Raw genomic sequence first — 72,089 nt, 5'->3', positions numbered from 1 at the left:
AGAGCATGTTGAATGCTTTACCTATGTGAGGCACCGAGGAAGCTGTGGGTGATGTTATTTCCCCCTAACAGTATCGTCACATTGGAGACGTTTTGACTGACTGAAGCATAAAGGTTGGGAGGAAATGTGTTTGTGTGCAGCCACATCATCTCTTCCTCCGCTTCACGCTGAAGGAAGTCGGCTGTCTGAGTTGCTCTTGTTTGGCTCTGACACAAGAAAACACAGAGGATGAAAATGAGGTCTCCCGATCCTTAATTATTTAAATCAAACAATTATCCACGGCTGTCCTGGGAAAAAGGGAAAGCTCTTTAATCTGCTCTTCCAGAGCAACAGCAGCATCCAGGGTGGAGTCTGGAGGAGACGACGCATCACATGGAGAACAGCAGAAAACACAGAGTCATTTTTTTGTAAGGTTTTAATTATTAAAACAGCTATTTTAGACTGAACAGGTGCTCTGTAGCTCGCATGCTCAGACCAGGGCCCCCTTAAAAGGAGCAAATATGTCTACTAAATCAGAAAACTCCTGCTGCAAACAGAGGTTCACAGGTTTGTCTGGAGAAATAATATCAAAGAAAACATGCAAGCCTTCAGGATTTCAGAAAAAGGTTGACCTTAACACAAAAATTTCTTGAAAAAATTTAGAAGGCGGATTTTGATGTACAGCTGCGTCTCTGTTTTCGAAAACATTTAAAACAAACGAGTTAAAATTTCTACAATCCTTTCTGAGGATGCTATGGGAACAATCTGGTCATTTTCTTGCTCGTCTCTTATTGTTGCTCTGTGAATATTTGCATTCCACCAGTTTGTTTCAGGAAAATTTGATCCACTGCTCACATTGATTACACGGTCAATTATATATAATTTATAGGCCTCAACTGGAGAGCCGCTCCGCCATTAAACTTTGATGAAGCCTTGTACTACATTCTTTGTTATAGACCAACATGCCAGCCAGCCGCTGTCTGGTAGGCAAAGAAAAAAAAAAGAAAAAAAAAAGAAAGAAAACAAATCAATAAAATTTGTTTATAGATTTATTTGTTGCGAAAACTAACTAACTAACTGCAATAATAAAGATAATAACTCATATGGCTACCCATCAAGTCTAAGGAGTATACATAAACATCCTCGTGATTTTTAAATATTTAATACATTTTGTTAACTGTGTAAGAGTCCAAAAGACTGTGCATACCCCCATAAAAAACAAACACATTGTTCAGTTTTTTGTTTTTCTTTTTTTCATTAAAACTATACATATTATTGAGCAAGATGATTTTAAAAGAAAATGATTTTTGGACTATCTTTACTGCAGCTAAAATTGCAGAAATGTGTGCCGTTACCATTAAGACACTGTTTTTGTGTAAGAAGAATTGTTGACAAGAAAATCTTTTTTTGTGAGTGAGGTCTTTCTCTGTCCTTTTGCTGGCTGTCCAGTGGTCCCTAGGTCCTTATTTGGGGTCCCGCTGCTGTGAAGGCCTGTATTGTGTTGCTCCAAAGGGGATATTGGGCCCTGAGCTCCTGACACACAACTGCAGCTTCTTAACAAACACCCTCAGAAATCAATAGTATCATAACAGCTGATATTTATTATTCATTAATAATGTGTTTATGGACCCAAACCACCTGCTGAACCAAGCAGAGCAAAAATAAATGTGTTTATATGAAAAAACTGCCTTTTTGCTTTTGAAATGAAGGCTGACATTTTATTAATGTGACTAAAAATGCAAATCTATTTTTAGGACCTTTCCAAAGGTGAAGCTGTACAAAATTGTTTGCCAGAGTGTTTGTAATAGAGATACATTTAAGATTTAAGTTTAAACTCACGTTTTTAAATTTTAATTTTATTTTTTTTTGTCCTCAGTCAATTTGCTTTGTCAAGTAATAACACTATTACTCACGATATTGTTTTGAAAAAGCAATCCTTTTCTTAATAACGCTGAACCCTAAAGAAAGAAGGAAAAATAAATAATGCAGCATTTTTACATGGGTGAAAGTTTATTTAAATATGATTTTGAGTGCAACAATGAGAAGGAATCTTCTAGATGTTAAAATTATTTGTTTTTCTTTGAAAGTATTATTTGACCTTTAATAAATAAATCAATAAAGAAAGAAAGAAAGAAAGAAAGAAAGAAAGAAAGAAAGAAAGAAAGAAAGAAAGAAAGAAAGAAAGAAAGAAAGAAAGAAAGAAAGAAAGAAAGAAAGAAAGAAAGAAAGAAAGAAAGAAAGAAAGAAAAAGTCTTTCCTGGACTAAAAGTATGACAAACGTGGTGAACTTTGTATTTTACACAAAGGTAAAATATTTTGAAATAAAAAATAATTTTTTTGAAATTAAATAAAAATGTAGCTACAAGTACCATCTACCAGTACTTTGTATTTTAAACATATAAATGGTACTACTACTTAAAATAAATAAATAAATAATTTGTGCGAAATATTATTTTAGTCTATCGAATAATGTTATTTCTAATTGTACACATTTAAAATAGATTTTGTTTTACATTAAAAAGTTTAACCAAAATTGTTCCTTCACTTCTTTTTATAGCTAGCGAGATGAAAAAGTAAAAGGTTTAGTGGCTTTAGTGACTGAGGTTATTTATTTATTTATTTATTTATTTATTTATTTAATTATTTAATTATTTTAGTTTTTATGTAAAATATCGCCATAACTCCTCTTGGTGTAACATTGAAACATCCTCTGCTGATGTTAAATGATCCATATTTATAGATGCTGCTGTGGATTCATTTAATTCTATTTTCACAAAAATATACAAACTAAATAAATGTAGACGTTTGTTTCATTAGTAGGAAATTGAACTGAACAATCACTATGCGCTTTGGTTTCACACAAAAAATAAGTATTTTGTTTTATATCTGTGTCCCTATTTTGGAAATCAAGAAACTTTCATTAAGTTTTTTTGCATTTTAAACTTAAACCACCACCAGGGACCGATTCAAACCACATGGATCGCTTTTCCCGCGACGTTTTGTTTTGGCCTCATCATCATGATGCCAGTCGTTTTGCACTAAACTCTTTTTTTCTTCGTCTTCTTTTTTTTATATACTCAGCCCTCCAAGAAACTGCAAAGGGCACAAGGCACCATGGGATAGAGCCGTGCTGCCTTCGTAGCCTGCAAAGTTGATCAATATTAGAGTCACTCAAGTATCAGATCCTATTCATCACCGCTGGGAAGCAGCTTTCAGACGGAGCTCCTCCACCTCCGGGGCTTCTCCTGTTTCAGAGCGGCAGCTGCTCTGCTCCGTGCGTAAAACACGCAGGGTGTCTCCAAGAAGCGCAAACACATGAGAGCTGCACATCCAAGCTCAGGTTGCACGCACAGCCCCGTTAAATGCTTACTTTAAGAAAAAAAAAAAAAAAGGTAAAACGACGAAGAAAGGCTTTCAGAAGTAAAACGTGCACAGTTTATTTCAGCTTCTGCCGCTTTACAGAGACACATTTAAAGCACACTTTCACAAATGAAATGTTTTCATCTTTCAGAATAAATTAAGTTCAAATAAATAACAAATAAACATAAAAAAATAAAAGTAACAATAAAGTTTTCTCAGAAGTGTTGAAAAATATGTATAAATAAGGCCGACTATACCTCCCTTCATCGGAATATCTACAAAGTGCGCTACACAAACGGGTCGGTGATCAGAAGACAAAATCGTTCGTTTTTAATGAGGGGGGGGAACAACAACACTACTCATAATCTGATTGTCGAAGCATCATTGCGGTGAACAGGTTTTACAGGTCAGTGAGTCTTCTACAGGCCTAATTCCGCCAGTGGCAGAGGAAACAAACAGAAAACAGGTTCAAAAAACCAGCCAGAGAGTGTTTTAAATCACCAGAAATGTGCCATCACTTGCGTAATGAGGTAGACGCACAGCTACGCCGTGTGAATGTGTGTATCTGTGCGCGTTTATATACGTGGGTGAGTCTGTGTTTGCGTTTTATTGCAATGCATTCACTTAGGGGAAGAGGAAGGGAATTAGGGGGGGGGGGGTATAGGAGGAGTGTTAGTCATTTTGGAACAAACGCGCAGAAACATCACCCCTCTCTTCCTGATTGCACGTGCTGTGCCCCAGAATCGGACTTATTTTATCTTTTCCTACTCGTTTGGTCTGATTTGTCCCTCAGAATGATGTACCTAACAAAAAGATCTGGGAGGAAAATTCAATACATTTCAATGACAGTTTCCACACACGGAAGTGCATATATTCACAAATATGTACACTGATAAATATAAAAAGAACTATCCGGGCCAAAGAGGTGTAATATTAACTATTATTCCTCGATTGCCCTTGTTAGTATTTTCATTTTTTTTTTGTACAATAATCGCTTTTTCAGCCAGGACAGTCGCCTTTGCTCTTCAGTCAGAGAGCAGACGTTTATTCTGTGGAGATGCAAACAGCTCTTAGAGTCACTGAGTCTTTTCAGTCTCCGGCTCTGCTGTCAGAACCAAACAAGGTACGCGGTGTGAAGCAAAACGCAAGAGTCCCTGTTTACACATACTGAGCAGTGAAATGTCACCAGATGCCCCGGATCCACATCTGAGCTAAATGACGCACCAAAACGCATCGTTTCTGCTCCAAAAGGCGCAATTCTGCATTTAATACCAGGAAGGTTCTCAGGCCAAACCACTGCTGTCCCCTAAAATATATAAACGACTTTCGGAAAGTATTAAACTTAAGCACCCAGAATAATTTAAATATATCAGTTTGAATGCAAAAGGATCAATTAAATTCTAATTAGACAATTCCTTCAAAAAAACCTTTATGCTCTGTAAAATTATTTGAACTCCCCTTGAATACACATTTTCACCTGTTGAACTACAGATTGTTCTAGGTTTTCAATTTGGTTTTTTGTGTTGTTGAAAACTCTTTTTTATTTTTAATCAAGATAAAATGTACCCTTCCAAAACCAAGCATTAGCAGCATATCCCTATCCTGACATCATGAAAGGCACAAGCCAACTGACCAGGCTGTGTACCTCTATCGCAAATTTTGTATTTTTATTAAATCTTCAGCAGAGATCCAAAATTCATCACCCAGTTGTGTTTTTTATTGCTAGTGTTTATCGCTTGAGAAAAACACACACCACCGGCTAACATCGTTAGCTGATATAGGCGCTTAGTCGTTGACAGCAGTAAGCTAATATGTTTCCATAGTTGCTGCTATGAATGAATACTTCAACTCAGTAAAAGCTGAGAACTGTCATAAAACCTATGGTTGAAAAATATTTTGTGTTATAGCAAGGATTTGAATCTTTATTCGGCCTTATGTAGGTTAGCGACAGCGCTAATGCCAAAGCCAAACTTGCTAGCATGCTGAGCTTCCTGGCGTTGAGGCAGCCATTGCTAAGAAATGCAACAACTTGGGGTGTGGTGGGTAGGAAAGGTTTACACACCAACATTTTTATGGAATAGATTGATGCTGTTCATCAGCTATCATACCCCCAGGGTGAAGAAACTAAAAAAGTTAGTTAGTTTGACTTTAGCTTTAGCGCTGTCGCTAAACTTGCTAATGCAATGAAATGCAATAAAATTTATGCTCCAACCCAGAACCCTGTTCAACCCCAAATCTTATGACAGTTTTGAGCCGATGTATTAATCGATACTGAGACTCTAAACATATCAACATTACTGTTCTTGACAAATGAGAATAACGGCTAACGGAAATAACGTCTTTTAAATCCAAACCCAAAAAGGTTCGGTAAGAGTTGTCACCAGGTTAAAATTGCTAATGTGAGAATTTCACCATTATTAAAATATTAAATTTCCAAATTAGGCCTAATATTTTAATTAAAAAAAAACATTTAATGGTAATATTTAACTCCCTTAAGGGAGTTAAATTTAGAGTTTGTTTTTAAAGTGTAGACATAAGTTGTTTGTGATTATTTTAGTAGCTTTATGCTTTTCCTCCTTCTTCTTAGCATGGAATGAAAAAGCCAGGTGAGCTAAATGAGCTTAGCAATAAGCCAGAAATGAACTAATTTAGTTTTAATTTTAAAAATGGACTTAAATATAATATTCTGCTCAGAAATGTCTGGAAAATTAAATCAAACAAAATTTGAATCTCGCCAGTTATATTGGTTGAATTTATTAGTTTTGTCAGTGTAATCGATCATTAAATTCTGACTATTTTCCTTAAAAAAAGAAGCAATTTTTTTTCCTCTGGAGCTAAAATTAAAACCATATCAGATACCTTTTCACTTCAAAATCAAAACTAATGATTATATTTTAATTTTAGACAGAGATTATGACTTGTTTTCAATGCTCATCTTAGCTGCGCTGATAATGGATCATGAATGGAATTTAGTCCAAATGAGAATTTCACTTGAGAAAGAAGCAAATTTAGTTGCCCTGAAACTGCAATTAAAACAGAATTGGATGTGTATGTAGGGAGATAACAAAGTATTAATGGTAGCTTTATTTGACACCTAATAAGGGATTGTGGGACATTTTTTGGGGGCGAGCATTTTAGCGGCCCTGGCTGTGCGCTGCGCAGAGCCTCTCCCTGCGCGAAGAGGCGCAGGTACGCCGGTACCTTGTTGATTCTGACAGTGCGGGTCCAGCAGAGCAGCCTCAGCAAGTTTGTCTGGTTTGTCTTTGTGGAAAGCGGCTCAGAGACCCGCGGGTCTGCTGCAGTCTGCTAGTGCGTCGCAGAAAACTTCATCCGTTTCTGCTTTTGCCTCTGATTGCAAAACCAAACGCGGACCACGTTCTTTTTCAGGTCCAGTTTCTCGGCGATCGCCGCGATCTTCTCCGACGAGGGCCGCGGCTGCACGGCGAAATACGCCTCCAGGGAGCGCTTCTCCGGCGCGGCGATGGACGTGCGTTTCCTCTTCTTGTCGCCGCCGTTGAAGATCTCCGGCTTGGACATTTTCTCCCTTTGCGCCCTTTCCGCCTCCTCCAGCCAGGCCTCCAGGATGGGTTTAAGGGCCACCATGTTGTTGTGTGACAGGGTCAGGGACTCGAACCTGCAGATGGTGCTCTGGCTCAGGCAGCCGACCCCCGGGATCTTGAGGTTGGCCAGCGCCGCTCCCACGTCAGCCTGAGTGACTCCCAGTTTGATCCGCCTCTGTTTGAAGCGCTCAGCGAAGGACTCCAGCTCCCGGGGGTCAGGCTCCGCGTCCCCGCCGGCGCTCCCCAGGGAGCCGTGGGAGCCCAGCCCGTGGGGATGCATATTCATGGACTGAGTGTGGTGGTGGTGCTGCATGTGGTTGATGGCCGACATGTGGGCAGCGTGAGCCGTGTGCGAGGCCGTGGAGCAGACGTCCGAGCCGGGCATGCCTCCCAAAGAGATGCCGGGGGTGAGATGGTCGAGTAGGTCTCCTTCCAAGCCCTGCGCCGGCTGGTGATGCGCCGGGTGGTGGTGTGAAGTGAGCACCGACGGGTGGTGCAGGTGCGCGGAGGAGGAGGTCGGGGTGCAGGTCATGCTGGTCATGGTGGTCATGGTGTGGTAGGTGGCGTCTGGCTTGAAAGGGTGGCTCTTCTGGGCCACGATGTCCACGGCAGCGAGGGCCTCGGCTCTCTGCAGCAGCGTCTCATCGAAGCCGGCGAAGATGTTGCCCTGAAGCTGCGAGAGAAAGAGAGGCAGAGGCAGGCAGGGTTTAAAGCAAATCTCCCAGAAAATCAGCACTGCAGCTAATTAAACCGACAGTCAGCCTTTACGCATGAATCCAAACTCCTTCTGGACACTTGTTCCAAAAACAGTTTAACTCGTTATAGTGGATTTTTTTGTTTTGTTTGACGGGTTAAAATAAAACACGCGTAAAAGGCAGTTTTTTTCGGACTATGCAAAAACGTATGGTTTATTAATTTTAGAACAAAAATAACATATTTGTTTCACATTCTAATATTTTTTTCTGAGGGAGGGGGGTGATCAGTACAAAAAAGGAGAACAGGTTTAAATGTGAACATTTTATTAATCACTAAAGAAAACTTTAACGTGGCTTTTTGACCCCAGTTTTCCAAGCCAGCCTGTCGGGGGCTTCTTCCCACCGGCACGGCGGCGGGTCCGCGTGGAAGGATATTCATTTAAAATTTATATTTACGATCTCCTGAATAATTCCTGCGGACAATGAAACGAGACCAGTTTGAATATGGATGGGACAATGTGAGATAAGACGCGCTTGGAGAGTCCACTCCTCGCACCGTCCTCCATCTTTAACTTTTCTTTCGCTTTCACATGAGCCATGGAAGCGCAGCATCAGTTTTTCTTCCCCCCCCAAAAAAATAAAAAAATAAAAAGAATAAACATTTACACAATTTATGCCCCAAAGCTTAAATGCTTTCAAATTTTTTGCACTTTTTAAATAATTACAAAGGTTACAAGAAAACCTAAGTTATTGGATTTTACTTTTTATAGGATAAAGCAAAAAACGTACTTATTACTTTTGAAGATCGATAAAAGGCTGTTTTTATGATAGTTTCAGCATTTGGTTTGTTAATAAAAAGCTATGTTTTTATTAAAAAAATTATCTTTATAATTTTTTGAAGTTGTCAAACGGATTTGGACTGAATCTACACTTGTTGGTGCGTCTTTACGCATTTTAGACCAAGTAAATTCCAAACATCCCACCTCCTTCCACTTCTTCTATCCAAATTCCCAGAAATTCCCTTCGTTTTTGGGTCTATTTTCTTTTATTGGTGAAGTTTAGCTGACAGGAATGTGGGACTCACCGACGGCGTGGGCAGGCAGGCTCTGCGGATGGCCTCGGAGCTGGAGTGCAGGGGCGTGTATTTGGGCTCATGCAGGATTGGGTGCATACTGAAAGGCTGCTTGCTGTTCATCGACATCATGATTGCAGAGGTGAGTGAGGGTCGTTGTCCGTCTTCCTCGTTTGGCTCCGTTTTGGTTATGTTATCTTGAGAGAAACGCCTCGCAGAGGAATAAAACCTGCAGCTCGCAGAGGTGCTTTGGGTTAAAAAAAATGTCACCCGGATTGGACACAGGGAGGTTCGCCTTAAAGTCAAGAAAGAAAAAAAAGATAAGGAGAGTTAACTCCGGGACTCCTGTGGACCTTCTGTCTGCCTTTCGACTCTAAATGACTCCTATAATAAAGATGCTGTCTGCCTCCAGCGCCTATATTAGACCACTACCTCACAGGCTGCTCCTCATTGGAGGACCGGCCCTCCCTCCCGCTGCTTTCCTCGACCAATCACAGGGAGACCTGGTTATGGCCACACACACGGAGAAAGGATGCTTTGTGGCTGCGCTCTGCTGAAGAAATGTTTCTGGAATATATGCAAATCGGTACCTGGATAACAAAATCTAGAACAGGAATCCTGCACTTCCTTGTGATCTTGTTGTTGGCCATTCTAGATCCCATAACCAGTCAAAATCTTTTAAAATCTACATTATTTAACACGTAAGTTAAAAAAATTACTTGTGCATAGCCTACCAGTAGTTATTTACATACAGTGCTTTGCAAAAGTGTTCATATTCTTTCAACTTGTTCCCATTTTGTGATGTTTAAACCACAAAAACTGGCATTTTCCTATAGATCACAAAGTGGAGGAAAATGTCTGGATGGTGTTCAGATTTTTTTTTACGACAAAGAAAAACCTGAAAAGTGTGATGTGTGCGGTTGAGTCCCCAAAGAATCCATGGAGCTGCAGAGGGTACGTTTTTCCTTGTAGCATTTTGCATGAACCCTAAAAGTGTTCTCACATGATCCGGACACTCTCCTCCAATGCTTGGAGTGTTCCCTATGTGGCTTGTGGCAAACAGTAAACGGTGCTTCTTGCTTCTGGCCATTCTTCCATAAAGACCGGATTTGAAAAGCGCATACCTAATAGTTGTCTTGTGACCAGACTCTTTCCCCTAAACTTTGGATCTCTGCAGCTCCCCCAGAGTTACCTTGTGTCTCTTGGTTGCTTTAATGCTCTCTGTCAGTTTAGGAGGATGGCCATTCCTTGGTAGTTTTGCTGTACAGTTGTAATGTACTGTTTCCCTCTTCAGATGTGAGATGTCTTCATTGTCTTCATGATACTTTTTTGTCTTCTAAAGCTCTCCAACAAACCTCGGACGCCTTAATAGAACAGCTGGGTTATTACTGACCCTTACAAAATGCAAACAACTTCTTTCAGATTTGTTGTTCTAAAACAATCGTTTTACTGCCACTTTATAGCCATGGCTCTACTGTTTGTGTATGACAAAAGATCCCAATGAGCAACATCAAAGTTTGTGGTCGTAACAAGAGAAAATGTGAGAAATGTGAAAAAGTTTAAGTACGTTTGAGTACTTTCACAAAGAATTCAAATCTACCAATAAGCAACGAGTTATTGAGCCTAAATGTTAAATAAGAGGCCAAAGATGTTAACTACCCTGACGCAGACAGATTTTTATTGTCATACATAAATATGAAGATGTTTTTTTCTTCTAAACATCCAGAAAGAATGTCAGGCTTGTGGTTGTAACTCTGAGGCTTTAATCAAAATATTCATTCCATTGGCAGATCGTTTTATTTACCTGCTCAAATCAAGGACAGATACACTAACTTTAAGAACATTTTACTTATTTTTAGATCCGTTTTTGCAGTGAAATTTAAATTCCGGAAAAGAACAATAAAAGTTGCTCTGACAGAGAGAATCAACCAAGAAGAGAGAAGCTCCTCCAAACTAACCCTTGCCTTTTCTTAACAATTAATAAAACATAAATTAATCATCTTCACTTACTTTTCGGCTTTAAGAAGTGACGCCCTGCAGTCCACAAACACGCCCACCTCCTCCAATTAAAGAATAAACAGGCCTGAACGGGAACTAAAGAGCACAACCAGCAGACAATGAAATATTTACACATGAACCGTGAGGGGTCAGGGGGCCACAGCCCGTCGGTGAGGTGGGGGGCGGGTGGGTGTAGAGGGGTGCGGGGGGGCTTTGTGCAGACTGGGTAATTATTGCCTCCCTTTAGTGGGAAGGGTCTCATGGAGGCTGAAAGTTGGCCAGTGATCCCTTCTTATAGCCGGCATTTGTGAAAAATTAAAGCTAAAATGTACATAAAATAAATCTGAAAAAACTTTTTTTTTATTTCTTCTTTTAAAATGGTATTTTAAAATGTTTCAGGGTTTTATAAATGAAGGCCTTTTTTTGTGTGAAAGCTACAGAGTTTCCCATTTGATGGATATTTTAATCTACCTGATTTCTGCTCACTTGTAGCGTTTCCGTAAATAAAGGTATTCATCTATGTAATACCAACATATTAACTTACAAATGTGATTTTAAGTTAGATTTGAGATAGCGGTGTACCTTGGCAACAACCAGTACACGGTCCAATATGAGAGATTTGAGTTTCAGGAGCACGATACCTCAAAATAAACCTTTTTGGTCCCTCATGACAATCTGAGGAACTAAGGCAGGGGCCTCTAGGCAAGGGACCAGGGGGACAATCCTCCCACGTTTTAGCTGACTGCTTTCATGCATATAATTGGAAAGTTTAGTGGAAGGAAAAAGTGTGACAGAAAAAGGCGCATTAGTAACAGCGATAACTCCAGCCTTGAAGTCGATTGCAAAGCAAAGCCAATTCAAGAGATCCACAAGGTGTGGACAGCAACTGGGGTCAGTCCTTCTAGAGACACTTCATACAAACAGATCCAGGACATGAGCTACAGTTACATAGGCTAAACAGTTACATAGGCTGAAAAGAGAAAAAAAAGTCAAGGCTCCACAGTCTGGAAGAAAGGGGACGAGGCGTAGAATCTGAGTTGCTTACGGTGCAGTTTGAAGTTTTCACAATCCGTGCTGATTTGGGGACATCCTCTTCCAGAAGACTAATATCTCTGTAATAAATATAATTTTTCCACTGATCTTATTCAACAGTCTTGCTTTCTTAGAAACTGGATTTTGGGTTTGCCTTAGCAGTGAGCCATAACAATGTACAGAAACACTATATTACTCTGTGGTTAATGAATCTGTGACAAACACGTTTCCCTCAAAGATTTCTTGAAATTAATGTACAATTTCTGATACTTGATAATTTGTCATGAGGGACCTGTATTTATAAAGCTGTAGAGCCAAACCAAGGTATCTCAGGACACCTTAAATAATGGAGAATTGACCAGTTTTAAAAAAAAAAGTGAATAAAGTGTGTGGTCAAAAAAGAATCATGGACTTCAGACAACATCTATCGCTTTATTATCTATACTTCCTGGTAGGGATTAGGGTGAGCGTCTATTTCCAGCGGTCATTTGGCAAGAGCCAGGAAAACCCAGGACCGGTTACCGTTCCAAAACAGAAACATGCGGGGCCAACCACCAGGCACACACTCACTCCTAAAGGCAATTCAGAGAGACCAATTGACCTAAACAGGATGTTTTTGGTCCGTGGGAGGAAGCCGGAGTACGTAGAGACAACCTATGCAAGCACGGGGAGAACATGCAGATTTCAGGCAGAAAGAGCCCAAAGCAGAATTTGCACCGAGGACCTTCATTCTGCTATGGAATATTACCAAGAACTGCATCACTGTTAAGCCCTACAGATGTTCAATGACCACTAAACATCGCAAACAATATTCATCAGATCATAAGGAAAAGAGCCAGGTCAGACAAACATGAGAATAACGGATAAATGAGTTGTAGAAAATCCAAAATAAATGGCATTGGGTAAAACAAAACAAAAAAAATATTTGCGGAGGTTACAGAAAGACAATCATAATAAATGTATATATAATCAATTTAAATTTATTTATTTATTTATTTATAAACATTTATTAGAGTATCAGCCCCATGAGATGAAGCATCTCGTTTTCATGGGGGTCCTCAGTAACATATCCAAACAATGTAGAAAGTAGAAATGAACAGACTTGTCCCATAAATTCTTCTCAGGCCACATTTCCATATCTTCATGTTCAAACCCTTCATGCTTTGGATGAAAGATCTGGAGAAGAAAAAGTTTGCATGCAAATTCATGTTGAAATGATTTAACTAAAGTAACCATGTTCCTGTATAAATCCATACAGTCAGGTATTTGGATTCATGCATGTTAGTAAAGTTTATAATTATTAACAGATAAATGTGAAAAAATATGTTTAAATTAAACTGAGGCTCCACTCTGACACTGGCATAGTACTATTGTGGCATTACTGTAGTATTGTTGTAATATTCAATGTTATCATAATATTATACTATAGTAGTATTGTAGTATTATTGTAGTTGTATTGCAGCACAGTGGAGCAGGTACGGCTTCTAACTTCCTTCTAACAGACATTTAAAAGTCCTGCTAACTTGATCCAGCTTGTTGGATGAAGTTAGACGGACTTTTAAGTGTCTGTGTCCAGAGTTCAAAGCTGCAGAAGAGCAGCAGCATAAATTAACTTCCCGCTCATATTTTTGTCCTTCTCTGAAATCACGCACTGAGAAACAATCTCTCAACCTCCCCTGATCACTTTATTTGCTAGATGTATTTTTGTCTCTTGGGAATCAGCTCTGAATTTGTCAGAAACATAATTTCCTCATGTTTTCCAGCAAACATCCTCCGTCTGCACCATGTAACAAGATCCACGGTGCTCCTGCTGTAACTCTGCCTCTTGCTCTGCAGTCTGCGGCTGAACGGCCAGCCCCGACGCATCAGGCTTCTCTGACAAAAAGAGTCGCCCTGTTGGTCACAGAGTCAGGAAACCTGAGCAAGGCCCATTGTTTCGCACTGGCTGCCAAACTCCAGAGGGTCCCCGGCACCGGTTCATCAAATATACATCGCCGGGCGTGCGGTGGGACGCAGGGCACCCAGGACAATCCTGTGGGAACGCAACGCCGTGCAGACGCAGGGCAGGGAATACAGCTGGGATCAGAGAGGGATCTGTGGTTAAGACAAATGAAGGAGGAGACAGAAGGCTTCCAAAACTCACCACATTTAGCACGAAAAAGTGTTCAGATTAAACATTTACTCCCTTTGCTAGGAGCAATAACAAGTATTAAACTTTCTCTATAGGACACACAATGTATTTGAAGATGTCAGGTGGGTTCATTCTCAGCCAAACATTGTAAATGTGATGTTTCATTATGGGTAAAAACATTAAATAAAATATTCTTTTCAGATTATCATCCAGAGAAGACGGCTCACCCGCTACTACCATCTAATGTAGAACAGATTACTAGATCAATGTGAGCTTCTGTGCTTTTTTTTGTCTCTCTTGTTGTGTCTCTGTTCTGTCTTCTGTAACCCCAGTCGGTCGAGGCAGATGACCGTTCATACTGAGCCCGGTTCTGCCGGAGGTTTTCCTTCCCGTTAATGGGGAGTTTTTCTTTCCACTGTCGCTTCATGCTTGCTCAGTATAAGGGATTGCTGCGAAGCCATCAACAATGCAGACGACTCTCCCTGTGGCTCTACGGTTCCCCAGGAGTGAATGCTGCTTGTCGGGAATTTTTGACCAATCTGTATAATCTGACTGATTTTGACTTTGTAAAGTGCCTCGAGATGACATGTTTCATGAATTGGCGCTATATAAATAAAATTGAATTGAATTACAAATTGCCTCCTGCATGCATGTGGGCTCTCTTTGGAAGAAGAGCCCCTTTGGATATGCTGCTCAGTCTCACCAAGAGGCTGCGAAAAAAAAGATTTTCATAAGTATGTCCAGATGAAAGGGTGCCTTTTGAAAAAAAAAAGGAAAAGAAAGATTAATGTTGAATGTTTTTTACAATGTGCCTCTCCAAAAACAACCCATGTCATTTATTGCTAGAATTAGCTAAATTAGCTAGAGAGGGGCTGTTGATAAGCTATTATGTCAAAAAAAAAAACACCAAAACAAAACACTGTGGACATTAATAATTGCAACTTAAAACAGAAATTAATCATGAATCATTATCATAAAGAGTTCTCCAGCCAGAAGCAGAGCTAGCCGAGGCAAACTAAGCTGGGCCCTCAATGTTCCCCCAAACTGCTCCTCGGATACTCAGGTGAAGAGTGTTAGAGTCAACTAACTCCTGGTGGGGAGTTGGATCCAGCAGCGTTAGAGGCGGTCCGACGGTGCTGTTAAACCCAAACAAGCGGTGACAGCGCCGTGGGAATGGCTCATATGGGACTCCAGTCAACAGAGCTTCACCTTTTACCTTTGGGTGGACCTTTGCTCTTATTCTGGGGTAAATTAGGGGTAAAAAATCAGGCTTTGTTTTTAACTTGGAGGTCAGCAGGTAAGAAGAGAAGTTCAAGAATGAGGAAATCACATATAAATTAAAAAATAGCTGCGCTGCATTGAGTAAAATTCTTTGTAAATCCCTCAGCATTGCTCACTTTGTTCAACACAATGATCATTTCATACTTAGGTTTGAGGATCGACATGCAAAACCTATACAGAGTCTTTACTCATATTACAAAGATGGGCTCTGAACACTTTTAATATTATGCAACACAGAGGTCCTTCAAACCCACTTTTTCTTAAGTGTAAGTTATTAAAATCTCATCATTTAGTAGATTATAAAATTCTCTAAGCTTTGTATAAAGCCAATAAGAAAATGTTGCCAGTGAACAGGTTTAAAAAAAGATAAAGTCCTTATAATCTGAAAGGAACAGACGTTTTTTTTTTGTTTTTTTTTAAAAAGACCAAGGTTCAAAACCAAAATCATGGAATGGAGTAAAAGGAATTAATTTGCTTGATCTAAATCTGATGTGAGTTTGTTGGGATGCTTTCAGTTTTGGGCAGGTTTGCAGCCGTCTTACATTTTTCCTGTAGAAAAATGACTTTAAATAGTTTGCAAATGACCTTATGACCCTCCCCAGACTGACGGCCAGCGATATCAGTAATCTAAGAGCAATATCAAGATTCACTAAAAACAGTTTTGGATGGCCAAAATCTCAAAATGTCTCGCTTTAATGATCTTATGTCACCACTTACTAATGGAGTTCCCTAGCTTCAGTTCCAGCAGGGCCTTTTGTTTGATGAGGATAAAATAGCATAGAGATGCATATAAAAGCACACATTGGAGAAAAAGTAATTTAACTGTGTGTTTTACCAAAGTAAGAGAGTGTGTGTGGTATGTGCAGCTGAGCATGGGGCGCCTTCATATGTTCAGGGTTTAGCATGAGCTCTGAGGGATCCGAGCTCTCAGGGAGCAGAACATGGCTGCCACAACGTGTATTTCTGCCACATTTAGCAAATGGACACTGAAGTGCAGCCCTCCGCCGACATCCACCGCAACCTCCTCACCTCCTGCCTTTGCCTCCTTCTTTCTTTCTTTTTTTTTACTCCCATTCTTTTCTGTGCACTCTTGTCCTCCTTTTTCCTCCTCTCTCCACTTCCTCCAACTTTGAATTATTGATAGCGAGTAAAATCTGACGTTGTAAAGTTTGCGACCATTCACCAAAATCGCCCTCCGCTTCTCACCGAGGGGGCTCGCCGAAGGGTAGGCGGTGTCTAACCACACACTTTTAATGTAATTGCCTGTAGGGTTCCTGGTAAATATTTAATTGTCTGCCAGTACAAATTAAAGACACAAGGCTGGAAGAAAAGGTTAGTAGGTTCGCTTGGGGAGAGATTCTGTGCACTTTACCTGCGCCTGTTGGTTCTGAAAAGGGCTTTGTTGCTCAAATAGAGTGAGAGATGGAGGTAGACTGTTCTTCTGCTTCATTTAGCCTTCAGTGATGAGAACATAAGCGCAAACGTCCTCCATGCATCACCAGGAGATCCTGATACCAAGGCCTAAGCACAGACCAAAGGGGAAGTTGGGTTTTCAGAAAGGTGTCACAAAGCAAATGCAACATATGTGCTCTCCTGACCAAAGACATGTTGGTACCACAGCGTTGTCAAGAACACATATTTTAAACAAAAACATTTAAAAATCTCCCCTGCTTCTGCCCAATTTGTTGGGTTTTTGACAATCGCAGCCCAGAATTTCAAACAAGATCCTGACATTTTGCTTTACTCTTAGACTTAGACTTAGACAACTTTATTTGTCATTTTGTGTGCACAGAGTGCGTACAGAACAAAATTTCGTTGCATACAGCCTGTAAATTGCAATAAAATTAAATTACAGAATAGGGTGCAGCGGTGATTTACAAGTAAACAATTTAAATAAAGGAGAAGTCACAGTGTACAGGTGAGTATTTTTAAAACCATTTGTATGTGCAGAATTGATTAAGCAAAGGGCATTTGTGCAAGAATACAGCTTGTAAATTACAGTAGATTTAAAATACAGTATAACGTGCAGCAGTGATTCAAAAGTAAAACAGTTAAAATGTAAACACTTACTTCCTTGATAGAAAGAGCGTAAACCCTCATCCAGTTCTAATCTGGATCTGGACAAAATGAAATCGCTTTGTAAAAACCTAAGTTTGCCCATTTTGTTTTTGTAGAATTTAAAAGAGAAAGCAGGATCCAGGTGCGTTTGCTGACTGGTAATCAGCAAGTGTGACCATACTCAAAGCCCCTGCATGTAAGATCTACACACTGGCACGCCAAATAGTGGTGCGCTAAATTAATTATAAAGGACCTCGCCGCTAAGCGCATAATAACTACTGCAGAAGCCGCAGAGTGTCATAAATGTGACAATGTCAACATATCCTCCATGTATTTGGTACCAAGCTAATGCTAATAGCTAATATCTACAGTGATCGTGTGAAAGGTTTTTTGGCACTGTTTCCAAGTCCGCTTGTTTTTTTTTTTTCTAAAGTTGCTTGTAAATTCCGTGAGTCTCGGTTTTTTGGGCTCCTTTATAAATGTGCACCCACTTAGTTTTGCTTTAAAATAAGTGGCTATAAACACAAGTTACGAGAGGGAGAGAGACGAAATAAACGAGCCGTCTCTGCTGGGAGGACAGAGAAGCTGCTGGACCACACTGCCCTGTTTCTAACATAACGGCAAAATTAACTTCACTGTTATATTGAATTAACTCACCTGTCAAGGAGAAAGCTGCAATCTCTGCATCTCCACTCCCCCTGGTAATAATAGCCTCTTGTTTTCTCCAGGTTATTATGTCTTTTTCTTTTCTTGGTTACTTTCGCTTCCCTCTTGCTGGGCAATGACTATGGATGGTCCTCCATTTTAACAGAAAATGTCAAATAGAATGATCTACTATCATCTTTTCTTGTTTTCTACACCTCCTCCACTGACAGATAGTGACGCAGCATGGCGCTTCCCAGTGGTACACCGACACCTATGTATTTATAAACTACTAATTCTAAATTATGAGAACACTTTTATTTTTGATTTTCCAGAATACGTATTTATAAAAGCAATACTTGATTTTTGTTAATTAAAAGCCAAATTAGTTACACGGTGTCCCTTTAAGTTTGCAAAGCTACATCTGAATGGGCAAAAAGACTTCTGGAACAACAAACGTTGGACACATGTGACCAAAATAGAGGCATAAACTTGCACAAACGCCCCAAAAATTCAAGCACGGTGGTGGAGGAATGGTGATTTGGGCTTGTTTTACAACCGCAAAACCTTGCAGTCCAACCGCTCTGTATACTAAAGTATTCTAGAGTCAAATATGAGGACACCTGTCAGACTGATGACGCTTGATCCTAACTGGGTCATCAGAGAGGAGGATCTGAAACACAATGTGCTGAAGAGGAATTAAGGTGTTGCGATGGCCCGGTCAAGGTCCGGACCTTAGCCTCACTGAAATGATGTGGTGGGACTTTAAAGGTACACTTGGTAATTCAAAAAGTCCCTTTTTGAATAACTGCCCAAGACCTGTTCTTCCGCTCCTCAGGGGGGTTGTGTGAAAAAAACTTTCCCAAATCCACTCTGGTCTTATTTCTTTCTACTGAGGCCTTCATCTTCTTCTCATAAACATGAACGCGGTTCATTTCTTGCGACTCTCAGCCATGTTCAAAATATACGGTGAGAGCAGCAGAGCTACAATGAATGGCTAACACCGAAGCTAACCGCTAAGCTAACCGCTAAGCTAACTGGATACATAAACACTAGTGCGCATGCGTAGCCAGCAAGTGGACACTAACAAGGAAAGAGCACGCACAGTGTTGTTACGTGAGCGTGTCAGAATGATGGCACATAGAACAACCAATAGATAAGGTGATAAATCCAGAACTTGAGGAACAGACGAGGGTGAGAGCAGGACAATGCAGGGATTGGTCAGAGTTTTTACAGGTTCATAATTCATAATGTGTTAACTACTGTCAGGATGGACATACCATTTCACCAAGTATAACAGAACGTGTTTCTGAACAGAACGACCAACTATAGCTTTAACAAAAACTACCGGCTAGAGTGAAAGATCGATATGAAGATGAATTTTTTTGTTGCACACAACTTCTCTGCAATATGATTTTAAAATAACCGTATTGTCTGTGTAAGAGTCCGTGTAAGCGGCAGACTGATGTGTTCCCTGTTTGAAATCTGCCTGTTTGTCCTTGTTTGTGTCCTAAACAACGGATGAGTACAAACCCTGGAAAAAAAAACAGTAAGTTTGATTTAGTAACTTTTGCAGTTTCTCAGTCTGTTAACACCGGTTCGTCAAAGTCGGTCGCTTTGCAGCAATGTTAGATGAACGACACGTCACCACATTATACAATTTGGAAAGGTCATCTGTAATTTTGAAGTTTTGTGATGGCCAAACGCTCTGATTAAGGAATTCTTAAAGCCTCATCACAATCATCCGTGTATCCTTCAGCCTAAAAAGCATTTATTTAGGTATTGGGGTTAAAAGGCACAAGGATTGGGATCTATCTGCATTTTCTTCTAATTTTTTAATTCTCCCACCAAGCTATGTGCTCCAACTTGCACCTAAAATGGTTTATTTATTGAGTTTGTTGACTGTTTGCACCACATGCAGCACCAACCCATGGGTTTGGGAATTTTGTTTTCATCATCGCACTGATTTTTCTTTTCTGCTCTTTGTATTCCAAGCAGTGTTCTAGCACTGGGTTATTTCTTATTTACGGTTTCTGCATTTTTCATGCTTGCCGTTTTCATTATCTCCACCTCCTTAATGTCAGTCTTTCTCTCATCTCTTCGTCTAATCTCGCGTTGAGTCTCTCTACATGCTGTAATTAGGCTGCTGATGGAAAACGAGCAGATAAAGAAAAAGGAGTGAGAGCAAAAACAGAAGTAAAAAGCAAAGCGAGGGACTGACAAGTCCAGAAAAGACAGATAGTAAATGAGACAGAGAAAGAGAGAAGACATATTTTGGATCAATAGATTAACTGAGTGCTCATGTATTATGCATCGGAGCCCTGCAGCACTTTCACATAAAGAGAATGTTGGGCAGGATTGGCGTGTAAAAGCTTTATAACTGCAGGCCTGTTTACTCAGAGTATACGAGGGGACCGCTGTAGCAAGCCGCCCTGAACCCAGAACCACACACAGCAACACGACTAAACAGCAGCTTAGACAAGGCTTGTGTTGTAATCAACATTTAAACTGATGTTAAATATTACATATTCACCCTGGTTGTTGTTTCGCAGGACAGAAAACTGATATCTGTTCAATTCTGAGGTATAAAAGTTTATGTTATACTTTATTTTGCTTGCAGAGTAATTGAAAAAAAATAAAGAAACGCACCTCTGTCCATTCTAGGAATGCTTTATTTTTGCATGTAGAGTCCCAGTACACATGAAACTACGCTCTCTTTCCGTTCCATACTCATCAGGTGAAAAATAATCTAGTTTTTTCCAAGCTTCTAAAATTGTTTGCATGCAGCTTCAAGTGTACAAAACCCCAACAACAAATCCCACACTGTCATTTAAAAAAAGACGCTAAAACAGAGCAGCTGTATGCAAGAAGCAATAAGTTAAAGTAGTCACTTTCTGACTTGTTCAATCTCTCTCATCATCATGGAGGAATTTTTGTTTTCGTCTTTTTAAGGATTGCTTCATTTCTGCCATGATGCAATCTTGGCCAAACTTGGACAGGCGATCTCACATTTATTACAAAAGTTGTGTTTTTGAGCATTAATTGTATTATTGAACAGCTGCAGCGCTCTCAGTGAGTCCAACTTGTTAACAAACCGAAGAGGTGGTGGGGTTTCAGGCTTCCTGTTCTTGGCCTTGTCTCTGGGCTATCTGGGTAGGTTTCAGCTCTGGAACATGACAACGCTGCTAGATAACACGTTCCTGGTCGCTTCATATTGAGGTCTTTTCAAATCCTTGGAAGTAAAATTTTGCCATTTTCTTTCTCAACACTTTTCTTACAAGGCTGTTGGACATCTGCAACAATTTTTTTGTGACCAGGCTTCAATATATTGAACGTTTCAAGAATGCTGCAACACTCTGAAAGACTTCTTACAAATTTGACTTCCCGGAGTGCATTCATGATCTCTGATTTGGCACAAAATTTGCATAATGAACAGCAACTACAAAATAATTATGCACAGATTTATACAGGGTGTTGATCTCTATAGGGCCACAAAGGCGTCATTTCACAAATATACATCACTTGATATGTTTAAATCCTTTAAGCATTCAAGTTCACACAGCTTGGAGTTGGAAAATATGCCTAGAAATAATGATTTTGTGTTTTAATAACACAGTTTTTTAATATACCTAATGCATTATCATGTACTTTAAGGGAAAACAGGCTTTTTCTATGAACACTTCCAAATCAGTCATAATTGTTCAGTCTTTTTCTAATTGTCTTGACATGAACTTTAACATTTACTATGCAGACATAGACCTGTAGCCTTTTTAAGCATTTGGACATTCTTTGTAAATAGCTTTGTAATCCTTTGCAGATTTATAAGCATCAATGGTTGATTTAATTAAGATCATTGCTGTTGTCTTTTGTTGTTGGCATTGTGGTAACACACATCCGTATGCTTCCAAGCAACAAAAACAGCCAAATCTCCTGCTTTTATTGAGATGGTCATAATGATGGTGATCTAATAATAAAGTGTGTCTGATCTGCAGCCCTTGGACAATGTAAGGGTGTTATTCATTTTTCCAATGATTCTATTACAGTAGGCTACATTGTGGAATCAAGCATATTAGCCCCTCAACACATTAGTTTATATACATGTATTGAAAATAACTAGCCAAAATAACAAGGGTTTCCCTAAAGGTTATTCTATATAGCACAGTTTAAGACTTGGCATTAGCACAATGGCTGAATGTTGCAAATATGCAACAAACTGAAATGTTGGGATAACTTAAAAAAAACTTGTCACACAGAGTTCATCTCATAGTATAGGCTGTAGAAGCAGGCAATAAGCAAGTGATTATTTTTTTATCTTAGCCCAACTTACCTTATATACAAAAATACCTTCTTAATATTTCGAACCTGGTTTTGTCTTCTTTGCTACTGGGTTAGCCCTCTTGTGCTAGTTTGCGCTTCACGTGCTTATACTATATGGATTTAAAATCAGTTGTACATCTCATATTTTTGCAGCTGTCTTGGTTTTGTTCTAAAGAGCTAAACTGCTATGGAAGACGGTTTGGGTTAGCCAAACAAGTGTTTTGGCAAATAATGTGAAATGTACATGTAATTAAGAAATGTGAAAAAACGCAGGTGGAGTGGAAGCATTTGTGCATCAATTGTGATCCCCGCCCCCCAAATTTGTGATTTTTTTTTAGGATCTATTCAATATCCTGAGTTGTGCATTTTTGAAGGGTCAGTTATCGAGTTTGATATTGGCCAGGAATAAAGTCCAGGTTTTCCAACTCTGAAGGGGTACATCTGGATCACGTAGAGAAAAAAAAGAATCTGAAAATGTCTGAAATATAACTGGACTTTATTCACCTTTAAATCGACAAAATGAACTTCTGAGCGCAACATCTGAGGCTGCTCTTGACATCACCTGCTGGTTCCTCCCTTTGCTTCTCTTTCCTGAAAATCAGCATCCAGACAAACCACGGCAGGCCAGGCATCAAACAACGAAAGCCCCTGAGCCCTTCCCCAGATACAGCCACGCTTATTTCCATTCAAACAAACCCCCCCCCCCCCCCTCTCTCTCCTGTACTACAAGAATAGAGAGCAGTTGAACAAAGGGAAAACAAGTAAACAAACAAAATGGTGTGTGAACATGTCGCCGAAACAAGGGACGGGGAGGTGGGGGGCAGGGATTATATCAGAAGAGCGTATTCATGCAAATTGGAAATTGCCACTATTTCTCACTGATGTCTCTGGTGTTTGGAACTGGAGGGGTGAGTAAGAAGAAAAAGATGTTAATACTCAGAAGACACGTGTCACAGTTATTTGAAGATCCTGCTGTATGGAGCCTTTGTTCAAACTTTGTTAGCAAATATAGCTTTGATGTCAGGGAGTTTGTACTCACACGAAAAAAGGAAGAGACTAGCGTCAAGACTGTCCGCAGGAAGCCATTACTGCTTCGCTTGCAAATAACAACAAATATGTCCAATAAAAAATAAATAACTTTTTTTCTAGAAGAGAAAATGTAATGCATTTTAATTAGCTGCTGCATACAAACTAAAATGTCTCATTCACATGTATCCATGATGTTTATTTCTTTATTTTAATTGTACCTTTCATCAGGAATTCCCTTGAGATAAAATCTCTTTTTTCGAGGGAGACCTGGCCAAGAGGCACCAGAAACATTTCATATAAAAGCATCTAGACAAAGATAAAACAATTTGCAGTCCAACTCAAGAATGACACACTCTTAACTCAGCGACCGATTTAGAATAGTTTTAAAGGCACTCAGAGGAATGTGATCCTGGCGCTTCAGAGAATATTATTCCATCTCTGTGGGGCAGCCATGGAAAAATAAGTTTTGCCCAGATCTGTGACGAACCTCGGGACGGTGAGGAGAAGTCGATGAGAAGAGCGTGAGTTTTAACCACTGTTGACAAAAATGGCGTTAGAAATGAATCTTAGCCTGTGCTTCTGTCTCCTCAGGTGTATTAAAGGTCTGGTTTAGAACTGGACTAAGAAGTGAAATTGTAATTGGCTCATTTATGCCTGCAAAGATCTGGGAAGTGTTGGGAATTATCAATCTTAATTTACCTACCTGCAATAAGGCCCCGAGCAAACTATACCATATCTATTCAATCTTTAACTGAACTTGGCCTTTTTAATACAAAGTTCAAGACATTTTTATTAAGACAGACGTTCAATACTTAAAGCTGTTGCGGCACTTCTGGTTTTAGCTACCTTGTTTTACCTCCTTTGTTTCATCTTTGTTGTTTTTTTTCTCTCCTCTGTGTTGTTAATATATTGATTTTGTTGAGCACTTTGGTCACCATTATTGTGAATGTAGAAAGAGCAATACAAGTAAACGACAGAATTTTTTGATCTGATATTTTTCTCTGTTAACAATTAAAAGTAATATCCTGTGTCCTAAAACTCCCATGGAAGCAATCACATGTCCTGGTTGCGTGAACACATGATAAAAAGGTCAACAATAAAATGTCCATAATTCAAAAACACACACCTCCAAATTGTGCCCAGGCTTGGCTGTGTTGGTTGCTGGGATACCAAGGGATGTTGTGAGTATTTCAGGCAGTGGTTTGAACATAGAGCGTACCTCTCAGTCTTAAAAAGCCCTGGTGTTGTGTTTACTGATAGGAAGGGAGGATGAGCAAGTGGTTGCATCAGCTCACAGGGATTAATGATGTAAATTTTCTGTCAGCTGACGTGCCTGAAAAACAACCACTTCCAGGTTTGCATTAGGATTTATAAACAATGTCACACCCTGAGATGACAGCACATTTTGCACAACCTTGCAGTAATAGACTCACTGTGATATGTGTTTAAAATAATCAGACATTTTGGAACTTGTGTACATTATTTTATTCTGATTAGACCAGCCAAAGGGTCCTCAAATGAGAAATCCTGCACCTTTTGCTGAAAAGCTGATAGAAAATGCTGATGGTGTCATTTCTCCACAGGAAGAATAAAGTTTAAAATGAAGGCCCAGAAACATCCCGCTTCATATAAGCGTCTCTGGTGCATTTTTGGTAAAACAAAGTTTATTTATTCATGAAATTACTCTCAGCTGGTAGAGTAGTCACAAATTTTACTCACATAAGAGTAGCAATACTTGAGTAGTAATGTGACTAAAGTAAAAGTAAAAATTACAGTGCAGTAAAACTACTTTTGTTAAAAAAGCTACAAAATGTAGCTGAGTAAATGCAACTAGTTACTACCCACCTCTGTTATTTGGGTAATCCAATACTGTCTCACAGATGATCCTGTATGGAAGACCTTCAACTCTTTCCTTCAGGAGATCTTCTTCTTCCTGATAAACGACACCCAACAAGCTCAAGGAGGAAGCTAGGGATCAAAACCTGTGGAGTGGTCCTAACCGCTATTAAAGTGGATCAGAGACTGCACACAACTGGAAAAGGTGGATTGCTTCCTGTGAATCTAGGGTTACTCAGATACCAGTCAAACACGGCTTTGAACAGACAACTCTTTTGTATTGTAGCGACTTCTCAGGCTTTGCTAAGAATGACGTCATGTTACAACAAATGTGAACCAGAGGATTAGAGCTGTGTACCAAACCGGCGCATTTTTCTCAACACTTATCTGAGTAGTACTGATGACAGGAGCTATAAGGAACAATTAAAAAAAGGAGAGTACATTTCAACGAAAGAGATAGGAAAGATGAAAAACCGCCGAGATTAACTCCATGACTCCCAATTTCTCCCATGTCTTCATTTGGATAAAATATTTATTGCTAGAGCCAGGGGCCATTTTGGTTTACTCCTGCTGATTTAGATCAATTTGCTGATCAAGCAGGTGGAATTCAGCAAAGAGGCCGGTTCTGGCACGGCTCTTCTACTGGGCTGCACGACTAAGATTTTGGGCAGAGCGGAGCAGCATAGCCCTGCAAATCTAATTATCCGAGCAAACGTAAAATACAGTATGTTTTCTGTCAAACGTCAGCATGTTTTCCTCCTAATAACATAGAGTGCCGCATTTTATGACCGAAGAGTTGTTGTTATTGTCTTAGTGTTTTAAACCGAAGCATATTATTCAACTCTTACACCAACTTTAGTTAATATCTGCTGTTAAAGAATGTCACGAAGCATCTTTGATAGACAGACGTGCAAAAAGAAGAATGGAATGGGGTAAAAAGTAAGAAGGATTAAAGCCCAATAGGAACTTAATGCCACCAGAGTCCCAGAAGGCCTGTGAAGACTTCTTTAGCCTGTAAGGTAAACTTCAGTTCAAGAGCAGGGCTGCACATCTATCCTAGCCAGATGAACCTTAGGCTTCTTATTGTTGGGGAGATAATTAAGTGGTTATCACATTGATCACCTGCAAAGTAGTCTTTGCTTTTTATGGCTGTTTCATTTGAATGTGGAGAGAAGGAATATTGTACACAAAAATCCTGAAAAAGCACATTGAATAACTGTGAAAAACCTGTTTGTGTGTCAATGTGTGGACTAATAATTTGAGATTGAAAGAAAAAAAGCATTTTTTTTAGTATATAGTTAAGCTGCAAGTCTCTTCCCTCTGTCTTCTCAAGTATGGTGAAGTCGTTTTGTAGCATTGACAGTAAAAAAAAAAAGCCCATATAGTGTAACACTTCCACTTAAGTGCTTCACATATGTTGGTCAATTATGGTCTCATCTGAAAACAGCATCTATTATAAATAGTTGAGCAGAGCAGTTATTAAGAGGTTTTTATGTTATGTGAAGTACTGACTGTCTTTAAGGTTTCTGTGGATTGCGTCTTTTTTTCCTCAAAATTGTCCTTTGTCAAGGTTTTCCAACTCTCTGGAGCTCTAACTTTAATCAGTGCAGTTGTTGGGTTTGGGGTTGGGACCCAATGAAACAAGAGTAGGGTTCATATGATTCTTGATATTTATCAAACCAATTCCTAAATATAAAAATGGCTGGGGCGCATTTCTGCTGTAAATGTTACAACAGACAGAAAACTGAAGTTACATGTAGATAAGAACAGCCCTGTAAACTTGTTGGTGTTGTTCTTGTTGTTATCATGGCCCGGTTTAATTGAATAACTCGTTAAGCGTGAATCGAATTGGAAAAACCCAGGTATACACTGAAAGGGTGGGACACAACGCTCGTACGGTGTTATTTTATTTAAGCTGCGAAGAATAGGACCCTTATATGTAGTTTATGTATGTTATTTTCTTTGTGTGTCACGAAAGGTTGCCCGATGAATGAACGGATGGATGAATGAATTAAAAGCAAAGTACATTTGGGTTGTAAAAGAGGGCATTCAGGTCTCACGTGCACCTCGGAGCTCCAGCTGCTCCAGGCCGGTGGGTGTCTTTGTGTCCCAACCATCCTCGCTTCCACCGCTCGTCCTCACCGTCACTCCCCCAACCCCCCCACCCCAATTCCTCCGTCTCACTCTAACAGGATTAGAAACTGGAAGCTGCTCGCTCGGCAGACCTCTGAGCGTATGTCTGAGCGAAAGACTGACAGCAATAGAGTTGGTCGGGTGTGTGTGTGTGTGTGTGTGTGTGTGAGAGTGGGGCTTTAGGGGGAAATGCCCACCCTCATGTGTTTAGCTGTGATGGACCCCGCAACAGCTTTGAGGCGGTGGTCCCAGGGGAGACCAAACACCAGGGGGAGTTTGTATGGTTTTTTTGTGTGTGTGTTTCACCATGTGTTGAGTTACTCTGTGTGTTTTTGATATAAAAAAAATAAAATGCAGCTTCTCTTACTGTATACCGCATCCTCCAAACTCACCGGCACCTTAGGTTGTGTCACAAGCTTTAAAACGAAGGTAATGTTTTAGTGCAGAAACATGCATTGAAAGATTGAGATGCAATTAAACCCAATGATTTCAGAACATTTACTGGGTATTTGCTGGTGTTTCGTAAAGTTTATGACGCCATGCACGCTGGACAATGTCCTCAGGGCCTCTGGAAGGGGAATGGACCCACAGCACTGCAGATTCCCCACCGTACCCACTACTGTGCAGTGTACAGACGGTGCTTTGTCCACAGATTCCTGCTTTGTTTCACACCAGGACCCACCTGGAGGGTTTGTTGCCACAAGAGCTTCAGACTAAAGTACCGAAATCAAGTTAAAGTCCCAGTTTAGAAAACACTGTTTATGTTTGTGATTGCAGAATGAAAAAGTTTTTTTTTTTCTGGGATAGCCTCAAAACAGAGCAGCGTAGATGGCATTTAACATTTGTTATGGAGGATCCATGACCCCAAGATGCCTCTTTTTGCTGCAGTTCTCTAAAGGTTTTTTACTGTGCAAGATAAATGCATTGATCATTCTAGTTTCTCGTTGTTACAGTTGTTTTAAACTTTTTAATTATTGCTTTAACTCTATTTATTGGTAGATTTAGTTTGGGCAATCTATTTATTTTATAACTGCACATGCCACAAATGCCATGTCCCCTTCTATATATATATATATATACACAATTTTATAATAATTTGAATTAATATATGAATAAAAGCTCTGATAAATTGTGGAGACCACAACAGCAGCTATACGAGACATGAAACGTGGCCCAATGTTTTTATTTTCTTCTTAAAATCTCTTAACCGTCCTCAGCCCACCGCTCCCCTCACTGGATGTGGACACTGTGCAGTGATTGAACTGATGATGAATTCCTCTTAGTACCAAAGTATTCTGGAGTCAAAAGGTGAGGCCATCTATAGACAGCTGAAAATTGTCCCAAACTGGATTATCAACAGGAAAATTAATCCAGACTCAGCAGCAAATGGGCAACAGATGAGCTGGAGAACAAAATAATCAAGATGTTCCAAAGGAACAGTTAAAATCCAGACCTCGAACCTGGCTGAAATCCTGCGCTGGGACCCTGGGGGAGCATTCCAGAAATGTATGTTTGCAAACCTGAGCTGAATCAAAGCTGTAAAGAAGTTTGAGCCAAAATACCTCCCAGATAATGTGAGAAAAGGACCAAGTCAGTTTATTAGATAATGATGTGGAACCTGTTGTGTGTACTTTTATAACTGAGGTAATCTGTTGCATTTTCAGCAAAGCTCTGAAGGCGAACCTTCTTTTTATCCATTATTTGAAATCTCACACGACTTCAGACACTTTTTTATATTCTATACATTTTTTTTTTTATTTCAACAGACGGTGAGCCTAATTAGGAGATCACCAAGTAAGCCTAAAAGTCCTTTGATTGCTACTGGCAGAGCAGGTTTGATGAGGATCCTGCAGCAGCGGGACGTCAAATGATCTCATCACGTGTCACATCTCTCCATAACGGCATCCTGTGACAGATGTTTCTGTAAAGACTTACAATAATGACCTCTGTGCTGTGATGTACGGCTGCAGGTCTACAGGTCTAGCCCTTTCCTTTGGGCCCTGGTTTCTTCAGAGGCCTACCTGCCATGGCAGGGCACATCGGGAGGGCCAGCGCTCTCATTACAGCTACAATGAAATAATTATGAATGGTGCGCAGAGACCTCATCACAAGAATATCTATTGTATTATTTATTCAGCCAGTCCCCTGGTTCAGGGGGAGAGAACACATATAAACTTGCAGCCATGCTTCTCTCCTCCTCATTCAAGCTGCTGTTTGCTGCTCAAAGCGGAGGGCCCTCTCTGGCTTGGATTCTTTCTTTCATTCTGTGCTCTGCTTCATTCCTTTTCTCGACTTGTTTTTACTTCAGGAACCGCACTGGGACCATCTACAAGGACCCCGAGGCTTCTTTTCTCTACACACCTTGGCAGTGGGCTACAAACAAGATATAAATGGAAAGACTCGCTTTTTTTCCACACACACACATATATATATATTAAGGTCAGTAAATATAAAGACATTTGATTTATTTATTTTTTTAGATATGCTGTGTTTAATATTCACTCCTGGATGCTGATCTTTGATAGTACTGCTATGGAACAGAAACAAAGAGGTGCTTTTGAGGGTGTGCAGAAGAAGGATAATGGCGCGTGCAACATTAAAAGCCGCGCACACTTCACCTCCACCAAGAGAAGAAACTTTGTGGCCGGAGCCTGGTGGGTCGCGTCGGATGAGACTCCACCGACAGCATGGTAGGTGCAGCACAATAGGCCTCATTCAAAGGCAGCGCTGCATGTGACGGTGCTGCAAACGCTGATGGATAATAAAGAGAGAGGGAGGAAGAGAGCGGGCAGCGGATCGGCTGCAGTGACAGCTGCATCATGGAGATCAGGAGGGAGGCATCGCCCCCGGGCACGACAGGTGAGCGATGCTGCTCCCCGGCTGACCGTCCGGCTGCTTGGCTGGAAGCACTCAGCAGAGGATAATTACAGTGTCACTGCACGGCTGGCGTGGCTCAGCTACTGTTTGGATGTAACTCACTCCTGCAGAAAGATATCATTAAAGGTGATGCTTTAGACCGACGGCACGCCCCCTGTTCCTAAAAAAACACATTAAACACGATAAAACATGATAAAAGTAGGAAAAATATGTTCATTAATTACTTTTTAGCCACCGTCCTTAAATTCAGATTATTACAACTGAAATTACATATTTACATATACTGCATAGTAAGGCATAGAATTGTTGCCCCACTTGCTCACATTAAATTATATATTACAAAAAAAACTTTGGGTTTTTACCAGAATAATTTCACTTGCTTCAAAGTAAGTTACTGTATTTTACGTGTCTTTCCTTAATATTTGCTAGAAATGTGGTGTAAACTTTATGACTTTGGGAAAATGTTTTAGGTTTCCATCAAAAGGCTTCTTAGAATAGTTTGCTGTGATTTTGGCACATTCCTTCTTACAGAAATGTTCTAACAGAGTCTCTTTTCCAGGCCTCTTGGCTCTCTTGCCACATTTTATCTCTGGGCCTGAGATCAGGCCTTTGTAATGACCACTCCTAAATATTTCCTTCCCCTATAACACCATCTATTGTGTAAAGTTGCCACCACCCCTTTTTCCCCCAGTTGGAATAATGTTCTCATTCTTGTAAGATTTCCACTTTTTCCTTTAAAAGTAAAAATACTCATGATAGCCAAACATTCCAGTTTTAGCTTCCTCGGCCGAAGCAAACTGTAATCTGTCTTTGTGATGATGCTGTTGGAGTAACGGCTTCTTCTTCACTGAGTGACCTAAAAGCTTGAGTATAGTGCTGGTTTCAGAGTGGATAAAAATATGCTTTCATCAGCTTCTAGAAGCATCTTTACAAGTTATTTTTTTTTTTTAGTTATGAGGTGGATACTCACATCTCACAGCAAATTACACTGACCTCAGGGACATGGAGCCCCTTCTTATTCCTAACAAGCATAGTGGCTCAGTGTTCCCATAGTGTTTAAATCTGCATACAACAGTTTGAACAGATGAACATGGAATCATCAGGGATCGGCTAAATGTATCTAACTGACTGAGTTCTTCAGATTTTTCAATGATATCACAAAATTAAAAGTTTGAGGTGTTGCCGTAGTAAATGCATCAGCAGGTGTGCCCCCATTCAGGTCAAATTGTGTGCATTAATCTTTCAGATGCTTACAAAGTCATGACACCATCATCTGCTCAAATTACTTAAAGTCACAGTAATGGTAGTGTTGAAAAACATTTGAATTTAAAGTAGTAAAACAGTAAATAATTGTATTTCATTATTCTGGCTTTTACTAATTACAGCGTTTGAAACAATCTTACTTTAACCACAGTTCTGTCTGTTCTCTAAGGCTACATTCACACTGCAGCCTGAAGTGACCCAATTCCGATTTTTTTGGCCATATGCGACCTGGATCTGATCTTTTTATGACAGTCTGAACAACACAGATCGGATTTTTTCAAATGCGACCCAGGCCACTTGGATATGTGGTCCTGAATCCGATACGTATTTGATCTTTTCAAATGCGACCTGTGTCTGTACGGCCAGGTCGCATTTATCCGACCTGTACGTCACCGATACTCGACAAACGTCACTATTCTGCGTCCTGCTATGCAGAAGCGGGAAGAAAGACGACACCCATAGCGGACAACAATGAGAAGAGCAGTCAATGGAGAGAAAGCTGCAGGTAGAAAATAAATTAATGACCGCAAAATGCACGGCAGCATTATAATCCATGTTTACTTCCGCAAACACTGAGGACGCTTGCTACGTGTGACGTCATCGCGTCCTCGAGTGCGCATGCAAGACACTTCGGTTGAACGCATTAACTTCACACAGGAGATCACATACAAGTTGCATATATTTGGAAATGTGAACGACCACGCAAAAAAAATCCAATTTCACAAAAAAATCGGAATTGAGCATTAAGACCTGCAGTGTGAACGTAGCCTAATTAACTCGTGCCCAGTTTATTGCTATTGAGGATAGTAAAGGGCAAATTATCACAGTTATATAAAGTTGTGTGTCATCAGCGTATCGTCATACTCAATTATCTAAGTCAGGGGGAACATATAAAAGTGGTGTACTCTGCAAACTAAGATTTGAACCAGTTTAGCACAGTATCAAAACCGCCCCTTTTAAGTCTGTGAACAATCATCAAAACGTTTATGTGTGTGGTTTTACTGACGTGGTGAACTCAGAAACACAACTGGAAATCCTCCAAGAGAGAATATTTTAAACATAAGAGTCAACCTGTTCACTTGTTAAACACCTAGAATGATGAGAATCCTTCTCTTGGACTCCTTTAACCCTCACCTAGCTTTTTTTAGAAAGTAAATATTAAATGATGATCTGATGTGTCGATCAGCTAATTCCCACTGTCAGTATTTGTCCTTTCTGTTCTTCACTCATGTAAGCGGATGCTTTCTCAGCATTGCTCTGTGGAGACAGTTTGGGTGCTGCTTGGTGGGACACAATGAGTGCACTTCATCAATAATGCAAAATGTTTCAGTGGAAACTGCCTGGCAACTGCAACTGCAACTGCAACGCCTGCATCCTGTATCAGAAAGAGAGCCTGAGAAAGGAGAGGGGAAACAGACCTATAAGTAGCCGAGTAAAAGGAGGGAGTAGAGGAGGTAAAAATGTTCTGAGATCATAGAGTAGGGATGAATGGGGTTTTATGTTGTGTTGCTATTTAGTGTTTTGAAGGTTATGTGAATGAATAATGCAAATGAGTAGCAAATTATATGTTACAAGCGGATAGTATCTGTTTACCAATGGGTCCTCCTTCATTTTTCTGCAGGCTTCCCCAGTATCAGCACGGTGTACCTGCAGTGATGGTTTATGTTTTTCTTTTTTTCTGTCACATTTCTGTCAGATGTAATTTTAAACTGATCAAACAGCCCTTAAACTACAGCCTCATCCCTACTTGTTGCCACCTCTGGGGAAGATGTGTAAATCGCCTTCAAATAAATTCAAAGACAATAAGAGTTCTAGATAGAAACTTCCAGAGACATGGTTTGGGAAAAAAATTTAGTTCAACAGCATAAGTGTAATTCAGCTAAATAAACATAATATTAAATATTAAATGTCTTAGGAATCACGTCACTGGAAATTGTCCAGTGGGAAGAAAAAACCAGCACGAACTGAAGATGTGCCCATTCACCAGTCCAGCGGTCAATTAAAGAGTCTCCTGCAGTGTTTTAAACTTTTATCACCGCCCTCCTCCCCCGATTTGTAACGGTAAATTATTAAACCTTCACCTATTTTTAAATTATTCAAATAGCAGCTACTTAAAAAACACACCTGGCTCGTTGGATGATTGTACCCGAGGAATCCGTTCCTGGTCTGAAGATTTCCCCACTCAGAAGGACACTTTCCAGCAGCCACTAATAACCTTCATGCACGATGTTTATATGAAGGAAAATACTCGATTTAATACAAGGGGTGGTCATTAATTAACTCTTTTGCTCTTCGATGGAACCTCTCTCTGCCTTGGTGTTCAGTGTTGTGGACAGGGATTCCTTCCTCCCATCTCTTCCTCCGTAAAACCTGATTAATACTTGATGCCACGATGATAGCTAGCCCTCGTACCGCAGCATTTGGCAGATGCTTGAGACTATTGGAAAACGTCACTCTGTGTGTGTGTGCATGCGTGTGAGCGTGTGTGTGGGTGTGTGTGTGTGTGTCTGGACAGGATTTGCCCAACTTTGTTCGGGTGATTAAGGCCACATGTTATTGATTGGCAAACTGCTTGAAGTACAACATCGCCATAAATAATTTGTCTGTGTTCCAGAATAAACAATCACCTTTGTCGGCCACTCTGACAGCCTTTCATTGAAGAGCAGATGCATTTTTTATGCATTTACTGACCTTTATTTAAGTTGTACAAGAGTGATTTCTTATTTATCATGTCGGGGAGGAAATCATCAGACGGGTGTAAACCGTTCATGAGATTTAGCACCATGATATAAACTGTTTCTGATTATCCCTGTGAAACAAAATTCCCTGGACAAATTCAAACAGAATTTCTAAACCATCACCTGGTCTAACTTCTTGTCCACCTTAAAAATGTTGCTATTACAGTCACAGGGAAACTAAGTACATCTTTGCTGCCTCCACGATTAAAGAGTGAAAGCAGCCTCGAGGTGCTGTTGATCAAGTGATTGATTAATTGACCATCTAAATCCAAACACCAAGCAAATGTTCTGGAGGTTTGCTGTTCTGGAGAATGCAGGTGCATGCCAACACAGTGCCAAGAAAGAAAGCCTTAGAGAGAGGCACTTGTTGCTGCCCATCAATCCACGGTGGGATTTAAGACAATTTCCATATAATCTGAGGTCCTTTATTCTGCCCAGAGAAAGAAAAGTCACAAGTGGAAAATAATTAAGACAACTGCCAGGAGTGGATATGCAGTAGTTCATAAAGGACATGTAATGTTTAGAGAAATTGTAAAAAAAAAAACAAAAAAAAAAACAGCAAACTCCATCTCAAGATCTTTGGGCCCCGAGTGCTAGAGGTGAAAGTTAATGACAAGAGTTGACCATGAGCTATTCTACCTGAGTATATCAGAGTGAAATGTGAGCCCATCTGTATGACAGCTGAAGCTTGGCCCAAATTTGTTCATCAACAGGACAATGACCCTAAAAAAAGCAGCAAAACTACAATACTGGCTGGAAAATAACAGAGTCAAGGTGTCGCAAAGGCCGAGTCAAAGTCCACATTTCATGCTATTTGACATTAAGAGAGATGTTCAAAGTTAATATTTCCTGAAATTAGCTGAAATCCTTAGATGGAGAAATTTGACCTTATTGTCCGTTTTTGCCTGACGTGGCCTTGTCTTGAATCAAATGTAACTCCGACTGCTCTGTCTGAAATGAATTAACCGAGGGATAAATGGATGAATTAGATTTGGTTTAATATGAACTGCCCTCAGACGACCTTTTCGTGTTGTTTTGCCAAAACTCCGTTCTGCGCCATTTCTTCTTCGGCACAATACCCTTGATTTAATTCAAACTCAGAGCAGATGTTTCTTTTTAACAAGTCAAAACTAATTGCTTTTGAAAACTCAATTACAAGGATTAAAACAATATATCTGGAATGCAACTTAGTAATGTATAAAGTATGGTGAAAATAAGATCATGTGTGCTTGGCCTGGAGCAGTGCTTCCTTCAATACACTTGTAATGACAGACAGTCTTGATTAAGTCATGCGTCTTTTATTCAGAAGCCACAGACAATGACTTCCCCTGAGAGAGAATGAATATTTTACTTTAATGCTGTTTTCATTTATATTTAATGATGAAATGTTAAGGAATGACTTTGACTTCCACTTTAAAATCTACTGAGTAAAACATGTGTTTGTTGCAGATCAAACAAAGACAAAAACACAACACAGAAAATAAATTCCAATTAGCAAATTATGCTTTGATGTGTTGATAGAGGAAGTAAGCTTAAACTTGCACCGGACTGATGGGAGAGATGGGAACTGGGGCGTCCAAGCTTCCTGGGTCACCAACACAGAAGAGTAAAAGGATGAAAGCTCTGACTGTGAAGATGGAGAGAGCCAAACACGAGCCCAGCAGGTTTTCATGGTGAAGAAGTCCCCTGAGCTTCTGGTCGGTTCAACTAAAAACAACAAGCATGGCGTCTCTTTAATTTGGCCTTTCCTGAAAATCTGATTTTACATCAGCTGTATAGAAACTCAAGCAAATCAGACTTGGCCAGAATCACTCAAAATATTATTTGTGAAATGCCAGAACGATTAGAGAAAATCTATTTTTACATTTTTCTGTTTTCATCTCTCAAAGTCATACTGTCACGACCTCCAGGTGCTTGGATTTAGATTTTCTGTAGTGTTTGTCTTAGATCAGCTTTCTTTAGTCATTTCCTTAAGCTTAGTAGTTTGAGGTATTTATTTATTTTTTGGTTTCTCTATGTTTCTATTTTTCACATCTATATTTTCATGTTGCTCCTATTTTAGTTGATACTTTTGTGGATCAGTGGGTGTATCTTGTTCTTATTTCATTCTATGCAGATTTTGTAATATTTCCTGTTAAAGTTCTCGCTGTGTTTCCCTTTAGCTTCTCTTCATTGCACTCCTTCCTTCAGCTCGTCTATTTTAATTGGTCTCAGCTGTTCAATTCAATTGAGTTCAATTTTATTTATCTAGCACCAATTCACAACACATGTCATCTCAAGGACCTTTACAAAGTCAAATTCAACCAATCAAAACATACAGACAGTTCATCATCTCCTGATTGCCCTCACCTGTTTCTGCCTCACTTTTCTCCACCTTGCCTCGGTATATTCTCGCTAATTCTCTCTGTTCCTGGTTTCTTTCATTGATTTCATGCTCCACGTTGCTCTGCCTTATTTTTCTTTGCCTCCTTTCTCTCCCATATCCCTTGTCTCTCTGTTTTGCAATTTATCAATGACCAGTTCATTCCTGTGCCTCCTGCTGGAGCTCCACATTTTGCAAGTTTTCTTTTTGTGGCAGAAATATTTGCATACACAAAGATTACCGTGTCTGTAAACAATTTGGGAATGCCATGAGGATTTTGTCATGACTGTGTAAGCTTCTGATAGGTGTTTCATAGCATTTGTGTTGTAAGAAAGGCAACACCTCTGTGTTAAATCATGAAAAATTAAACAGAAATCTGGCTTATCTGGAAGAAAATGGTGGACCTCCACAAGTCTGATTCATCCTTGTGCACAATTAATGTTTAATAATCCAAACAAGTATAAATCAGGATGGGATTGTCCAGGCATCATACCGCTCAGGAAGGAGAGTCATTGTTGCTCAGTGTTTCGTGCCAAATATGCGTATAAAGCTCCAGAACATTAATAACAGAGCTGACTGAAGAACGTTAGAAAGAGCCACTATCCACAGTAAAACCAGGCCTGTAGAGACCTGGGCTGAAAAGCCAATCATTGATGAAGAAGCCGCTACTCCAAAAGCCAAATAAAAGACCAGAATACAGTTTACAAATTTAGACAGGGGGAAATACTTTTCTTTTTGAAGTCTGGTAAAACTAAAATTGAAGTGTTTGACCAGCATGACTATTCTTTGGTTTAGAGGAAAAAAGGCAGAATCCCTCTGGCATTATTAAAGTATGTCTGATTCTGATTCTAAAGCTTTCAACCCTGAGAACATCCTCCCTATTGTTAAGTATGGGGCTGCTGTTGGGGTCTTTTGCTGTAGGAGGCACTAGTGTATGTTATAAAATAGATATCATCATGAGAAAAGAACATTATTTCAATTCATTAATTTCATTTATATATAGCACTAATTCACAACATGTGTCATCTAAAGGCACTTTACAAAGTCCATTCAATCAAATCACACAGACAGACTGGTTCAAAGGTTTTCTGCCTAAGGAAACTCAGCCTATTGTATCAAGTCTTGACTTTGCAGCAATCCCTCGTACTGAGCATGCATGCGGCGACAGTGGAGAGGAAAACTCCCCTTTAACAGGAAGAAACCTCCAACAGAACCAGAACCAGGCTCAGTGTGAACGGCCGTCTGCCACGATTGACTGGGGGTTTCAGAAAACGGAGCAGAGACACAAAACGAGCACAGAAGCATTGATCCAGGAGTACTTTCTATGTTAGCGATGGTAATGGCTGACTAGCTCCATAAGTGGCTGCGTCCAAGAAAGAATCATGTGTCAGCATTAAAGTAATATACATTTAAACGTAAGCGTATGTAAACTTATGAACCTGAAGAAAGTAATGAAATGAATATTTAAGAAAACATCTTTTTCCTTATTCTGGCATTTAGCAAACAGCATTAATGTAGGTGTCTCTTTTTAAAGCGTTTATGTAAATGTCTGGCTCCAGCTGCAGAGAAGCTGCAGAGAAACCGAGCATCAGTCAAATGAAACCACCGCCGAGGGCTGCCCAACCAGAAGATTAAAGCGGCCAACAAAAGTGGCGCTAAGTGTTTTCCCTTCATGCAAAGTCGGTCCCTCTGCCTACTGGGAGGCTCTGGTGGTATTCCAATGCCTCTGAGACAACCTCATCCATATTACATCATCTTTACCGTGAGCCCTGATCGAGACATGCAGGAGCAAAGAAACAGGATGTGAAGTCAAAGGCGAGGAAGACAAGAAACAGTGAAAAAATTATGGAACAGCAGAAAGCAGGTCCAGGGAAATATGCCAGAGGATAGGAAAGGAATCAGGGTGAAATCAGACTTAAAGAACATTGGGTCCTGCAGTGGATTCTGAGGACGACTGATAAAACAGAGACATACATACAGAAAAAAAAGGAATCATACAGGTAAAAAAAAACACTGAAACAAGATGATGGTATGGTCAAAAATAGAAGAAAGTGAAATGCTTTTATGTTAAACGACACACCCAACTCTTGAGTCATCTTTGCACTGCTCCACGCTCACACACAGAAACACAAAGACTCACACACAGGCACACACTCCCATCAGCCTCCTGTCCCTCTGCATTAGGAGCCGCCTCGGGGCATGTGAGGCTCAGACTCACTGAGGCAGCCGGGGAGAGACAGTAGAGTGGATGTAGGGGGAGATCAGTCTGTTAAGAGCTGTCATTTAAATAAAAGTTAGCTCTGGGAGTGAGAGCTAGCACAGACCATGGGAGTCATGGTGGGATGAGGATTTATAATGAATAGGGCGGGCTGCAGATATGATATTAGATCAGTTGTGATTTTTTTGGTCATGTTTCACAAATATAAGGGAGAAGTTTTTATTAAACAGCCAAATGCAGCTTGTGGAGCACAAGTGTAATTCTCCTAAACTGGTCAGTCAGATTAATAATGGGTAGCAATGTCCTTCACATTATAAATCTGGGTCTGCTCCATTTGAATCCGTCTGGGGAAAGGAGGGACTTTTTCGGCAGAACTCTCTGAGCTGATTTGGCGAAGCGACACCTAGTAGACACCAAAGGTTGTTTTTGATCTAATAACAGTATCAAATTAAAACATAAGAAGCTCGTATCATGAGAAACCACCACATGGTAAGCTAGCAAAGGCACTTCTTGCTGGATTCTTACAAAACAGATGTGTTAGCAGCAGCTACCCGTGCGTCCTCCTGCGCTGCCATTTTGGTTTTGGTTCAGCTGTGGGCTCAACCGCTCTTGCTTTTGTTGCACCAGTATGTCCCCCCATCTAGCTTTTGATTTGAAATAAGGTTGAATAATTTGGAGGTAGGTCTACCCCTACATTGTTCACCATTGACAGCCAAAAAGCTGCACACCATGATGCTGCCACCACCATGCTTGTTAGATGGTAACGTGTTCTTAGGTTTTAGGGTCTTCCCTTGACGTCTGCAAATATACTTCTTTTCCTTGAAAACAAACAGCTTAATCTTTCCACTGTCGCTTCATGTATGCTCAGTATGAGGGATTGCTGCAAAGCCATCAACAATGCAGACGACTGTCCACTGTGGCTCTACGCTCTTTCAGGAGGAGTGAATGCTGCTTGGAGAGACTTGATGCAACCTGCTGGGTTTCCTTAGAGAGGAAACTTTCTGACCAATCTGTATAATCTGATTCAATTTGACTTTGGACTTATTTAATCAGCAAAAATGTATAATTCTGATCACCATTAATGCAAAGAATGATTCCATAAGTGACTTGTTCTAATCTAACCAATTAATTTCCACCTGAAGTGTTAATATTCTAATTCTGAGAATAAATACTGTATATTTGCATGTCTCCAATCTTATTCCTTTAATGGAGTCTGTAAGTAAGGCTCAAAGATTTTGTTAAATAATTAACCTTCAGATAGATTTTTGGGGTTGATAAGTGCTCTCTTCTCTCCGGACATTTTCATGGATTTCCATGAGGTGGGCTGTGCTGATACGTCATGTCATGCAAAGGGTTGAGGGACTGCTAATAGCTCCTTAGCGTCGTGAGGTTCCTAGGCTAAACTAGCCGTGAGAGGAAGCATACAGGCTCCTATTCCTGCCTCCTACCTTACTGACTGCACTTTTTGGACAGCACTCATCATGGCGACCGCTAACAGACTTTCACTTTGGCTAAAGAGTCCTTACTCAATAAGGGCATTCAGGTAGATTCAACAACTATTTGTTAGCACTTCTGATGGTTTATTTCTCATTAAACCAGTATCACCTCTATTTGTGAACATGTTGAATCCGTGATTGAGCGCGAAAAATGGAACAAAACACTTTGTTGTCGAGTTTTATTGCTAGAAGTAGTTAGCACTGCAAGAAAATGCTACTGGTTGTCTGACACATTTCAATGGCAGCATTATCTCCTGTCGGTAGGACACTGACTACTCATAACTGTACCGCAGGATCCCTCTTTTAAAAAAAAAATTATCCCTTCAGACTTGGACTTCCCCTTATTGATCCCTTTGAGATGACTCCCTATGGGAAATTGAATTTCCAGCAGCTTACAGATCAATAAATAAAAAAATACTCAACAAACTCTTACCTATAAATAGAAATAGATATAACAACAGCTTACAATTAATCAATCTAATTTTTTTATGCTTCCATGAGTCATATTTATCCTGTATTGTGGTGCTGCCTCCAGTTATTTATTTATCATTATTTTTAATATGAAATGCTTTGTTTTAAATGTGCTTTTACAACAATCAATCTAAATTAATGAGTTGATGCTCAACGTAAAAGCAATGCTCTGTAAGTTACAGTAATTTTTCTTTTTTTGAATAAAATAGTGTTACAATGGCCTTGGAGTTTTTTGCTGTGTCTTTTACAGCAATAGGTTTGTAGGCAGGGGGTTGAGTGGTTGACAGCAACCATCAAAGTCTACCAAGACAGGATCTGATCATGTCAACAAAAACACACAAAGCGATTTTTAATCCAAAAGGAGAAAACTGGTGCCCACCCAGCACTCATCGAGCCTTCAAGATCAGTAACTACATATATTAATTAAAATACAGATCACGCCCTTCTTCAAACCCCGTATTGAAGTCGAACAAGCATTTTTTCTGTTTGACTGGTGGCGAGTTTTAGTTTCTGAAACTGAGCTGAGCCCAAATGCGCGAGAGAACGGGACCGGTGGAGGGAGTGAGGGAGGGAAAGAGGGAGGGATGATGGGTTCTTTAGTGGCTGTGTGATCGCAGCCACCAGTTCCACAGCTGGTGCACCAGCAGGCAGCCCAGCCCGGCCATATGTTGCCTGGGCTGCTCCCATTGCTCCCATTATCCTCGGAGTGGCCTCAACCTCCCCCCCACTCCCGACTTCCCAATCCCAAACCACCAGCATTACAATGCTCTTACACCCCCCCCCCAGCCCACTGCTACTTTCAGCTCCCACCACAGCTATTATGGTTTCAGAAAAGACTTGTACAGTATACAATTTGAAGCCTGGTGGCCATATAGCCTGCGCCATTTCTAAACCGGCATAACTTCTGGCTTTTGGGGAACCTAAAGTCACCGTTAAATAGCAATAGAATCACAGATAAGTGAATATTTAATTTGTTGGGTTTTAGACAAATGTTGTAAGGTTAAGTCTATAATAATTTTATCGGATTCACCAGTTTATAAACAGGGCAGAGAGGATTATAGGCCCAAAATATCAAATGTAAAACAACAGCATTTTAACAGGACAAATCATGCAATCATAACGATGTCCGCTTCAGATTCAAGGACCTACAGTCCTTTGCAAAGCTAACTAGAGCACAGCACAGTCAGTTGCTCATTTAACAGCGAGTGATAAAACGCTGCAAAACTAAGGAAGCTTAGCTAATTGGAAAATGTTTGGTCTTGAGCTTGGATTCAGGGTTACAGGCTCGCCGAAGCTTCCACAGACGCAGAACACCTGCGACAAATATCAGTTTCAGAAAGTGGAACAATCCTTCAATGTGAATGTTGATACTACGTAGATCCAGAAGGAAAGAATAAGAACATTTAACATCATTGCTTGGGTACTCTTTATTATTGGACAGATATCTTTGTTAGATATTTATGACAGCTTATGATATTTATAACAGCCAGAAAAAAATTACGAGATCTTTCAGATTGTTTTAGAATTGCACAGTGTCTGTCGATCATTAGACGTCAATTTTCCTAACCTGCCTGAGAAGCTTAGCTTCTGTTCCCTTCTGTGCAAGCTTGTAATTTGCCTGCTGCCAGTAATTTTCATCACTGAGAAAAATTATTTTAGATTCCTCCCAATCCTTCACAACTGTCAACTAGCCAGTACACCTGTTGCAACCCCAGCACACGGTTTTATTCCGTTGGAGAAACCAATCTGAGACAGTTTGAACGTGTGCAGAGGAAGGACAGTGAGGACATCGGTAGGAGGATGTCGAGGCTGGAACTGCCAGGCAGGAGAATTGGATGAAGACCAAAGAGAAGATTTATGGATGGAGAGAAAGAGGAAGAAGAGATGAAGAAGCTGTGGTGACCTCTGAAAGACCACCAGCCTCCAAAGCCATCGTAGTTTAGGTTGACGGGGGTTTCTAAATTGCCAGAAGGTGCAAGTTTGTGGACAGTTTCCTAACCTGTAATGTGTGACACATTTTGCTGAAGTCACCGCACATCAACATGCAAACAATGTTTTAGTGTGAAAAACTGACTTTTTGAGAAAGAGAGAGAGAGAAAGCAAGATTTAAAAAGAAACTCTGCTTGTGGTCCATCCATGTGCACAGACTGTCCAGAGAGTATGAAATAACAATGATCCAGAAGCCTGCTTTGTGCATGCCAACTACGACGTTTGAAGCTATAAACCGTGTATGAGTTATTCAGCCACTGTTTCCATTTAACCTTTAAAGATTGCGCTGAAAAAGTCAACGACTGGGCGGTGTGGATCAACAGCGCCGAGGAAACAGGAGCTACAACTGCTTTGAAAGAAGCCTAGGGTTTTTCTCAAGAGGTTTTTTGAAAAACAGGGAAAGTTTCAGTTTAGCCTAATATCCCGATTAGTGAAGCCGGACTTCAGCGTTGACACCATGTAGGTCTGGGGACATGTTCTGGTTCTGTCTTTGATTGTTCTTCGTCTCCAGCCTCCTTACACCCAGAACAGGATTAGGTTGATACGGCAAACAAAATGAAGGATGAATAAAGAGCTATAAACGTACAAGATGCCTCAAGAGATAAACGAAAAAGCAGCATTAATAACCAAAACGTATTATGTATAAACATATACAATGGGTTTCTATCTATCAACAAAACGTTCCTTTTTATCTGAACAAATTGAGATATATGACTATAAATCAATAAGATCCTGTTTTAGATGTTATTTAACCACTGCTCTTAAAGTTTGTATATAGAGCATAACACTACAATAATAAAAAAAAAGAAAAAAAAAGAAAGGGAAAAAAAAGGAAAAAAGAGAAAAAAAGGAAAAGAAAAAAAGAAAGAAAAAAGGAGAAAAAAAGGAAAAAAAGAGAGAAAAAAAGGAAAGAAGAAAAAAAATAAAATTAATAAATAAATGCTATTCTAATAAACTGAAACAGTCTGATTGAACAGAACGTTCAATAGTTCACACAGTAAACACGCAGGACACCTCAGAGCTTTCCTTTTTACCCCACCCTCAGCTTGGATGAGCAACCAGAGCCATATTTCTCCTGAAGGAGGAAGAACTCCTCCATCCTACCCGCACCAGTCTGGCCCCCCACATCCACTCACCCACCCACCCCGCCCCTCGTCCTGTGTGGGCCCCTAGCAGAGATTCGGGGTCAGCTACAGTTTCACTATTCCTGCTCTCACTGCTGTCACTTAGCCGACCCCCTGCTTACACACACCAAGCCACATAATCACATTATTAGCGCCGGCTTTTAATCTGCACCAACAGTGTGTCCGTCCGCATTCATTGGTTCTTTCCATGCGTCATTGCATCTCCATAATGGACGTTCAGACTTTTTTTTTTATGCACAGAAATGCAAGTAACTTTGAAATTTTAGAAATGTGTAAAAAAAAAAAAAGTACTATTTTAGAAGCAACAGCCGATCAGAACCTCAGGAGGCTTCAGTGGTCAGACGTGAGATTCTCTGAGGTTTAAATCCTCTTAATATTAAAGTCAGTCAAGGTTCTGTTTAACTGGACTGCTCCAACACAGCAAATTATAGTTTTGATTTTGCACTGATGCTCCATGAAAGCCAAATAACAAGATTTTAGTTTTGTTTGTTGCTCCTTTTGTTTATTTTTTTCCTTATTTCCTCTTAAAAAGGAATAAAAAAGGTAAAACCTGAAAGGAAACACGACAGCACTTGGACTATAAGAACATGATATATGAAATAAATAATAATGCATGAAATTTACAAATGCAATAAACCTACCAGAGAGCTGGGAATACAGACAAAAACAGAAGTAGTTTTTCAGAGTGAAAACTAAATCATGAATACAATTTGAAAAGTAAAGGACGGGCGGTGATGAGCTGTTTTTTGTCATCAGATGTGTATTAATGGGCTGGCAGTTTGTCCTCATTACATATTGATACAACAGAACATCCAGTAAAGTGAGTATTAAGTATCAAGCACTTTAAAAAAAAAAAGAATTCCCCCTCTCCAAATTTGAGCGCCAAATCTGTGAGGCTTTAATGTTTTATTTACTGTGAGCTGGTGAGAATTCCCGAGTCACACTCGGCTCTGTGACAGCTTGACGTTACGGCACTTGAACACACGCACAACGAAGGAGCACGTCATAAACATGGTTTCAGACACACATGTGCTTTGCGTGTGAGATTGTGAGTCGAGCTGCCTGGGGTCCAGAAGCAGGAATACGGTGGAGGAGACCGGATCCTGCAGAAGACTTTTCCTCAGGTTTGACCACACAGAACTGGATGCTGCTCGTCACGACTCGATGCAACCTGCCGGGTTTCCTTAGAGAGGAAACCCTTTGACCAATCTGTCTGGAGGATTTGATTGACTCTGACTTTGTAGTGCCTTGATACGACGTGTTGTGATTCGGCGCTATATAAATAAAATTTAATTCACTTGAACAGAGCAAATGTTCATAGTTTAGCAAGAAAAATATGCAGTGCAATATTTTCTAATAATGTTGTGAACAATTGCCCTGTTTTTCTGACATCCCAGTTCATGTGTTACTTCTCTCATTTGCAAATAGTTTCTTTGTCCTGGTCTGATTGCTGCCAGTAATCCAGTGATGTTTACCCCAACCCAGCAGAACAATTGTAGCATAATTAGAGAAATTGTTTGCTCAATCAATGTTGCATTTGTGTGTTTTCTTATTTTTTTCTTTGTTTCGGCTGCTGTATTTCAGCTGTCTTGGTATCAAATAACATTTTGGAAAGGAAATTGATTTTAACGAACAGTTATTAGTCAGTCACTGAATCCTTGACGACATTAATTTGGCCTCCAGTAAAAATGTACGGAGCCTTGGTGTCATTTCCTTTAACCAGGACATTTCCTTTAAATCCGGGTAGTACCGCTTACTGCACATCAGCAGTATTGCCAAAATTAGAAAACTTGAATGAAGTCCTCCACATTTTCCTGGTAAGTGGCTGAATTTGGACTTTAGAAAGCAGAGTGAAGCGACACCAGCAGATGACATGGTTGGCTTCTCCACTCTTCCTCCAGACTGGATTTCCAAACAAAATGCAGAATTTATTTTCCTCCGTATCCGGTTGTTAAGTGGACACTGTGGTTTATGCTTCTGGTTAAGTTTAAAACTTGCATTTATGCTTTACAATGTCAAACGTTAACGTTACATGCACCGTAGTTAGCATATGCGACAGGTTAGTTTAATGCTAACATGGCCAGTCAGCAAAATCGTACCATTTTAACAATTTCCATCTCCTCTTCTTCTCATCGCACGGGAGACGATAAAATGAAAAATGATCAAATGTGTACCTCTTTCCACCACGCTGTATCCTTTCCATTAACGTGCTTGGATACAGCACTTTGTGAACAGCAAGCTTCTTTTTAGCAATGAACTTTTGTGGCGCAGCCTCCCTTCATAGCACGCCAGTGACTGTTTGCCAAATAACTGTCAAGTCAGCAGTATTCATCAGCATATTGTGGGCCACAGCATAACATTTGTTATAATTTTCTAATATTGTAGTTTCTGAAAAAATAAACTTTAGCTCATTAACTGCTGTAAACCATGAATATCAAAACTGACAAAAGCTGCATGTACCATATCTAAATAATATAAATTCCACTTTTTAAATGTACTTATGTTACAAACAAAAATCAATGTTATTCCAATTTTTTAATACTTGTGGTTCAGCACTAATTAGCTTAGCTGTGCTTCCTTCCTTCACAAAGCAAATTCAGCACATTTCAGTACAAAGACAACGCAAAGTGCTTTACATGATTAAAAAATAGGAAAACAAAAATAGAATAAAAGCCATTTGGAATAAAATGTAGAAAAATAAAACATGGGAAAATGGAAACTAAAAGCAAATATTAAAAACAGTTGGACTACAAACTTGAACTAAAGATGTATGAAGATGCATTAAATCAGTGGAATACATTAACTCTGTGTAATGTGTTTTTACCTCCCCTAGAAACGACTCATAGTCCACTAATAATATTAATATAATTTTAATGTGCCCGCTCAATATGTATCATATTATTGGATCATTTTATAATGTATTTGTAATAGAATCACTTTGTTTTGTACAGTGTCTTCAGAAATCATGTTGCGATGTACAATTGAAAATAATCAGAAGATGAATCGCAGGAACATAATCAACATTTGCTAGCTGTCTTCAGTTTGTAATAAGTCTGTTTCTGTTTTTCTCCAGCACCTACATCCTCAGAGGAAGCTGTGAGACTCTTCTGCGTCCGACGCAGCCATCTTCTGAAACCGGCCGTGCTGTCTTCATCAGGACTCACACCGCCACCAGTGACGGTCCAGTACAAGAAAATTGTAACCTGCTCCCGCTGGTGGTTGTGTTTCTCAGAACTCGCCTTCAGCTGGGATTCCAAGTCGTGCTCTGCTGGGTGTTCAGCTAGCATGGCTCTGATACAAACATCTGGTGTCTGCACCAATCCCAGCTGATCCTGGATCTGCACTGACCTCATTTTATCCCGCATTGTTAGTTCCTCTTTAATCAGCTGATCAGTTTCCTCAGACGATCAATCGTCTATGTAAGCAAGAGACTTGTCTTCATCACTGACTCAAACACTGAGCACGGAGTTAAATCAGAAAGTCACATTTCTTTTCATTGATGTTTTAAAAATTAGACATAAAAATAATATTTGTTTCAAGGCTTACCCTTATTCTTTTTTTTCGCCGACACAAGGAGAAGGTGATCTTATTAAAACTGAAGCAAATAATAACGAGATGAAAAAAAATAACACAAATTAAATGCACACGCAGTGCCAAATAATGATATTACATTATAATTATATTTGCTTCTGCACATTTATCATATCTCTGAACATAAAAAAACTAAATCTTCACGATTGCCTGCTGACGTTGTTAGCCTTTTTGTGAGCTTAGTTCATTTGAAAAAACAATAAATTCAGAGCATGAGCAACATATTTTATGTCAGCTGTCTTTTTGTCTAATGATATGAAAATACACAAACAATCACAGCTAAAACATGGTTTGATAGGAGAGCAGAGGACTTTTGTAGGCAAGCGAGAGTTGAGGGTGGGCAGTTCAACAATTGACAAATAAGGAACCGCTTTTGAATTCAAAATGTACGCCCTAAATGTGAACAAAATATTCCACCGATGATTTCACAGATAATAGTGCAGCGGTCTGGTGAAGCAACCCAAACTGAATAATACTCGGGTGCTTACATTCAAAATCATAGCTCTATGTTTGTATTTGTGTGCAGATTGATCAGAGGAGGACCGCACTAATGCAAGAAATTATTTAATTTTACCGCCTAGGGTGGACCTGTCACTGCCTCTAAAAACAATTTGCCCAAGGTTGAAGAACTATGAGTCACAAAAGGTACAAATCAAAAGAGCTGAAAATAAGCACTATCTCTGGCTTCAGATATCCATAAATCTCATTAACCTTAAGGCCAGTTTTCTTTTTTCAGACCAAAAACATTTAATGCTTGTCTTTCTCACATTAAAAGGCAGAGCTCACGCTGCACACGCCTTGCATTTTTAATTCCTCATGATCACCCAGCGTGTGTCTGCCTGTACCTGATACTGCAGGCTGTGGTTTGTGGGCCCGCTCTCCCTTCTCCTCTCGGCCTGACACAGGATGCAGCAGTGGTCAACGTTTGTTTGCTTAAAGCTGCAGAACCGCAAGGTCAAATTTCAGAGACGGCAGGGAAAAGGCTGGACACCAAGACACAGAAGAAGGGGAAGAAAACTGAGAAGGGAAGACGCCCCCACACGACACCTTTTCTCAGCATCCCTCAGAGCCAGAGATATACACCGCGCGCACGCACGCACACACAAACTCACACACCTTTGTTTACTAAACTTTCCGCCTTTGAAATATTTATTAGCGCTGGGAGTCTCTGTGCGCCTGTGTGTTTGTGTGTCCGTGTGTGTTGGTGTATATGTGTGTGTGTAAAGCAGCGGGAGGTTGCCATCTATCAGGGGAAACGGTGATAACGGCGTGTGAGACTGGAGGGAACAAGAGATTGTGTCATACGCATATGACATACAGTGAAAAAATGAGCATCAGCTCACAGACACCAGATTCACAAAACTGTCCTCAGTGACGAGATGAACAAGGAGGCCCCAAAGGTTACTGACCCACTTAAAGAGAACATTTTCTCAGTGCTATTTATTTAACTCCTTATTTGATTTAGATCAGGGCTCACCCAGGGACCATGTGTGGTGCCCACGAGCCTGTTCTAAAAACAGCACAACACGGCAGTGAGCTGCGTCTAAAACTTAATTTTATTCTGATACTCTTCCTGTTTAGCACTTATATAGATTTAAAAACAACCACATCCATAACAAAGCATGAAAATACGTTTATTTTACACAAAGTTATGTTGACTCTTCTAGTTCAAAGGTCAGTACTGGTAGCCCTGATTTAGAGAGAGTATATTTAAAAAAATACTTTCTGGTTCTTGTGAAGTTGAGTTATTTAAACACGTTAAGAGCAGTCTGTACCTACAGCGGACATTCAGATGGATGTCATTTTGGACAATCAGGGCAAATCTCTCATGGAGAAGTCAGGCTAACAGCCACTTAAGCTAACAGCTCCTGCGAGTCAGGCTAACAGACACTTAAGCTAACAGCTTCTGAGAGTCAGGCTAACAGCCACTCAAAGCCAGGTTGACAGTCACTAAGGTCAAGATAACTCCTACTCAAGCGAACAGCAAGTCAGAATCAAACTAGCAGCTTATAACAGACCAAGTAGATCCTCAATCTAACAACTAACCAAGCTAACGGCAACTCAGATCCACCCTACTGGCTAAATACCTACTCAAGCTATCAGCAACTAAAAGTTAACCTAAAAGTCGAGCTAACTTGAACCCAGAGCTGTGAAGTTGTAAGATAAGTTCTTTTTTTTTTTTTTCCCAGTGTCCTGTCTAGCAATATGGCAATAGGAATTGATGTCTCAATGCCAGATAGAGCTCGACAGATTTTGCTTTTACAAGTGGAGCGAACAGCTTTCGCCATAGTGCTCCACTTGATTTATGCTTGTAAATAGCTTTATTGTGATTCCTGTAAGATAAGTTCTTAGTGACATGGTTAAAAATCCCTATGGGGGGGGACTCAATGCTGTCGGTTGTGTAGGGAGGTGCAGAGGCGCTCGATCTTCTACTACTCTGTTAATGCTAACAGCAGCAGGAACTACAGATGCTAACCAAGCTGTGAAATAGTGCAGTGAATAGGTCACTCACAACCCAATCAGTATGGGCTTTGTTTTCGGCATGAGGAATGTCCTGTGTGGTGTGTGAAGTGAGGAAAATGTATGTGTCTCACAGTCATTTGCGTGAAACTATAGAGCTCTGCTTATATGCTTATAAGACAGAAGCTACTCAAGTTAACAGCTGTTAAAGTCAAGCTAACAGCTACTTAAGCTAATGGCTATGCAGAGTCAGCTTAAGATAAGGTAGATTTTTCATATCAAATCCGGGTACACGTCCAACAATTTTGTCTATTTAAACCATTTTGTGTTTCCCTTGGTGAAGTGAGTTCCTAAAATAAACTTTTCCATAACGTCAATAATTGAATTTGACTGCAAGTAATATATCTGTTTCGGTCTTTGTTCTTTGTTTTAGCTTAAAAGTGTAAAAAAAAAAAAAAAAAGAAAAGCGTCCATTTACTGCTTTTGAGAGAAAATAAAATAAAAATTAAAAATTCTAAATGTCTACCTTTTTCTTTTTTTCTTTATGTAGAAAAAACTGTACACTATACAAAATAGGAGCTCTTAATCAGTGTTGAATGAATATTTCCTCATAAATTGAGAAATATAGTCTGATTAAAAATTAAAAAGCAATGAAATTGAGGATGCACTTATTTTTAACAAGATCAGTATATTTGCACCAATGCTAATTGGTAACAGCACATCATTATTTTCAGAATCAGCCTTATAGGTCAAGTTTGTGCACATAAAAAGGGAATTTACATTTGGCTTCACACGATCACTGTGTACAGACATGAATCCATGAACTCTAGGAATAAAAATTATAAAAAGGAGCAATATGCACATAAAAGTGTATATACACCTAACATTGTTTTTCTAAAGCAAGTTGTAATAGTGCAACATTCTCATTACTTAGACAGCAAGGTGTTCATTGTGTTCGACAGCCTGTGGGAAGAAACTGTTTCTGGGTAGCACTGTCCTGAAGGTAGAAGTCCAAACGTCTGCAGAGATGTTAGTGGCCTGCTTCCTGACCCGAAACTTGTACAGGCATATGATCTGATAGAGGGAAGGTCAGCCTTGAGGATCCTCTCTACAGACCAGATTGTTTGTTATAGTTTGGACCTGTCCTCTTTTGACAGACTGAATACTTGCAGTGTGGGTGAGGACCAGCAGCTCCTGTGGCGGGTTGTGATTCTTAAGTTGCCGCAGGAAGTACAGTCTCTGGGCCTTCTTCTGTTTCTTATCAAAGAAACTCAATGTGGCCATCAATAACTGTGGTCAACGTGCCTAGATTAAAGCTAAAATCAATTAATTTAGCTCAGAAAATGTGCATATTGTGAATTCCGACACAGACAGGTATCTATAGAGCCCTTAATTTAATTAGCAATTAAATTATAGCAGGCAGATCAGAGGTCAAAAATGACAAAACACTGGTACAAAAAATTCTATTTAATCTGTATTATTGTTTCAGTTTTGACAGCTATTTCACTGCCAGAAAGCAGCATTCAGGGTTTCCAGCAGTCTGAATGCTGCTGTCTGACTCTGAAAAACACTCTCTCCCTCTTTAATCGCATTTTGTTTCATTGTTTTAATTTGCCAGCCCTTCCATTTCCCCTTTCTCTGCTGATTCTCATTGGACAATGAAATCTGGAGTAAAGTGGGACCGATCCTCATAAATCATTAAGCAAGGTTTGTTTTGCCTTGTGAATGTAATTAATACATAATTAATATTTAAAGATTGACTCATTTATCAAATTTAATTTCTCCACCGCAGCAGATACAGTGCACTGAAGAAAACACGCGAATGGAGGAAGTGTTTTTGTTGTGTTGTTTTTCTAATGGGAGGGGAGAACCCTGGATGGAAAAGGGAGAGAAGGGAAAGCAAACAAAAGGCTGAGGGAAGGGAAGACAAATTAGCACTAACGAGGCGGCTTCTTAATTAGCCGACAGGTAGCAGTTCAGTCCCAGAGGTGGGCGGAGTTAACCCAGCATACTTCTTGGCATAAATCATTCTCTTCACCCCCACCTTTTTTGTTTCTAACTTAAAATTTTGAAATTATCCTCAGTTTAAAACATTCAATTAGTTAATAAATCGTGGCCTGTTACATTCTGTTTTCATCTTTTCTAAAACTGACTGTTCTGTTTATAACCAGTTTTATCTGTTCTTGTTAGAGACTAATTATTTGTTTAGGGTGTGAGTGAGCATATACAGTACCCCTCATGATATTTGGTTTTCATAACCTAATTATTCTAGTTTAAAACATCTATAACAATATTTTTAAAGATTAAAAAATAACTTTATTGTGTTTTCTTCTTTTGTTGGCAAATGAAGTATACCCATATTCATGGATTGATATTGCTATTTATCACTCTGTAATAGTGTAAAACACCCTCCATGATATTTAACACCTCTAATAAAGATGTGGAAAAAGCTTATAAATAAATAATAACAATTGAAAAATAAAAATCCAATCTTTGATTTGTGTACATTCTTTCAGCGGTGAAAGAAAAAATATGTGTAGGGGAAATATCATTTTATATTAAATCATTTTGATTAAGTCATGTTAAATTTTTTTGTTCAACTATATTTTGCCTAAAGAAATGTTCACCTTTGAGTGAACATTTGCAAAAGATTCCCTCTTGAAAAGAAAGAGGCCCACAGCCACACAGATCTTCCACCGTGCTTAGCAGTGGCTTTCATGGTCTTTTCTACAACTACAGCCTTTGTTCTAGTCCAGAACCCACCAGGAATGAAGCTCAAATTTAATCCCCTTCACAGATGTTCAAATATTTTCTTATAAAATGCATGCAATGTAGTCTTACTTACTTCATCGCTATATATCAGGAGTGTAAACCCTGTTTTTTTTGGGGGGGGGGGTTGTTTGTTCTCATTCAGTACATTAACATTTAACAAGTATTAACATGAACTAATTATATTTTAATGTTTTCAGATTTATTTTAACAGGTAAAAAAAAATTTATGAGCTAAGATTTGTGCACAACACTGTTCCTCTCTATTTTGGACTGTGATGAGGAAACTTGCTGTGTTTTATGCTATTACCTTTATATGAATATTTTCACAACATTTCTGTTTTTATCTATCTGTTATTGCCAAAACTTTAGTATGAATACAACCCTGAGAGAAATAGAGGGTTAGTATGATTTCATTCAAAGACAAAACAGTTACTTATAGCCCTTAAAACATGAACTAATCCATCAAAACTCTCCCCGGCCTGCTTTGATGTATCTTTTGTTTGCTCTTTCTGGTTCACGGTCTCCTCCTCCCGATGCTCCTTCCCCTCTCTCGTCCTTTTCCCCCGGAGACTGCCATGAGAGCGGGATGCTCTGCCCGTTAAGTAGGACCACTTTATCCTGTCGATACCTTCAACAGAGCGCTATTGACTTCAGCTTTGAGAGCGGCGCACCGTGACAAAGGAGGGAGAGAAAGACTTGGGGGGGGGATATGTAAAGAGGGGAAAATAAAATAAGAATTGTGGTGGAAAGAAGAGAGAAATTAGATGCTCAATAATCAATTTTTTTACCTTTTTCTGTCATGAGATGACAAGTTCTGTGTTTGAGCGATTTTGAGCTGTGATGAATGCTTAATAATGCATACGACTGCATGAAAGTTCTGATGTCCCTGGTTTTCATGAAGTATTCATTCAGTCCCTGTTTACCTAGTTATTTTAAAGAAGCTTTTCATCTGCGTAATTGGGACTAATCCATCGAGTTCTGAAATTCTTACCAGAGTTGTTCGAGCACTAACATACTTTAATATTTTGTTTTTTTGTTTGGACTTTTCTGGACTGATTATTGTTCCACTCCTCTCAGCCAGCAATCACCATCCAATCAGCTCAGTCACCTACCAGCCAACACTCAGCACCAGATCTGCTCCACCTGCTGCAGTTAATTAAGTGCCGACTTTGCTCACCTGTCTCGCTGCCTATTTATACTTCGCTCAACAGCTCCATGCCAGAACGTCCCGTCTTGTTTACCTGCCTGCATGTGTTGTGTGCTTCGTTCCTGTGTTTTCCCTGGAACCGGTCCTCGCTCTGCACTCATTTACCTGCTAGTGTTTGTGTGCACCGCCTTGAAGGAAGGATTCCTGGGGGATTCTGTTATTCGCTCTGCTCACGCAGGAGACATGTCGGTGACTACAAGTCAGGTTCTACCTACGGCTTCTGGTCAAGCCTGGTTCCATCTGCAGCGCCTGTACTATTCTGGTTCTGCTACCTCACCTGCACCTTCTAGTCTCCTTCTCATTCCTGGCTGGCTGCCTCGTCAGCCACTATTCACCTTTAATGAAGAAACCTTTTAAAACGTAACTCAGTGTCTGCTTGAATATCGGGTTCTCTAAACACTACGCCTAACATATATGTTACCTCTAAAATGTCTATGAACATCTTTTTAGTTCTATCTTAGTTTTAGCCGATCAGGATGGGGGAAAAAAAAAGAAAATTTGTTCAAGCACTTTCAAATGTGCTTGTTTTATAGGTTTAAATGTTCTTCCCAAATGAAACCGTCATACATTCTCATACATGAATTTTCAATTTATATAAGGTGAAAAGAAAAAAAAACATATAAATATAAATATGTACGTCGGTATATAAAACCTGTGATATACTGATACAATTTTGTTCTGTGTCATTTATATTAATAATATTTTATATATTAATATATTTGATGTATTATATTTAATGATCTGATTAATTTCTCTGATATCCAAGCTCATCCTGCAGTAAAGTGTGTAATGATTACGTCCACTCTGCAAAACCTTTTCACAATATGACAAATCAGGTCAGATAACTACTGAAATGATGAAACTCATCTTTTTCTTAAAGAAACAGTGATCAGTTGTTTTTTACTCATCAACACACCCACTTTTCATTGCGATGATTATTGGGCATATCTAAATCTTAATACAACATTTTTTTTTCTTGTGCCACAAAAATCAAACTCTTAAAGCCCTGCTGCATTAATTTTTTTTTAAAGTGACAGACAATTGCTAACAATGAAGTAAAGTTAAAAAAAAAAAAAAACTTAGAGAGACTGGACACAAAAACAAACATGACATGAGAGAGGTACAAAACATGAGCAAACATTTGAATCCAATCATCCATCCAGGTCCCTGAATAATGACATCTGCATGTGATGATGGGCCAGAATGCCTGCATGAGTGAAAGTCAGAAAAGAGAGAGAGAGAGCATCCCACACACACACACACACACACACACACACACACACACACTTCCTGGGTTCGTGGCTCTGATGAAAGCAATTCCAAGCTAATGGGTTAATTTCATTCCGCTGCTTTCTGCCATGTTGAGGACAATTAGCTCGGAATGGAGCTGTGAATATTTCATGACATCCATTGCGAGGTAAGATGTGGGGGTGGTGGTGGGGGGGGGGGGTCAAGGAAGGAGAGAGGGAAGCTGGGAGGAAGCAGTGAAGAGTCAAAGGAGACAGAGAAAAAGCACGGCATATCAACAGGAAGAACACAAAAGGCGAAGGGTTTCTCAGTGTGAGGAACATGCTGGACCGACTGTCTTATGACGACCATGATCATTTTTAAATCCTCGTGTACTGAACAATAACGGCTCAGAAATGATGGACTGATAAATGCAGCTGTTGATTTTATCTCATTAGTCTATTAGTCTATTAGTTTATCTATATTATAAATATGAACTTCATTTCAGTTTGAAATTCCAATTAAGAAACGATAAAATTTTATTGTCAGAGTACCAACAGTCAAAGTGATGTAGGACAACGAAGTTGGTCTAGTGACCCATTTAAGGTGTGTGGATAAAACCTTGTAACAAAAACTGTGTAAAGAATAAAATACAGAGCATAGATAATGGCGTCATAAATCAGACGTGAGGTATTGAGAGTTATAACCCTTGTGAAAACTGGGTTCTCTGTTCCTGCGACCCAATAACGGCAAACACCTGGAGTCCTGGTTGTCTACTGCCCCTCACAAAGCCATATTCCCTCTGTGAAGAGGTCCTTCAGCCAGGCTCCCTCCTCCTGAAGTCAACAATCACCTCTTTGGTCTTAATGCCTTAAAGTACTTATCGGCACTCCCACCCCACCAGCCTGGTGACCTCATACCTATCTGCTGCCATGATGATGGCATTGTCATGGTGTTTGCTGACACAGTCAATGGTTTACAGGAGAGTACAGTAGGGGGCTAAGTACACAGCCCTGTGGAGAGCTGGTGTTAAGTCTGAGGGCTGTAGAAAAGTAGGGGACTACTGTAAGTCTCTGAACCTGGTCAGAAAGAAAGTCTCTGATCCAGCAGCAGGCGGTGAGAAGTAGAACAATGTCCAGTGGGTTTGCTGTCAGTCTGTCTGAGAGTATGGCGCTAAAAGCAGAGCTAAATTAAACAAAGAGCAACCTTGCATAGCCTCCCTGGTGTGCCAGGTTGGATATGGTGGAGTGGAGCGCTGGGACAATGGCGTTTTCAGGTAATCTATTCAAGAATCAAGAGTCTTTACTGTCATTATGACATAAATGTTCAAGCTGAATCTAGTGTAGGACTGGATGATGTAGGAAAAAAGCAGACTGATAAGACATAAATTATATTGATTATTATTAAAAAAAATTCAAAACATATATCTAAGTGCAGCCCTGGCCATTTCATGATCTGTTTTCAGATAAAGAACTCAGAAACACTGGATATAAACTCAACCTTTTATTCAACCAACTTCTTAAAAAAACTGCAAGTTTTTAAAAAGAAAAAAAGAATGTGTGCTCTCTAAACTCTTTGAAGGGGGCGGAGCTTGGTGACGGTGCGTTCCTTCGTCTGCGTTGTGATTGGTTGGGAGGATGTAATGACTGTAATATTAACCTGCATGATAGACCTTAATGCAAAAGGAAGGAAAACTGTTTTTCTATTGAACTTTTTATTGGCCCTATTTTTTCTATTGCATCACGTCTATTGAACGATATATATTGTTATCATCTGGCCCTTATGTACCAACAACAACTAAGAAGTGTGCAGATAGTCCTTATCATCTGATAAGATTTAAATGTTTAAGGCAGTAAAGACAGATTGCAGTCACTTACCAGAACGATGTGAAACGCTGTGCATGAATGTACCAGACAAACACTCCTGTAAAAATCATGCAGTTGGACTCCATACCAGTTGTTGGCGGTAATGCACCAGATTTTTGTTTGCCAACTGCCAATAAACACAGAAGAAGACAATGACTCAACAGTGCCAGAATGGAGAAGAAACGTAAAGGTGGAGCACAAGAATTAAGAGACAAGAAAAGGCATGCCCTACAAACAGATGCAGCCAAATGTCAAAAACTGACAGACATATTTTCTTCTGGTGCAACATCATCATCTTCAGCAACACCTGCAGCAAGTTTCAGGTTGAGGTCTGGAGGACTATGTGACCAGGAGGAGGATGCTAGTCAGGTGGGAGGTAGGATACAATGTGACAGCGGACCAGTTTCTCCAGACCCTTCATTATGATAGGTGTCAGAACAACAGGTGGGTGGTCATTGAGGCTGCTGATGGTGGTCTTTGTGAGCAGCAGGACGATTGTGGGTGACTTCAGGTACTGTGGGATGATGGAGTGGAACAGTGTGTAAACTAAACATTTTACTCCCTGAGGACCCTGCCGTTCTCTGCTGGTCACTCTAGTCAACCTTCCTGAGGTTCATTGCTCTCAGTGTTTGCCTCGCTTGGAGCTCCTGCAACATGAAGGCTGGAGCTACAGCAGTCCGGCGATGGAGCTGCAGAAACTGGTTCAGCTCCTCCGTAATTGTAGCTTCTCCTCTGACATTCGCGGCGTTGAGGGATTTGCAGAACCCTCTGGGCGCTGTTACCGCTGAAGTAGTCCCCAGTCTTCCTCTCGTGAGCTGCTTTGGTTGCTTCCTTTCAGGTTGACTCTAGCTGTGCTGTATTTTGCTTCACCATCAGATCTGAAGGCGGTCGTCACATTTCATCAGCGGAGCCTGGACTTGTTTTGTCATCCAGGGCTTCTGATTGGATTATACTAGATAAGATATCACCAGCTAGAGGGAACATTCAAAGTCTGAGACATGCAATAAAATATTCTTAATGGCAAAAGGATGTTTCCCAAAGTTATAAAAGCTTACTGAGTACTAAACTAGCATTTTAAATGTATTGACAGGGTTCTAGATAAAGAGTTTGCATTGTATTGGGACATGTTTAACTCACTGCAGACCATCATCTATTAGGCATGTTTATTAATGCTCAGCATAATATCATAATTAAGGCATTTAGCACAAGTCAGAATGGGAAATTCATGCAAAAGGTCAGATGTTATTGTATCTGTAACATGACACTAATCAGGAACTTGTAGCACAGTCATGCAGAACACCAAGGTGGTCTTTACCGTGCAAAGACATTTTACATATGTTAAATACATGTAAATACGTAACATACATGTAATGTGTCATTTTATCAAAGTTTTATAATGCTGGTTCTTTCTGATTCTTCTTCTCAATTAGTTGTTGGAACATAAAAACTTCATCTTGTATGGTAATAAATTGGTTTTAGAAACTTTACAACCCCTTTACTACTTGGATTAACATTGGTGGTGAAGAGTTTTCCACTTTGACCAGGCAGAGATTTGTTGTATATTATTTTTGCCCCACTAAAAACTTGCAACTTTCAGCATTACAACTTCAGGTCAACTTTAAACCTTTGTAGCAAAAAGAAAAGGAAAGAATGGAGAAAGAGAGAGTTGTTTACCTGTTGGCCCACAATTGGCGTCTCTGCTCCTTTTTTTTTTTAACGAATGTAACTTTTGTCACCTGAGGATTTAGCCGAAACAAATCCACAATTACTGTGAATACGAGAGATGATGTTCGCACAGACCTCTCATCAGGTGGACCGTTCTGCTTTTTTTGCCCTGAGGTGACAAACCGGGACGGCTGAGCTGTGGCCTGTCAGTCAAAATCCCCTCCAACACCTCAGGTTTCACAAAGAACAACTGGAATCAGTGGGGAAGCCCAGAGAGTCTGACTGATAAGAGGATGAACAGGTGGACGGATGATGGGTGGTTTCAAGGAGGAGGGAAGTTATGGGAATTACTTTTGGGCCACATTTAGTGTCTCTCGATGTCTCCATGTGAAGTTTTCCTTAAAGGAATCAGTTTTTTCTTCACTTTTACTAATATACAGTATCAGTAATTCTAACATGAACAAACCTTTGTGTACCTTATTTTTCAGATAATGTGTTGCACTGTATCACAATGGAGGCTTTATCTTCTGCTCTACTCATTCTAATAAACCCCTTTATTAACTTAGAAAATGACACCAAATACTGTCAAGGATGGAATTAGCCAAACTGAAACAGAAATAAAGTCTCTTCAGTGGAAAAAGTTAATGTAAGAAACACATTATTTAACCCATGAAATAAATATGATGTAGATAAATTGGCTTATTTCCTTAGCTAGAATTTTATTTATTATTATTTAACCCTAGTTATACAGGTTGTCTCGTTGACCTGTATTGATTAAACAAAAAAAAAAAGGAATGTAAACATGCTATTTCAATAAGGCAGATGTGAGACTACAAGAAAATTTCTACTCGCACAAACGTGATTATACATAAAGGCGGGGCGTTAATTTAAGGGGAAAAAAAGGTTAGAACACCTGGAACTATGACAAACAAGTCTGGACCCAAGTTAATTACAATCTTTAGACGCCGTCTACACAACCAGTTCTTTGGGAGGTAAACCCAAAACCCCATTCTGTCCCGCCGTCACAAGCAGAATCATGAAGATTGCTAAACAGTGTTGAAATTTTAACTAGAACTGTGTGCTTTGGTCACCAGTGGGTCAAGTCGTCGTTATACCTTCACTGACAGAATTTGACTAAAATTAACGTCCCTATTATAACTCCACTCCTGAACAGCTAGACAGGAAATCTTTAATGCCACATGCCATCATCCCGTACAGTTACTCAGTTTGATTACGACTGGTACCACTCTGAATAACACTGCGGACTTTCACTTGCACTTTGCAACATTTGCACATTACTTTGGATTTCTGCAATTACAGTTACCTCCAATATATGTAGCTATACAGTGTAAATATGAATAGACATGTTTAGATTATACTTTTTTGCTTCATATTTTTAGGTTTTATGTTGAGCTTGCACCTGTCTGTTTTCTGTATGTTATGTTGCTGCTGCCCGATAATTTCCCAATTGTGGCATCAATAAAGTAATCTTATCTTATTTTATCTCATCTTATCTTGTTCTTTGCTTTTTGTCACCACTTGAGGCTCAGTTGAGTTACTGCAGGTCTTATTAAAAACAGCAGACGGCTACCTGTATGCGACCACAAATAGAAGGAGAGTGCATTCTCAATACAACACTAATGACAAAGTGACTTTTTAGCCGTTTTTACGAGTCTATCAAACATTTTGCTATATTTGTTCCCTCTCTGTTCATATTTAGTCATGCATGTGCAAGTAGAAATAAATGTGCTTTCAGAGTTTGCCTTGCAGCAGTTCCTGTTTGGCGTGCTCCACTTGCGTTTGCATGCAAAAATGAACATCTACATGACCTTACAACCCTAAAATCAATGCATACGTGTGCACTCTTTCACAAGAGGCCAGATGAGAGGACAGAAATGAGGAGTATGAACCATTTACAAGATTCAGCAACAAACAACGCATGTGCCTTTTTTACAAAACCCTAAGGTACTGTGGATCTGTTTCTCTTCCAAAGGCCAGAGTATACTGGCTAGAATAAATAGCATCAGGAATGCTCTGATATGCCAGAACATTTTGAATAAAATGCTGGTGGTCCGGGGCTGGAAAGCTAAACGTCAGTATTGAACTAGAAAATGCTCCAAAATGTATGATAGAATTTAAGCAGTGCCATGTAATTATTGGCCGCTAGGGGCGCTAGACTCGTAATGTCCAGGTTTAGCGCCCCTGAAGGCCACTGGCAACACTGCATTGTCACATTAAACAGTCTCCCTCTGTGCTTTGGAATCTGATAGCAGACCACTCTGGACCAGATTGAGAAGTCATTGAGTTACTTTTAAAGACAAGGCCACATTCACCCCTCCAGATTAAATCCTACATCAGAGAACCAAAAATATGTCTGATCAGGTAAGCTTCCTGTCTGTTTTGTTTTGCTGTAACACCTAGAATGCGACAGATCTGACCCGCTCAAGTCACATAGGGGAGTTTTTGAGAGGAGCAGCCTGCACAGAGCATCGATATACCCCAAGTGCTCTATATTGACCTGAAAGATCATTTAATATATCTCAATTAAGCTAATTTAACTGACATGATTCAGACTGGCAACACACCCTTGTGCATACAACAATTGTGCATACTTTTTCTTGCATATTTAATATAAAACCAATTAATTCTTGACGTGACATTTTTTTTAAATGTTAGCTTTACTGGGTAAACTTGCTTAAAGTTAAGGTTTGCGTTGTGAAAATATATATTATTTCAAGGTCTTTTAAACGTCTTTACAAAGGGTTCCAAAATTGATGGTTGTGTGCTGTAAAATTCAATTAAGTGACTTAATTAATTGACAATGATGTATTAGGTTAAGATGTGTCACTTAGGATTGGCTTGATCTAATATCCTCTTCTCCTGGGTTAGGGTTGCTAATTAAACTTTTTTGACCATCTTTTACTTGACTGTGATCATCTTGGACACAAAGCCAAGAAATAAGGATCTCCATATAGAGCAGCTTTTATAGTTAAGCTCAACCTGGAGCTATGGGAGAACATATGGCACATGGGCCAAAGGATCAGCTTTGCAGAGTGCTAAATGCTATCCTGTTTCTCTGTGGTGACATACAGTTGGTTGTTGTCCCTGACAGCTGCTGTTCATGAATGCTGCCCCTTGTGCCAAGTTTGGTTTCTGAAGCAGGAACAATGTGTACATTTTAAATAAAAGACCCCAGGATGTGTTCAGCATGACCGAGCAAAGACGAATCAATAAACCTCTGAAACTGCTCGAAACATACTGCTGGAAGTTGAAGTTACATAGATGTAGAAGTAGATGTAAAGTTGAAAAGCTCTACATTTAATAGATGGGTTTAGAATGTGCATTCCAGTCTAAAAAAAACTCTTTTTTAAATTAGTTATAGACTGCACTATTTAGACACTAGAAGTGTTATTGTTCTTAGGGTAAACTGAACACTGTTTCTACACTACATATTGTGACAGTTACAACAAAATATGCTGTGAATGATCCATTTCTTATTTAATTTGAACCAAAAAGCAACAAAAAATCTTGCGTCTTCTGTTTTGTGAGACAGGTGCACAAGAGAAAGATTAACTAATCCAGTAATAAAGTGTTGAGTGCTTTGTCACATTTAACCATGGTGACTAGACGTTGATCAGGGTATAAAGGGCCATTGTGACGATGGGAAATCAATTTCCCATTATGAGATTATGCTTTTTTAGGATTATGCTTCTTAAGACGCCTGAATTGACGCATAGATTTGGTCTTTGACAGGACGTATAGATGCAGGTATCATGTTGGGTTCTGGTTTTATCCTCTTCTGGTAAATAAGTGTCTCTGTGATGGACTGGTAAGAGTTAATAGAGAATGTAGAGACGGCTGGACAGTCATCTCTACATTCATACAGTAAATGTGTTTTTGTCCTGTAAATGTGGAAAATCTGTAACTGTTGTGTTGGAAGATTCTGTTCCTTTTTCAGTCAGCATCTCATGGTTGGAAACTATTTGCAGGTTGAATGTGATGTGCAATCAACATCTGAGATGAACATATCTATTTTATTTAGGTAAGAGAAAACCAACTGTTTGAACATAACTGATCAAATCTTGCCATAGCTAATATATTCTGATCTCCGTTTAGGTCTGGACTTTTACAGGGCCATGCTAACACATGACTATGATTTGATCTGAACCATTAGTTTATATCTTTGACTGCATATTTAGGGTTGCTGCCTGGCTGGAAGGTGAACCTCTGCCACAGTCTCCATTCCTCTTCCTATGAACTCTAACCATCTTTTTTTTTCCTTGCTAAAGGAAAGCCTCCCCTCAGCATGAAGCTGCCACCACCATTTATGACTGCAGGGAATGTGTGTCCAGATTGAGTTGCAGAGTAAACTTTCCATAAGGCCAGATTTGTGGAGTGCAGGAGTATTTTTCCTATTCTCAGATTTTCCCATCTGTGAAACTCTGCAGCTCCTCCAGAGCTATTATGGGTCTCTCTGCTACCTCTCCGGTAATTATTTTTCTTGCTAGGTCTGTCAGTTTTGGTGAACAGCCTTGTTTTGGTGGGTTTGCAGTTGTGTAATAATTTTCCATCTTCACACGATGAATTGAACATAACTCGGCAAGATGTTCAAATCTTGGAATATTGTTTTCTAATCTAGCCCTGCTATAAACTTCGTCACAACTGTCTCCCTGACCTACAATATCTACTGTGGTACTTCATGATGCTGCTTGTTCAGTCCTTCACAGAAGAGAACTGGAGTCATAGTAAGAGTAAAGCTGACGAAAATTGGCTTTTACTATTAGTGTCTGCGAATTAGGTGTTGTTCTTGATTTTAAATCAGGGTATTTGGCATGTTTTGTATGTTGGAAGTAATGCTGACAGGAACTTGGGATGAAAGTGGTGAAGGTTTAATCATTAAAACTGGAAACTTACAGAACTTACTCAGGAGAACCAGACGTGGAGCCAAGGCAGAGAAACTGGAGGAACAAGCAAAGAACAATGACAACCAGGGAGCTTATATACCGAGGGGAGAGTGGAGAGTGATATTGAGTGCAGGTGAGTTAATCAAGAGATTAGGAAGAAAGCAAACAGGTAGACTTATGCAAAGTTAATAATTAACACAAAGGAAGACAAACTAGACAGAAAAAAAACACAAGCCAAGGAAACAAGATTAACACAATAAGATAAATCCAAAATGCACAACCTGACACAAGAACAAACTGAGACGCTAAACACAAAGAATAAACTAGTATGGCAATACCTTTCTAGCAATAAAGAACCTAGAGAAATGAACAGTATATGGCAAGACTTTTAAACAACAATAAAGAAGTCAGAATTGAAAATGAACAAAAATGAAAACCAGGAGCCAAACACCCAGGGATCACAAACATTATCAGAGTAAAGGGGTCTGGAAACCAGTGCACACCTCACTGTTCAGATATGCATATCTGAAATAAAATCTGGAAACTATCCCTGTCCTTCCACCTCAAAATGATCCACTATTTTGTGTTGCTCAATCAGATAAAATATTGAAGTTGGTAGTTGGAAAGAGACAAAGTCTTAAAAAGTTAAAGAGGTGTGAAGACCTTTTGAAATGCACCATAAACAGTCACAGATAAAATAATTACTGTTTTAAATATCAGACAAAACGTATTAAAATGATAGAATAAAAAAGTGTCTATTATTTTACGTGAAAAAGCTGCCAATATCGTCCATTTCACAGACAGTTTCTAAAAACCTTCATTCACCTCCTAAATCAATATTGATGCCTTTTTCACAAGGGTCCAAAAATCTTTTGGCCAGTTTTCTAACAAGCACTCAAAGCAATTTTCTTTACTCATTTCCTCATGCATCACGATGAAATTAAGTGCAAGAGCATAATGCACCATATTGATGTCGGACATGTCAAAACGCTGCAAATTACCATCTCATGTTAGGCGGCCTGAACTCAGCTAGATAACATCCTCTCATCAGTTCCTGTCAGTCACCTGTGGACGGCGGTGCGTTCGGGTGCTTCATTCTCTGATCATCTGGAGCAAGACCTCTACATCACAGCAGTTATTTGGTCATTTGTATTTACCTCCAATACAATATGTTCATTATACCAAACTTTGGTGTCTCCTGTAGAAAATACATAAGTATTGTGTTATCCATCCATCCATCTAACCTATCTATCAATCAATCATTCATCCATTTTCTCTTTATCCATCCAATCACACTGAGGCAAATCAGCTGAACTGAGCCAATCATCTATCCATAAAATTAATCAATAAATGATTTAATTGGTTTTGTTGTTAGATTTAATTTAGTTTATTTTAGTTCATAAATCAAAATTGTTTTATTTTATTATAGATTTAATTGTAAAAGTCACTCTGGTGTAGTGGAATTGGGGGTAGGAGGTTAATTGCAAAATACTGGGGATTTGATATTTCCAATATCCTTTGAATTAGTCTTTTTAAGGAAAAGAAATCAAATAATTAACAAAAAGAATTAAAAAAATAACATAAAACACGTGTACCTCTGCAGGTTGTCTACATATTTACATGTTTTTTGTCATGATAAGGTAGGAGAAGGACCCAACTCAGACGCAGGAGTGAGGAGAGGAGGCACGATGAACAGGTGTAGGTAGTCAGGTGACTACAGGTGACAGGTGAGAGCAGTGAAGACACAGAGCTGAGGGAGAATAACAGACAGAGCAGAAAGGGAGGAAACACAGGAAGAAATCTAACAGAAATGAATACTTAAAATGAACAATGATACAGAATGAACAAACAGAATGCACTAATTAACTCCACAAGGTAAAAATAAACACTAACAGATAATGAACCAAAGAAGGAACTACTAGTTCTTTTAGTAAAAGAACCAATCTGTTTGAAATTTATTTCATATCAGTGGACAATCTGAACTAAAATGAGTTGTATTTGTTAATTAAACAGTGTAACAGAATCAGGATATAACATTTTTAACAATAAAATTTGAAATGTTCAAGATTGTACATAAGATCTTTACTTATAACAGTTATACTTCTTAATGTGGGACATTTCTGCCCATCAAACAGATGCATTCAAGGTTGTGAGATTATGCTACTGCAACATCAATTAATAATAGTAATTAATGTCAAGGGTTTGGGTTTCGGGGGGCTGGGGGGGGGGGTAATTGTGGAGGGTGCTGTTCTGAAATTAAAAAACTCTGTCACAAGATTTTGCTAAAGTCGACATAGAAAAATTTTCCCCCACATCACTGAACGGCTGTCTTTTCTCTCCCGTGTCTTTGAATCTGCACTCTCTCTGCACCGATATTCCCTGGTGCGCGCGCTGAAATTAACAGCACAGACATAATGTACTGTATTGACATCTGCACATGTCAAAGCACAACAAATTATCTTCCCGCTGTCTTGTTGAGAGACTCGCTCAGATTTGATCCATAGATCATCTGCACTCGGCGCTCATCAAGCTGTCTCACTCACAGGGGCATTAATGCATTTCGATGATATCAGCATTTCAGGAGCCATTAGGAGGAGCAGAGAGCACCGGTAAGAAAAAAAAAAAAAAAAAAAAAAAAAACATGGATCAACAAAAAGCACAGAAAGTTACAGACCTACCTGATGGGGAGTCCTTCGTATTTTGATTGATCGTGTTTTCCATATGGGTTTGTTTATCTCTCATCTTTTCAATAAAAGCCACACAATAACTTAATGGAACGTTTGCTCTCAGAGAAATGGAAACACGACGGAGAATGCCAGCGCACCTCTCCCGTTTGATTGTTCTAATTCGCAGGAATCCTTCGGCCGTGCCTGCCGGTCAGCCTCTTTGGCGGGAAGTGCACCTCTGATGCCCCCGCCGACGCAACAAGTGATCATGGGGGGGGGGGGGAAACACGCGGCTGGACGGGAACATTTCCTGGAGCTATCCCGCCACGGGTCTGTGGACAACAGGGATGTTTACGGACGGACAAACACGGCAGACAGATGAATAAATGATGCGTGTGTGTGATCTATAATGAATGCTTCGTGTTCATTACACATCCCCACGTTCAACAGGCCACTCCGCAGGCCGCAACGCTGTCCTCACCTCCAGGTCTTAATGTGGCGGATCAGAGCTGCTCAAACATTGATTAAGACTCATCTGAGCGGTGGAGCCACACGACGACGGCCTGTTTACGGTGGGGGCTAAACGTTAATCACGCAGGATCTCCTCCCAATGAACTGTTCCAACTATGGAATAAATCTAATCGTCATCAAAACCAACTCAGCGAACATGGCCATGTTACACGTACTGATAAATATCGCCACGACGCATCAAAAAGATCTTGGACACGTGTTCATTTAGAGTCATTAGTCAGATGCCAATTCTTGTTTCCTGAAAATGTTCCTTTTCAGTAATAACTGGTAGGAAATGTTAGTAAAAGTGGATGCAATACTTTATAATACTGCCTATACTTTTCTGAAGCGTCAAGGTTCCTTTCCTGTTAGTTAGAGGTAACTTTCTGCGACTTTAACAGAATGTACCAAGTGACTTCTTTGAAAACTTTCTATTTACTTTGTGAAACTTTCATCAAACACAAAGCTTGCTTTCCTGAAACTGTCCCAAAACGGACCTGACTCTTTACTGAAACCCTTATTAAACATGCCAGTTACTTTCCAGAAAGAAGACCTTCTGGAACGTGTCAGATACTTTCCAACAACTTTTGTGGAACTTAGTTACTTTTTGGAACTTACTTTACAGAACTTATCAGGTAGTTTTAGTGTAATTTCCTGAAATTGTACTGGTACTTTCCATCGATTGACCAGGTATCTTTATAGGACTTGCCTGGTGCCTTCTACGACGTGGGAAAGTCCCCGATAAATTCAGGGAAAGTAACTCAGTGTGAATTACTTTATAATGCTGAAGTTCTTATAAGGACCATGTAAGTTCAGGTACCAGTGACAGCCTGTCAACAGGGGGTACCCCCTTCAAAATCAATACTGTGTAGACACAGTAGAGATAAATTATGTAATAAGAAGTAATGATCACATCTGTTCTCTCATTAAAGTGTCAAAGTTTTGATTTATCAGCATTCATGTTCCATTACAGGTTTATTCAGGGTTAGTTTTTGTGTAGGCCTCCTAATTAATGGTGTGTGTGAGTGTACACATTAACACATTTTGCTTCCGTGGGACTTCATGCTGGACTAATTACTTAAAGATTTTCCTCAGGGTGCAGCTCCATGCGCCCTCTGCCAGTCAACGCTTTTTGTGTCATTCTTCATTCAATCAGATTATTTAATCGTACCTCAGTCAAAGTCACACCCCTGGCAGTTTAGAGTGTTACTCACAGATTATGCAAATTAAAGGACCAGACAACAACTGTGGCAAAACAGGAGAGAATGGTGCAGCAACTGAAAATCCGGTCATTTATTCACAAAGTAATATTTTAACAAGGCGTTTGCAGGAGGAAAAAAATGCCGATGTAGGAACTTTATCCACTTTTTTCTTTCCTCTGCACCGACCAAATTTAAAAATCCAGCAGCAGGCAATTGGCCTGCGGACAGATTTATGTTCAAGTAGAGTTTGTTGTTGTGTGATATTCTCTGACCTCTAGTGACCCCCCCAAAAAGTGTTTTTTTTTTACCAGCCACGGCTCATAGGTACATGGTAAATTCAACAAAAAGTACCAAAAAAAAAAGCATCTGGGAAGTTTGAGAAAGGAACTTCTGAGTTTTAGGAATATGACATTTTGGATCAGTAAAAACCACTGAAGAATTAAGGCTAATGCATGATCTACAATTCAATTCAATTCAGTTTTATTTATATAGCGGAAATTCATGAAACATGTCATCTCAAGGCACTTTCCAAAATCAAATTCAATCAGATTATACAGCCTGGTCAAAAAACTGTCCTATCTAAGGAAGAACAGAGATATTTGGTCTCTCTTCCATGGCTGCAAGATGCAAAAACAAAATGACTTGTTCTGTCCTTGCATCTTGTTCTTAACACGTCACAGACAGAACTTTTGTCTTGCGCTCTCTCTGGATAGCAGACAAACGGTGCTGTAGGGGGGATCCATGAGGATTGTGCAGCGGTTCCTGGGAAGAATGAAGTGTCAGGGCCAAAAGGAAAATTGTTGTTTGTTCTCTTTTGAGTAGTTTCTGTTTGAAATTGAACGACTGATTTTTTTAGCAAAACAGTTTGAGTTTACCTGGTAAGTGGTTGGTACCAAAATGCCGTCTGAGGATCACTCAGGCCAACCCAAACACCACCTGTATGGCTCCTGCAGCACTCTCTAAACCTGAGTTTTAGGTGTTTATGCTAACTCATCAACATCCACACTTCAATCATTCCTTTCCTACTTCCACTGGCTGATGTCCATCTGCCCTTCAGCAGACACGCTGAGCTAAAAGAGCAGCAGACTGAGGATTAAACAGCGGCTCAAAGATCATGGAGAGGATTAATGGAAAGAATGAGGATGGGGGCAGTCACACGACACCCTGAGAGATGTGAGTGGAGGAGCAGAAAATGAGTTGAAAGGGGTGATAATCACTTTGTTTTATGGGTTTTGTCATGAATACAACTGGTCTCCCCCCCCCCCCCCCTGCAGCTTCTCTACTGCCTCTTTGGTTCTTCTTCAGGCCCAAACAGATGCAGACAGATTTGTTGCACCTCTGGTAAAAATGTGTAAAAGGGCTTTAAATCAACTCCCTTTTTAACTGCAGAAACATAATTAGACACAGAAGTATGTGATTTTTTGTCAGCCCTTAGTTTGTGGCAATGTTGTTGGCAGCTCCTACGATCTCACGCAATGTAGCAGACGCATGTTTTTATTTATACCTCGCTCTGTTAAGTGGACCAGCCTTTCTGGGAACTTCTCATTAGTAAGTCATGTTTCCCAGAGGCATAAATATGATGTGACACATTGGACAGTATCTTTTAGTCTCTGGGCTGGTGCGGATCCGAGCTTGCCACTTCGAAGAGTAAGAAGAATGGTAATTCAGGTAAAAGAAAAACATTTCTTTTTAGCAGGACGTATCACTTTTAACATTTTACAATTATGCTGTTGATTTTATTCATAAGTGTTTTAAAGCGATGCTTAGTTTTAAATTTTGATTTTACCCTTCTATGATGATTTTACCCTTCTATGATGATTTTACATGTAGCATTTTTCTTAAATGTCAAGTTACAAATTACAAATAAAAATTACAAATAAAATGTATTATTATTATTATTATTATCTCCAAAAAGCTCATGTAGGTTTTATACCTGCTCATTCTTGGCCTCGTAATCAGTGTCTTGAGACAGAGGTGTGCACGCATGCTCTGCCTGCAGGAAGCATGTTCTGTCATTTTGGTCAGTTGTGCATATCTCCATCTTATAAAAGACCCCAGAAAGAACGGCATGATAAAGTCACATTCATGCATGGTTGAATATATGCCCATAGGGCATTATTATTGCTAAATCTTGCAAATACAAAAATGTCTGAAACCCTTTTGGTCAATTTGTGTAGTTTTAAAGTTGGAACAGGAAAATTCTTCTTCCATGAACTACTCTTGTGTGCCGACATCCACTGTTTAAAATATGGCCTCAAGTGAATGCAGTGTTTCTTAGGCTGAAATAAATACAAGTAAAAGGGAAGAGCTTTATGTCCATATTGTGCAGAGACATCTGGAAGGCAAATGCACACCCTAGGTCGTTAAGATGAGGCAAACATTGGCATTACAACCATTAGATCCAATCCTACTTTATTTGTACGTAGAGCACTCTACTACCCTACAGCGGATCAAAGTGCAGTACAGAGTTTAAACAAAAACATGTTTGTTGTATCTTGTATTTATGTATCTTACTATAAAAATATAGTAAGATACATGAAATTAGATAAAACAAGACACCAAATGAAAGAAAATAGAAAAAGACAAAAATAAGCTGTTTAGCGACCCAAATTAGAATAAATGTGTTTTAAACCTAGTTTTTAGTTTTTTTAGTCGCCATCTAGTATATACCAACCGGTGCCAGCAAATTAAGGTTCCTGTCCTACCACAGCAAACAGAGGTTTGCTGAACTTTGTGGAGACTTTAATTAGAACAGCTTGTTCTGGTTAGATCAGACTGAGACTGATCTTTTTTAGAAATATACGCTAAAAGCGGCGAACGTGTGGAGCATTCATCTCATCCCTGTTGTTAAGTGTGTGATGCTTCATTATCTGTTAGACTCCATGACATCATTAATCATTTAAAATACCAAGACTTTTTACATATAAGTTCCAAATTAATTCAAATGTATGAAAATGAATCCCAAACTTGGACTCATTCAAACACAGCCAGATTTAAAAATATCCACACCATTCAATCCTGTTTTTAACACCCCGTCACCACAGTCAGCTTCAGTGAGCTGTTACACAAAAGATAAAAGGATGCAGGATTTTTTTGCTATTAATATTTTTTATTCATTGGCTTCAGTCGGTGTGCTGAGCATGTGTAGAGCAGCAGGTGAGAGATTTGGAGATGAAATTAGAGCTTATGAATCCTCGTATGATTTACCCTCTCCTGTCTTCCAGAGTCCCGTCAGGTCGGCCGGAGCAGGACATTTAAAGGCAGGGGGCATTTAATTGGGGTCATTCGGAAAACAAGGTCTGTTCTTTTTTAAAGATCGCTTTGACCTTTGCCCGTCACAGCCCGGCCTCTCCGCTGGAGCTGATGGCGGCCGAACAAAAGGACCCGCAGGCCATCGTGTTGCTCGACAAGTGTCCGAGCGCCGGGGGTCGACCATGTTGCCATACGTCCACGCCTAGACCTGTTAGCGCTCGCACCACTGCGCGCACACAATGGGGAAATTATTTCAGGAGCTAACTGGGGGAATAATTGGATTTCTTTTTTTTTGTCTTTAGTGAAGCACTTTTCATTTAAACAGCTGTTTAATCGACTGCAAAGGAAGGATTCAAAGGGTTTAAGGAGACGGAAAAATTTCCGGCCGCATGGAGTCGCCACATGCGAGATGGAAAATGTAGTTATTTTAAGAACAAACGAGGCAGAGGTTAAAAGCTGTTTCACATTTAATTATTTTTATCAAAATGTATCCAATTTGTGTTCAATATAAAGATCTCATAGGTGCAAAACATGCAACTGCACATGTATATTACTCTTGCTATAAAAAAACTAAAATGCAGCTTTAGCGAAAATTCAGACTGAAGAAACACTATTGCCTACCTCCATCAATCAGAGACTCATCCGCCTCCGACGCAAGCCAATCAGCTTTGAACTGCTCCTCCTCAAAGCCAATCAGCATCCTGGGTTCATCTTAAAAAGAACTCCACATCCTCGTCTCGGCCTTGTCCTCAGCGAGCAAGCAGTGGCTGCGCGTGTCCGGTTTGGACTCTGTCGACCGGTTTCAACCCACCTCCATCCCCTTCTCCACCATCGTACCAAGCTTCGCCTGGCTTTCCTACGGTCCTCCTTCAACCTCGTCCCTATCAGAGTGTAATTCCTCCTGGACTCTCATGGAATTCCCAGTCACTCATTAAAACGGTCCGGCAGAAGACCGCCATGCTGAGCCTGGTTCTGCCAGAGGTTTCTTCCCAAGGGGGAGTTTTTCTCTCCACAGTCGCTTCATGCTTGCTCATCATGGACAGTTCATGCAAACCTGTGTTTATCAAGTTGGACATCAAGCTCAAAC

General features: G+C 39.8%; 1 protein-coding gene and 1 long non-coding RNA gene across 2 annotated transcripts; one reads left to right on the top strand and one right to left on the bottom strand.

Annotated features, from left to right (window-relative positions):
- Nucleotides 1-3,391: 3,391 nt before the first annotated feature.
- On the bottom strand, nucleotides 3,392-9,058 carry zgc:158291 (POU family transcription factor). The gene is made up of 2 exons (XM_012868867.3): nucleotides 8,679-9,058; nucleotides 3,392-7,572 (listed from the first exon to the last, which is right to left on the bottom strand). Exons 1-2 carry the CDS (start codon nucleotides 8,796-8,798, stop codon nucleotides 6,646-6,648), a joined length of 1,047 nt encoding a protein of 348 aa, XP_012724321.1. The 5' UTR covers nucleotides 8,799-9,058; the 3' UTR covers nucleotides 3,392-6,645.
- Nucleotides 9,059-29,287: 20,229 nt separating this feature from the next.
- LOC118564500 lies at nucleotides 29,288-48,812 on the top strand. Its single transcript, XR_004931889.1, has 3 exons — nucleotides 29,288-29,562; nucleotides 29,649-29,982; nucleotides 46,756-48,812. It is a non-coding gene; the product is annotated as an uncharacterized LOC118564500 (long non-coding RNA).
- Nucleotides 48,813-72,089: the final 23,277 nt, after the last annotated feature.

This window comes from Fundulus heteroclitus, chromosome 11 (genome assembly GCF_011125445.2).
Source record: "Fundulus heteroclitus isolate FHET01 chromosome 11, MU-UCD_Fhet_4.1, whole genome shotgun sequence".
Lineage (NCBI taxonomy): Eukaryota > Metazoa > Chordata > Actinopteri > Cyprinodontiformes > Fundulidae > Fundulus > Fundulus heteroclitus.
The sequence above is the reverse complement of the archived record's forward strand: the minus strand, read 5'-3'. Positions and strand labels throughout refer to the sequence as shown.

Excerpts from the sequence above, each read along its gene's own strand:
- zgc:158291 (XM_012868867.3), bottom strand. The coding sequence starts at position 8,798 with ATGATGTCGATGAACAGCAAGCAGCCTTTCAGTATGCACCCAATCCTG. Across the intron at positions 7,573-8,678 it reads CCTGCCTGCCCACGCCGTCG|CTTCAGGGCAACATCTTCGC; the intron begins GTGAGTCCCACA and ends TTTCTCTCGCAG.